Here is a 70,787-nt window from a genome sequence, read left to right as displayed (position 1 = left end):
GTAGACATTAGATTTTTTAGTCAGCGTTGCCTTTTTCTTACAGGATGGGACAGCTTTCCCTGACCTCAATTGTTCTTTTATAACAAAAGTAATTTCTATTCCTGAATGTATCCAGGGAGTGTTTTCAAATCTGCTGCTTACTCACTTCCAGACTAATGTTCACAGCATCAGTGGGGTGAGATTTTGCTAGGGAGAAGAGTAAGATTAGAGACAGCTATTTTTAAAATAATGTACTTGTTTTTAGGCTTGCTTATTTTGGTGGCATTTGTTGGTCTGCTCTACAGCCCTACTGCAAAGTATGTACCATAAAAGCCTCAACAGCAGTGACCAAATCGTGCTGAACCACTATCAGACCTTCTGTATTGACTCTGAGGAGTTAACATAATTGTTTTAACACTTTTTTAAAATTGACAAATGCTGCTCATTTCACATTCATCTTGTGAAGACTATTTATTCTGCATCTTGTTCATGATGGTTATTTACAAAGTGTTATAAATTGTTGTTGTAATAAAGACAGTAACTATACAAAAAAATCCGTTTTCAGATATCTTCATATGGATATAAAACTTCCTTCATAACTGCCACACCATAGATGAATACTTGGAAAGATGCCTAAGCTTGGATCAGAACCTTGTGACTTTAACATTCTGGCTGTTCGGCCTGATGGCCTCCTGCATATGGCTAATCTCTGATAGAGACTTTTAGTGGATTGGTTGAGAACTAGGGTTGCCAACCCTCCTGGTTTTGCCGGGAGTCTCCTGGAATTGGGCTCTATCTCCTAGAGGCTACTGAAGCCAACCCAGGAGATTTTAGGCCGCTAAAAGTCTGGTGGTGCAGCAGGGCTAAGGCAGGCTCCCTGGCTGCTCTGACTCCATGCCACTCCCAGAAGCAGCAGGCACATCCCTGCAGCCCCTGGCAGGGGGTTCAAGGGGTTTCCATGCTCTGCCCCCATCCTGAGCGCCGACTCCACAGCTCCCATTGGCAGGAAACTGTGGCCAATGGGAGATGTGTGGGTGGTGCCCACAGGCAGGGGCAATATGCAGAGCTCCCTGTCCCACCCCTAGAGGCTGTAGGGATGTGCTGGCTGCTTCCAGGAGCGGTGCAGGGCTAGGGCAGGCAGGGAGTCTGCCTTAGCCCCACTGTACCACCAACCAGGAGTCGCCGGAGGTACGCAATGCCTGGCCGGAGCCTGCACCCTGAACCCCCTCCCACATCCAATCCCTTGCCCCAGCCTGGTGAAAGTGAATGAGGGTGGGGGAGAGTGAGTGATGGAGGAAGGGGGAATGGAGTGAGCAGGGCGGGGCCTTGGGGAATTGGCGAGGCAAGGGTGTTTGGGTTTGTGTGATTAGACAGTTGGCAACCCTATTGAGAACAGTTCTTTAAACCACGCCTAAGCTATATACCTAACTAGGCCTTCTGTGAATCTGGAATCCTGACTGTGGTGGTCAGAGCCAGAAAATGCCTGAAAAGGTGTTCTCTTCTAGTTGCTCTCTAATGGCGTCTTTGGGGAGCTCATTTTACTCACCTCACAATACAAGACTTGCAAGAAGAGCCCAAACTACATATAAATGTACTGGAGTTGAGTGGTTTACATGGTATGGAAGCATTCCTACCTTCTGTAAAGGGCACATAGTTCTAAATGTTGAGGAAGCTCTACAGAGAGATACTAAATCAGCTAAGTGAGTTCAATAATGACCACCTGTGAAGTTACAAAGTCCTTGACTTGATGCATGCAGCATAATATTACAAAAGTTGTTCTTCAGCTTCCAGAGTAATGTTCTATCAGGTAATGTTAACAGGACAGATATGAGGCTGCATTTATCTTGTAGTTTTTCATACATTTACGTAGCATTACTCTCTGGTTTTAGTCCCTCTAGATTTGAGGCTCAGTTCTGGGGAGCAATCTGCAGTTCCTTTATCAATGAGATTCTGCAGATCCTCATTCTTTGTGTTTGGGACGGCTTGTTAATCACATAACATACTGATAATCAGGGGCGGCTCTACGAATTCCGCCGCCCCAAGCAGGGCGGTGCGCTGCGCACCGTGCGTGCAGAGGGGCCGCTGATCCCGCGCCTACGGTGGAGCTTCCGCAGGCACGCCTGCGGGAGGTCCACATGAGCCGCGGGACCAGCGCACCCGCCGCAGTCATGCCTGCAGGAGGTCCGGTCGTCCCGCTTGGCGCACTGGGGTCTGGAGCCGGCCCTGCTGATAATTATTGAAAGAGAAATAATGGTTACTTAGCAACTCTGGTTCTTTAAGATGATTTTCCATATGGATCCACACTTCAATCTCTATCCTCATTGCCTTGGAGTCCAACTATAGATTCTTAATATATTGGAAGAAGTAGTGGTGGTTGAGGCAGTGTCCCTTTGTATGCACTTGAGAGGCCACAGGAGCTAGGAAGAATGTGTGAAATCTGTCCACTAGAAAGTTCCAAGCTGGTATGCAAGGATGCATATTATCTAAAGACTGTTGATCCATACAGCCATCCTCTCTAAGAACTAATTACTAAGTAGGTAACTGTTCTTTTTCATGCTCATAACTTTCTTTAAAAATTCCCCTTTTGGAATGAATCTTCCCATGCTTGGCTTCTGTCCAAAGGTGAATTTTTCAAAAATGTGACCAAAATCTTTTCACTGTTTGTTTTGTTTTGTTTGTTTTAGTTAAGTAAGAATGCCAAAAATACATCTTCCTAATTCTGATTTCTCATGATACAGATCAAATGGCTGAAGTCAGAAACTTGAAACCTCCCATTGACATAGTTCGTGAATGGTGTATTTTGTTGTTTGGAACCATTTTTAAATATAACGCTAGCATAGTTCTGACCATTTGAAATTTCACGCAGAGTGTGGACAGTGGAAAATTTCATTAAGTCTACAGGTGTGTATTTCAGGAGGGACTCACTGCTCATGTATACTTACCTGAGGAAGGTGCCTCCTAAATTAAGCGCATGTATGTGACTACTGCCTATAACATGGACACTAGTGCCCACTGACCAATTCACAAGTCCCTCTTTATTATTTCCCATGAAAACTGCACACTGAATTTTAATTTTAGTGACTCTCTGGATTTGTTCCAGAGAATGCACTGGGGCTTCCAGAGTCAGGGAAACTTGTAACAGATGGACTGGAGAAGGGGGTACCTAGGCTGCTCTGTGATTCACCTTTCTGGAGTGGAGTTCCACTGAATTTTCTTTTTAATTTTTATTATTTTTGGGGGGGTGGGGGGGTAGGTCTGCTCCGTGTTTGGGGAGAAGGTCCTGAGATCAATACCTGATTTTGGGAAGAGGGTCTGCAGTCTATTCCCTAACTGGCCTCATTGAGAAAATACAATACAGTTCTAGTAAATACCATATCAACACCTCTGAAATGAAATGTACTGCAGTCCTTGAGATGCACATATATAAATGATACACTTAAAAGCAATTGTACTGCAATAAGTCACTGCCATGATAGTTTTTAGGGGGGGAATAGTTTAACCAGTCTAACTCTAGGATGGCATGAGCAGAATCCATTTTGAATGTCTATTCACCTTAATACTGCATTTGGCAACTAGACACTATGGTGACTGGCAACCTAAAAATAGATTATATGAAAGTTGCTTCTGAGAAGTCTGTATATGTCTTGTGAGTCTGTCCAAAGCAGTTGGTGTGGAAAAAATGGTCTGTTGCTTAGCAAAAGCAGGAGGCCAATGAGAGTTCAGTATTATAGTGGTTAACAAGTTTTTACAGAGCTGTGAAGTTCTTATCACAATGAAGTTCTTCTCATTGGTTAGTAAACATAACTGTACTCTACTGAATGGATATTGTTAAAATGTTTTTCATCTGACTTAGTCACATTTTCTACCATGACTTCAGACCAACTCTTTGTACTGACCAAGCAGACATGCCAAACCTGCGGGAAAAAACACAGAAATTGGGCTTGGTTTGGGCGTAATTGGCTTGTGAGTTGCTTGTTGGCTAGTTTTTGGCTTGTAGCTTGTTTGGCTTGTTGTTGTTTTTTTTTTTTTTTTTTTTTTAAATCGGCTCCCAGCAGGCAAGGGCAAGGGACAAGCAGGAGCAAGGGGTTGAGAGAGTCAGGGATGCACAGCTGGTCCACCACAGTCCCAGACTGCAGGCCGGGGGGGTCTAGTCACATAGAGTGTGGGGGTTTGATACCAGTCAGCTCTGTGTTCTTGGGGAACCAGGGCGCAGTATCCAACCTGTTTAACTCATGAAAGGACACCACCACCATCACCCAGCCTCTGCTGGAACCAAAACCGATCAGAAAAAAGACTTGCAGAGAGCAGTGAAAGACACACCTAGACCCCTCCTGACAAGGGTGACAAGATTAAGGCAAGAAAAGATGGGACAGGGAGGCATCTCCATTAGCACACAGAATGGAAAACAGAGATTCCAAGGCAAGAACCACACTGAACTCTGGAGCCAGAAAAGCAGGGAAGCACTGCATCATAGGGATCTCTGTTTCAGCTGTTAATGAACCTATGCCTGCACACACCCAGCTCAGCAGTTATCAGACCAATTCTAGTAATGAATCCTTGATTGATATCCAAAATACTGAAGCAGCCTAATTGCATTGTGAGCTCCCTGGAAGAAACACCACCCATAGCCAAGAGTGATCAGCTCTTATTGTCTAGCCTAAAGAAAACCCTTGAGTCATCAGCTTACCCATAAACAAATCTACTGTTCTCCCTTGAACCATTGTTGTTTCTCTACAAAAAACCCTACCTACACTCCAGTCAGGGTATGGCTACAGTGTTCTGATGCATGGATCCAAACTCTGCATCAGTTCCACTGGGACTTCATCGTCTCCTGACTGATTGTGCTGGGAGCTCTGCCTGTCTCCAGCACTCAGGACCCTGAGCTACCACTGTCACCTGGGACCCCTGACAAATTCAAGCTTCATGGAGCAGTGAGATCTCTCCCTCCCTCTCTCTCTCTGTTTTCTTTTCTACCTCAGGTATTAACCTTTAATAATGTAACTGTTAGGTTGGTTTAGGCTCCTTGTGTAGTTATCACTATTATTCAATAAATAACTTTTATGGTTACGCTGGTTGCCTCTCTCTCTTGCTGAACTTTACTCTTTTGTGTTTTTAGCTTCCTGCATTTACTCTGCAGCAACACTCCTCTTACCTAAGCTAAAGATCCCTGCAGCGCCCAGAATCCTGTGGGGTTTGCTCATCAAGCAGGTTACTGCCAGTACAATTGTAATATGAAAGTGGGGATAGGGACATGCTGAACCTGTGGTATATAAGACGGGGGCAACTTGAAAGTGCTGCTTGATCCAGCCCACTGAGTCCAGGGACATAAGGGGTCAGCTTGAAAGTGCTGATTGACCCGGTCTGCTCAGACTTGCTCTGTTAGTGTGTGTGCGCGCACTCCTCTGGTTCTGGGGCTGGAGGAACCCAGCCCTGAGGAACCTAGGTCCTGCAAGATAGCTCCATTGGGAGGGGACTTGCAGAAGGGAGAAGCAGAGCTCCATATTAAAACACAAGTGACACAAGCAGCACATTAATAGAATTACAGAACACCCTCCCCAGAAGAGTAACCCTAATAAATAAGTGTACCCCAAAGTAACGGGCAAATCTGGTAACAAGTTCTTGGGGATTGGCTTGCTTTAGCCTTGTTTTAAAATGGGATTAGCTTGATTTTTGGCTTATTGTGAAAGTTGGGGTGCTTATTTACTGTGTGAAAGTTGGCAACTGTGTGACCAAGGCCTTCCATCCCAAGCCCTTCTGCACTCAATCCATGTTGGTTATCTGCATTCCCCTTTCTGTCCTTTATCCACTTTGTCTCCATGCCTTCTTTCATGCTGCCTCTGTTTCCTGAACTTTCCTAACCACCTCTGCTGTGTCTTAATACTACTTAGGCTTCATCAGGATCAGATGGGATTCACCAAAAGTTCTGAAGGAACTCCAATGTGAAGTTGCAGAACTACTAACTGTGATTTGTAACCTATCATTTAAATCAGTTTCCATACCAAATGACTGGAAGATAGCTAATGTGATGCCAATTTTTAAAAAGGCTCCAGCGGAGATCCTGGTAATTACAGGCCAGTAAGCCTGACTTCAGTACTGGGAAAACTGGTTGAAACTATAAAAAAGAACAGAATTGTCAGACCCATAGAGGAACCTAATTTGTTGGAGAAGAGTCAACATGGCTTTTGTAAAGGGGAAATCATGCCTTACCAATCTACTAGAATTCTTTGAGGGGGTCAACAAGCACGTGGACAAGGGGAATCCAGTGGATATAGTGTACTTAGATTTTCAAAAAGCCTTTGACAAGATCCCTCACCAAAGGCTCTAAAGCAAAGCAAGCTGCCATGGGATAAGAGGGAAGGTGCTCTCATGGATCGGTAACTGGTTAAAAGATAGGAAACAAAGGGTAGGAATAAATGGTCAGTTTTCAGAATGGAGAGAGGTAATACAGATGTCCCCCAAGGATCTGTACTGGGACCAGTACTATTCAACATATTCATAAATAATCTGGAAAAAGGGGTGAATAGTGAGGTGGCAAAATTGGCAGATTATATAAAACTACTCAAGATAGTTAAGCCCCAGGCAGACTGCAAAGAGCTACAAAAGGATCTCTCACAACTGGGTGACTTGTCAACAAAATGGCGATGAAATTCAACATTGATAAATGCAAAGTAATGCACATTGGAAAACATAATCCCAAGTATACATATAAAATGATGGGATCTAAATTAGCTGTTACCACTCAAGAAAGATCTTGGAGTCATTGTGGATAGTTCTCTGAAAACATCCACTCAATGTGCAGCAGCAGTCAAAAAAGCTAACAATGTTGGGAATCATTAAGAAAGGGATTGATAATAAGAGAGAAAATTTCATATTGCCTCTATATAAGTCTATGGTATGCCCACATCTTGAATATTGCATGCAGATGTGATCGTCCCATCTCAAAAAAGAAATATTGGGATTGGAAAAGGTTCAGAAAAGGACAACAAAAATGATTAAGGGTATGGAACAGCTTCCATATGAGGAGAGATTAATAAGACTGGGACTTCTCAGCTTGAAAAAAAGATGACTAAAGGGAGATATGATATAGGTCTATAAAGTCATGACTGGTTTGAAGAAAGTAAATAAGGAAGTGTTATTTACTACTTCTCATAACACAAGAACTAGCGGTCAGCAAATTAAACTAATAGGTTTAAATCAAAGAAAAGGAAGTATTTCTTCACACAATGCACAGTCAATCTGTGGAACTCTTTGCCGGAGGATGTTGTGAAGGCCAAGATTATAAACAGGGTTAGAAAAAGAACTAGATAAGTTCATGGAGGATGGGTCCATCAATGGCTATTAGCCAGGATGGGCAGGGATGGTGTCCCTAGCCTCTGTTTGCCAGAAGCTGGGAATGGGCGTCAGGAGATGGATCACTTGATTACCTGTTCCGTTCATTCCCTCTAGGGCACCTGGCATTAGCCACTGTGGGAAGACAGGATACTGGGCTAGATGGACCTTTGGTCTGACCCAGTGCAACCGTTCTTATGGATAATTGAGTAGAGAGTATGCTTGTAAAATTTGCACATGACACCATGCTGGGAGGAGTTGAAAAAGCTTTCCAAGACAGGATTAGACTTCAAAATGACCTTGATAAATTGGAGAATTGGTCTGAAATCAACAAGATGAAATTCAGTGATGACAAATGCAAAGTACTACACTTAAGAAGGAAAAATCAAATGCACAACTACAAAATGGGGAACAATTGAGTAGGCAGTAATACTGCAGAAAGGGATCTGGGAGTTATAGTGGATCACAAAATTAATATGAACCAATAGTGTGATGCTGTTGTGAAAAAGGCAAATGTCATTCTTGGGTGTATTAAGAGAAGTGTCATATGTAAGACATAGGAGGTAATTGTTCAGCCCTTCTAGGCCTTAGCTGGAGTACTGTGTCCAGTTTTGGGCACCATACTTTGTTCACATCTTTCTTAAATTGGAGAAAGTCCAGAGGAGAGGAACAAAAGTGATAAAAGACTTAAAAAACCTGACCTATGAGGAAAGGTTTAAAAAAAAATGGGCATGTTTAGTCTAGTGAAAACAAGGCTGAGCAAGGCCATAAGTCTTCTATGTTATAAATAGGACAGCAACCTTGCTCTCCATGTTCAGTGAGAGGACAAGAAGTAATCATCTTAGTTTTCAGCAAAGGAAATTTAGGTTAGATAGGAAAAACTTTTAAACTATATGGATACTTAAGTACAGTAACAGCATAACAGGTTACCTAAGGAGGTTGTGGCATCCCCGTCATTGGAGATTTTTAAGAACAAGTTAGTGTTTCTCAAACTGGGGTCCAGGGAGGGGGAAGAGTGGGGATGGGGTGCGCTCGGGTGAGGGGGCGGAATCATGTCCGGGGCTGCTGGCTCTGCTGATCAACTCTTCCCCCTCTCTCCTAGTGCTTCCTGCATGCTGGGGAATAGCTGTTCAGTGCCATGAAGAAGGAACTGGGAGGGAGGGGGAGGAGCAGGAGTGGGAAGAGGTGAGGTAGGGATGGGGCCTTGGGGGAAGGGGTGGAGTGGGGATGGGGCCTGGGGCTGAGCAGGGGGCTTGAGGGTCCATGAAAATTTTTAAACCAAAATGGAGGTCCTAAAGTTTGAGAACCGCTGGATTAGACAAACATCTGTCAGTCATGATTAGGTATACTTGGTCCAGCCTGAGCATGAGATTCGGGACTAGTTGATATCTCAAGGTCCCTATATTTCTGTGATTCTGTAACATTAATCCCTATAACTATAAATACATATGTGGAACATCTTGTAGGAGCAGGACCAAATCTGTATGCAGGATGGTCCATGAAAGTCATTCATATGAAAAAATTGTACAATTAACCATATTTCCACAATATACAGTCTGTCCCTGCAAACCCCCTCCACTGCAGCTTCTAACACTATCAACTTTCCTGCCAACCAGGCCTGTAGCCTTAGAGTCACCTTTGATGCCCTCCTCCTATTGTATTAATTTCAGTGGAATAAATAGGCATCTAAGGTAAACAAAGTGATCAAGCTAATCAAAAAAGCAAATTGACCAGAGAGTGAAAGAAGGGCTTGGTGACTGCACCCTGAAGAACAAGCAGCAGCAAGAGGAACTTTTTCTGGGTTCACTTTTCAAATAATATATTTCAAAGGTTTACTGGACTATGAAAAGAAGGGAAGGGAACCGCTTAGGTATCCATCACTTAGTGTTGATAGGGTACAGCACCCCCTGAGGCTGTGAAAATTGGGTCCCATAATCTGGAGGGCTAGGGATACTGGTAACTTGATGTAAATAAGAAAACTGTTTAGGCAACGATTGTAACTTACTAAAATTAAGTTTTAGTGTCTAGAAAGTGTGTTTTGTTTGTTTGTAACCATACCTGTCTGTCTCTTTCTACTTAGAATTACTTAAATCTCTGTTCCTTAATAATTTTTTTCTTTATTTTACTACAAACCATCTCAGTGCTGTTATAGTGAAGTAAATGTGAGTCTCCAGCAAACCTAACATACTGATGTGTATGCTTCTCTTTGGAGACAGTGAACTTAATTTCTGTGAGTGTCACAGTGAGAGGCACTTGGCACTGTAGAGAGATGGCTCTGTGGGAATTCAGGAACTGGGGTTGACTGTATGTTACCTGCCAGACAAGGTTTAGACTGGCAGAGAGTCTTGAAGAGTTTGCTGCAAAGGAGGCAGGCTGGTGTGTCAGAGAGTTGACACTCAGCTTAGCAGCAGCAAATCTTACTCTTGCTAAGGCAGAGGAGTAATGCAGTGGCTCACATTTCTGGGTGTCTTGACCAGAACATCACCATGAGGGATAGGTGAAACAAGAAATGAGGTGAGGCAGAAGAATGACACACAAGGGAGGTGGTGACAGCAGGAACCAAAGTCTCACATGCTGGGTGGTGGTCTGGATTTAGTGGAAGCCAGCAGAGGTGGCAACGTCATCTGGGTCCTCTCTCTGTGATGGTCTGGGTAAAACACCTCTCAGGATCAGGATGATGAAAGCCCAATAGTGTCACATTGGATCCCAGGCTCCCAGGAGTTGGTGGGGGTGGCAGCAATGATGGTGAAACTTGCTTCTTTTTTCCACCTGTCTCCCAGCCACAGTTGTTAGTATTTCCTCAGAAAGTCTTTCCTTTTCACGACCTGAAAAAGAGGATGGGTGGAATCCTCTTATTATTTTGTTCACCAATTAGGTCAAATTTACAATGTTCCCATTTTGGTCCACAGATACTCAGTTCCACATCCTCTCATTTGCCAGGCACAATCTAAACACAGTCCTTGCATTATATCAGTAAGTCTTTTGCTTGGACACTCTCTCATGTATGGTATCTGCAGAGCAATAGTCAATAGATGTAGTTGTAGGTCCATTTCAAGGCCTTCTGTCTGATGATGTGGATATCATCCTGTGATGGAATCCCCAGGGTACAACCTGGAACTGTGGGACAACTGTGCCTCCTTAACTCTCTAGCCTGGGCTCTCTCTCACAAAGGTAGACCAGTAACAAGCAGCAAAACCCTTCCCGGTGCTGTGATCATTCAGTCATCCACCTGTGCAGCCACACACCCAGCTAAATTGCATGAGTACTCCCTGAGCCACTCATGAGCATACAAAGAGAGGCACCAGCAAATCACCCCAGCTCCCTGCCTTGCACCTCAGAAATATACCATCTTACACTGCTCAAGATTCCCTTGGACAGTGCAAGCTTCTTAATAAGTTTGCTGCCACGTCATAGGAAAGTGGGCATGCACCAGCCTTTGTAATCTGAGCTGAGATTCCCCAAGCACTTCAATCAAAACAGACTGTTTTTGGTAAAACATAAAAAGAGATTATTAACTACAGAAAGATAGATATTAAGTGATTATAAGTAGCAGGCACAGAGATCAGAGTTAGTTACCTAAGAAATAAAATTAGAATTTAGACTGCATTTCTATTTTTAACAGACTAAACAAGATTTGAATCAAGCAGTCTCTCACCCTAACTGATCTTACAGGCAGCTTACAGTTCCTTAATACACACTGTACTCCGTTGCAGCCTGGGACCAATCTCCTTACTTAAGTCTTTATCTTCTTTGTGTTTGGATGCAGTTCAGTGTGGCCAAAGTCTGCGTGGCAGGTCGAAACCGGTAGGCCATCTTGTTGGATTAGTGATAATGTGCTTGTTTGGAATTGTGGATGAGGTCTAGACACATTACCATTCTCTGACTGGATCCAGAGACATGAGGTGATCACATGTGGTCCACTGTGGTTTTTATGATTTCAGGTGGTGTTGGAGTATGTTGGCAATAACCTGCAAGATGGGAAATTCTTGGTAGTCTTTGACACGTTTAAGTTCTCATGATGTGGCTACATCTCGACAAATAGCTAGAGGTTGAATGTTTGCTAATACAGAAAGCCAGGGTAAAGGCATTGATTATAAAGTTCCCATGATGATTTGCATGGTCTGTTTCAGCTGCCTAGTCACAAATTGGGTGTGGCAGCTTCTTGTCACCAGAGCACTTGATCCCCAACTTGTTCCTGCTAACTTCTGGGTAATGTTGACTTGAGTCTTAGCTTTGGAGGCTACTTTCTTGAGGTGGTCATGAAAGGTGAGTGTGTGGTCAAGAATGACACCAACATTTGCTTGGGGAGGCAAAAAACCTAGAGTCAGCCCTGTTTGTACCTTTTCCCATCAACATTTGTTGTTACAGTTGATCAGATCACTTTATCAATTTTCCCACAGTGAAGCTCACAATTGTGAGAGGCCTTCTGGGCCCCAGTTATTATAACACTCCCCTTCTCGGCTATATAACCAACTCCTGTCCTGTGCAACATCTCAAAAATCCACTCTAGCTTTCTGTCCCCAGTGACAAAGTTGCTCATCCACTACTTTGACTAAGGCAACCTTCTTCTCTCTAGTTTTCTGGGTATTAACCTTGTTTTCCTTATAGTCCATAATATTGCTGCCAAAATCCTCTTTCTTGAGCAACATTTTTGACAGTGTTATCCATTTTATCTTACTATTATACTTGTCCATTTCTCTTGCCTGTTTGCCTGTTTGATTCTCTAGTATATCAGATTTAGATTGTATTCTGTCTGGGGCAGGGATCCTGTCCAAAATACATGGCTGCTGAACAAGCTAATAAAATTCCTTAAAATAGATTAAAAAAATTAGATCTTAGATTTTCAAATCTTTCTAGGAGATTTGGACACCCAGGCCAGTATTGTCAAAAGGGCCTAAAAGTTAGACTTCTGCCTTCCTAAGGAGACTGAAAATCCGAGCTCCATTTCCCATTAATTAATGTTCAGTTCCTGAACATTGAAGGAGAAGGCTCCTCCTTTGCAGTTTTGCCTAATTTCATATGTATGCTCAGATAATATTCAGTCTATTTCCCCTGTTTTATGTTTTCATTTCTAATTTCATGCAACAGAAACTAGTGCACATACATGAAGTAAACTTCCAAATTCTTATCTCAGCCAAGTCTTTTCCACTGGACAATTGAAAAACAAATCTACAAAGTAGGTACCATCACTGTACTGAATCTTAAGTTTGTATCACTTCCTACTGGAGTACTACAATTCTTTAAAACGTCACAATATTTTCATATTTAAATGGGTTTAACTTCTGCATGTAGACAGGGGGCTATAAATCTGCTGGGCTGGATCTGACCTGTTTGACAACACAACACTAGATAAATTGCTTTCTCAATTGTGATCTTCTGGAACAGCATCATTGACACCTAGTGGCCAATTAGTAACACTTTGAGGTGAGTTCAATACAACCCCTGGTGGTGGTGGCATTATATGTAAAAGAAAGCATAGAGTCAAATAAGGTAAAAATTTTAAATGAAACAAACTGTACCATAGAATCTTTATTCCAGGCTTGAATAAAAAGAGTATAACAACAGGAATATATTACCGACCACCTGACCAGGATGGTGACAGTGATTGTGAAATGCTAAGGGAGGTTAGAGAGTTCACAAAAGCAGAATGTGCAATAATACTGGATGATTTCAACTATCCTCATAGTGACTGGGTCAGGGCCACCCAGAGGAAGGGGGGCAAGTGGGGCAATTTGCCCCAGGCCTCACAGGGGCCCCCACGAGAGTTTTTCGGGGGCCCTGGAGCGAGGTCCTTCACTCGCTCCGGGGACCTCGAAAAACTCTTGCGGGGCCTGGGCCTCTGGAGCTTCTTCTGCTTTGGGCCTTTGGTGGCAATTTGGCGGCAGGGGGTCCTTCCGCTCCAGGACCCGCTGCCGAAGTGCCCCGAAAACCCGCGGCAGGGGCTCCTTCCGCCCCGGGACCCACCGCCGAAGTGCCGGGTCTTCGGCAGCAATTCGGCAGCGGAGGCCCCCTGCCGCAGGTCTCCAGGGCACTTCAGTGGTGGGTCCCGGAGTGGAAGGACCCCCCCGCTGCTGAATTACCGCCGAAGTGAGGGCCCCCCACCGCCAAAGACCCCAGGCCCCCTGAATCCTCTGAGTGGCCCTGGACTGGGTAAATGTCACCTCAGGGTGTGATGCAGAGATAAAATTTCTAGACACCATTAATGACTGCCTCTTGGAGCAGCTAGTACTGGAACCTACAAGGGGAGAGGCAGTTCTTGATTTAGTCCTAAGAGGTGTACAAGATCTGGTCCAAGAGGTAACTATAGCTGAACTGCTTAGTAATAGCAACCATAATGCAATTAAATTTAACATCCATGTAGGGGTGATAATATCAACAAAGCCGCACTGGGGTAACATTTAACTTTTAAAAAAGGAACTACACAAAAAAGAAGATGCTAGTTAGATGAAAATGTAAAGGAGCTCTTACAAAGGTTTTAAATGCCAACAAGCAGCATGGGGACTATTTAAAAACACCATAACAGAGGCTCAGACTAAATGTACACCCCCAATGAGAAAAGACAACACGAGGACCAACAGAAAGTCATCCTGGCTCAACAGCAGAGTAATGGAGACGGTTAGAGGCAAAACGGCATCCTTTAAAATGTGGAAGTCAACACATAGTGAGGATAATAGGAAGGAGCACAAACTCTGGCAAGTTAAATGTAAAAGTATAATAAGGCAGGCCAAGAAATAATTTGGCAAGCAATTTCTGAAGATGCTAAAACTAACAATAAGATTTTTTTTAAGTACAGCAGAACCCCGTTTATCTGATCTAATTGGGACCAGGGCCTGATGGGATAATCAAATGTCAGCTAATCTGGAGAATGGGAAAGTGTGATGCTGCAGCGCCATCTAGTGACACAGGAGAGATCGCCTGCTTCTGGCCCTGGAGTCCTGTTGTTTAATGTGGAGAGCTGGACAATGGAAGTTTGGATAAACAGGGTTCTTCTTTGGGAGATTTCCCTGTGCGTCCCTGAGCCTTCGCACAGAGATTTTGACAGCAGTACTTGTACCGGTCACGCACACGCAGCGCCTGCCCCAAGAACTGATCGTGCTTTAATAATATGTGTGTGTGACCGGTCTCCTCACTTCCTTCTCTACCGTCCCCAGCCTGAGATGGTGCTCAGCAGACTCGTTAAAGAACTTTCTCTCCCTTTGTTTAAAATAACTTCCTGTTAGTTTAGCTTCCCAGTAGTAGTTAGATACAGCTTCTCCTATCTTTTTCTCCTAACAAAAACACAAAAAAAACCCTCTCTCGTTCCTGTCAGTGGCAGCCACTTCTGACATGCCTGGCTCCTCAGGCTGTAAACACTTCTCTAACTGCCCTGATGCCATTCCTGTCTCAGATAGCCACTCAAAATGTATTAAATGTTTGGGGGAATCCCACATCCCCCCAAAATGTGCCCACTGCAGCAAACTGAAATCCAGGGCAGGTAAGGACAAGGATCTGAGACTCAAACTGCTGCTCATGCAGAAGTCCTTAGGATCAGCCTCAGACCCGGGCTCTGACTCCGCTGCACACCGCAGCTCCCCGCCTCAAAAAAGGAGAGGAAATCTTTAAAGAAACGACAGCCCCTCTCCCCCATAAGGGGTACCCCGAGAGTCAAAAGTTTGACCGGCAGGTCTACAACCTCCCTCCCGGCGTTTCCCCGGCTGAGTACTTTTGATGCGCTGGGCTCCTCCGATGCTGTGCGAAACCCGCCTGCGGCTGCAGCAGTAGCACAAACCTCCGCTGCCGAGGCTTCAGGCTTCCAGTTGCCTGCCTCTCACACGGCACTGTTCGGCACTGTGACGGATGCGGTGCCAACACAGGTTAGCCTGCCTGACCCCCCGTGGGCTGTTCTCACCCTGCCAGCACCATCATCCTCTGAACTGACTGGCAGTAACACAAGGCTCAAGCAACACAGCAATGAACCTATACACCTACCAACCTTCTTTCCTAAACCACATGCAAACTCCTTTGAATCCACGATGCATACATTCAGAGCCGGCTCTAGTTTTTTTGCTGCCTCCAAGCTCCGAGAGCACAACTGCTGAAGAAAAAAAAAAAAGGTGGGGGGGGGGAGTTTGCGGTGGCCGGAATGCCTCTCTGGAATTGTGTCGCCCCAAGCACGTGCTCGATTTTCTGGTGCCTAGAGCTGGTCCTGCATACGTTGGAAGTATGCAGGGCTCTGCCCTTTTATTTGGATAGAACCAAACCTTTTATGAACTCTGCCAGACTCTTTGTCTCCAAAGATCTCTATTTCTACCCAGAGACTGTCCAACTGGATCTCCAATTGTATCCGACTGTGCTATGAAATAAAGGATGCAACTCCTCCGGCCTTCATCAGAACACATTCCACTAGATCTGTAGCTGCCTCTGTGGATTTTCTACATAAAGTTCCTCTGGCTGATATTTGTAAAGCAGCCACTTGGACTTCTGAACATACATTTGTTAAGCATTATGCTCTTACTCAAGGCCCTCTCATAGAATATCAGGGTTGGAAGGGACCTCAGGAGGTCATCTAGTCCAACCCACTGCTCAAAGCAGGACTAATCCCCAGTGATACACAATTGGCCAGAGCTGTCTTATCCACTGTATTCCTATCAGATCCGAAGTCCCTACCTCCTTGAGATTCACAGGTGACTAACCTCCTCTTCTTCGAGAGAGATGTCCCTGTGGGTGCTCCACTCCAGGTGACTTAAAAGAAATGTATCTCTGCTGTCAAAATCTCAGAGTGAAGGTGCAGTGGTGCACCAACACCTGGAGTGGAGCACCCACAGGGACACTCCTCTCAAAGAATGTCAGTTCTTCTTCGAGTACTTGCTCATATCGATTCCAATTAGGTGTGCACGCGCCATGGGCACGTTCGTCAGAAGATTTTTACCCTAGCAACACTCGGTGGGTTGGCTGGGTCGCCCCCTGGAGTGGCACCGTTATGGCGCCGGATATATACCCCTGCCGACCCAACGGCCCTTCAGTTCCTTCTTACCGCCCATGTCGGTCGTTGGAACAGTGGAGCGCGGCTTAGCTGATCTCCACTTCCCTAGCTACTCGTAGTTTTCTTACTAATTGTTGTGTATATCATTATAATTTTTGTAGTTGTAGTTAGTTTTATTCGTTCTATAATATAGTTAGTGTATATAGTCGTGAGGGGTTCGGGGATTAGCCCCTTCCCTGCACCCGGTACCGGGGCCCATGCCCAGTTCACTGGGCTTCAAATCGTGCTCGGCCTGCCACAAGCCAATGCCAACGGGAGATCCCCACGACTCCTGCCTTAAGTGCCTCGGGGAATCCCATCTCTCAGATAAGTGCCGGATCTGTAAGGCCTTTAAGCCGAGGACGAAGAAGGAGCGGGACTTTCGTCTCAAACAGCTCCTGATGGAGGCAGCTCTTAGCCCACCGCCCTCGGCACCGAGTGCTGGACAGTCTGCATCAGGGAGAAGCGCTCCTTTGGCACCAGATCGCCCTGGTACCGTTAAGGCCCCTCGGCACTGACCATCGCCGGCACCGATGTCTGCTCGGTACCGGTCCCTCTCCCCGCGGGTCAAGAAACATAAGACTCCTGCTGCTTCAGTGCCACCTGCACCACAGTCGGAGCACCCGCCTAAGTTGGACCGCCCAGCACCGACTCCTGCCGCGGCACCGCCAGCTTCGGCACTGTCGATTCCAGTCCCGCAAGGGCCATCAAGTCCAGTGCCTGAAGGCTCCCCGGCACATGCCGTGGTCGAGCTCACTATCCCCTCCACACCGGAGACTTTTTCCACGGCGAGGGAGCTGATCGCGCTGACAGAGTCTGCACTGCCTCAACCCCCGGCACTGCCGGTGCGGGTCATACAGTCGATTGGCAAGCCTACCATGCTGAGGCCACCCTCTGTCGGCACCGCTGAGAGGCACCGATCGCGTTCTCGGTCCCGTCGCTGATCCCGGTCCTGACGCCGCTCGCAGTCCCGGCACCGCTCTCCATCTGGGTACTGGTCGCACTCGTAGCACCGATCAGTGTCCCGTTCGCTGGCCCGGTACTCCCGGCACCGATCCAGCTCCCGGCACTGTTCCCGGCACCGTGCCTCTCGCAGCCGCTTCAGACGTCAAGCTTCGAGATCCCAGTCGACCTCCCGGCACCAATATAGTCGCAGGTCCCAGTCTTGTTCACGGTACTGGTATGGCGCCTGGTACCGCTCTCAGGTGCCGCACAGAGAAAGATCGTCTAGAGACGTGGACCCTTCCCAGGGTTTCTCAGCTCCTCCTTGGCTGTCTCGACACACGTCAGTGTCATCTCACGCAGACAGTGCTTCCTATGCACAGGACCGTGACTCAGACGTGCCCAGCCGAGTCTTCCAGGAGACCCAGGCACAGAAACAAGGGCCCTATCAGTGGTCGTTCTGGACATCTTGGGCGTATCACCAAGCCCAAGATGCGCCTCCAGCGGCATCACGCTCCATGCCATCGGAACACTGGGTGCCAGAGGCGACTGTCAGCTGCCCCCCTCCTGCGGGTACGGATGAAGCTCCCGTTCCGCCAACAGACTCTCAGGTCCCACCTGAGCCTGATGTCACCCAAGAACAAGAGCCCATGCAGGACCCTCTTGTCCCTGGCCTTTCCTCTTCCTCCTCTCCTGATGAAGCGGTGGTGGGGACATCCTCCTCCGGCCCTCCCCCAATTGATCTGAGGGCCCATCAGGACCTCCTGAAGAGGGTGGCCCAAAATATGAATCTTCAGGTGGAGGAGGTCCCGGAGATAGAAGACCCTGTGGTGGATATTTTATCAGCTGACACCCCCACTAGAGTGGCCTTGCCATTTATTCATACTATTCAGGCAAATGCCGATACCATCTGGCAAATCTCCAGCCTCTATTCTGCCCACGGCCAGGGGAGTTGAGCAGAAATACATGGTACCCTCTAAGGGGTATGAGTACCTGTATGTGCGCCATCCTCCCTGCTCCCTTGTCGTGCAGTCGGTCAACGAAAGGGAGCGCCATGGCCAGCAAGCTCCTGCTCCAAAGTCGAAGGAGGCTAGGCGCATGGACTTATTGGGCCGCAAAGTATACTCTGCTGGAGGCCTCCAACTCAGAGTGGCAAACCAGCAAGCCCTGCTTAGCCGGCACAACTATAACACCTGGGCGGCGGTTGGGAAATTCATGGAGCTAGTTCCCCAAGACTCCCGCCAGAAGTTTGCTGCCCTTTTGGAGGAAGGGAAGAAGGTGGTGAGAACCTCTCTCCAGGCTTTGCTGGACGCAGCCGACTCCGCAGCCAGGACTCTGGCTTCAGGAGTCGCCATCAGGAGAATATCATGGCTTCAGGTGTCAGGCCTTCCACCTGAGTTACAACAGACTATACAGGATTTGCCCTTTGACGGCCAAGGCCTATTTTCTGAAAAGACTGACCCTAGGCTGCAAAGCCTAAAGGACAACAGGGTGATCATGGCTCGCTCAGAATGCACACACCGGTGACTCTACGCAGGTCCTTCCATCCTCAGCCTCACCGCCCTTACCCCCCGCGTAGCATGGGGACTTGACACTTGACAGCCATCTCCTTCATCCACGCAGGGCCTGGCCCAGGGGCCACTGCACTGAATTGTTCTCTGCCTCCCACACACAAGTTATTGCACGGGGCGGAGGGGGCGGCACAGCACTGAATGTCACTTACCTTCATGCATGGACACCACTGCACGGGAGGCCTGGCAGTGAGGCACTGACTTGCCTCCCTCATGCACACACGTAGTGTCCCACTGAATTGGCCTCACCCTCACACACACAAAGCATTGCACAGCCCATACTGCACTTGCTCTCACTGATGCGGGGTTTCACATAGCAGGCACTGCATTGCATATTGCACAGGGCATTTGCATTCTCCCTCACATATGCAGTTCATTGCGTGGGTAGTGCCTCACTAAACTGCTCTTACTGTCACATGAATGGGGCATTGCAGAGGTGATACCCCACTGTATTGTCCTTGTCCTCACACACAGGGGGTATCATACATTTCACTGCACTGAATCACCGTCACACGTGCTGCGTCATTACGCAGTGCCCACCTCACTGCATAGCACTCACAGTCACCCACACAGTGAGTCTCATAGGTGGCACTCCACTGAATTGCCCTACACCTCTCACACATTCGTTGTCCCTGACGGGGACATTCAACTCTACACATGCGCTCCTGTATCTAGGATGTTGCATAAGGAGAACTGCACTGTATTGTGCTCATCCTCACACATTGCATCATAGGGTTGTCACTGCACTGAATGGCACTTGCCCTCACACACAAGGTGTAGCACAGCTGGCAAGTCCCTGACTCACATTCACTCTCACATACAGGAGCTGACGGGGGGGTGGGGGGGTCTCATTGGAACATGCTGGGACTCATGCAGGGGCTGACTCAGGGCCAGGGGTGGCTCTAGCAATTTCGCTGCCCCAAGCACGGTGGCATGCCGCAGGGGACGCTCTGGCAGTTGCCAGTCCCGTGGCTCGGGTGGACCTCCTGCAGACGTGCCTGCGGAGGGTCTGCTTGTCCCGTGGCTCCGGTGGAGCATCCGCAGGCATGCCTGCGGGAGGTCCACCCGAGCCACGGGACCAGCGGACCGTCCAACGGAGCCGCCTGCCGCCCTCCCGGTGACAGGCAGAGCGCCCCCCGTGGCGTGCCGCCCCAAGCACGCGCTTGGCGCGCTGGGGTCTGGAGCCAACCCTGCTCAGGGCGTGGTTTGGAAAGGTGCTGACGGAGCCAGGGCTTGAAGGGGTCCAGGCACTGGGACACTCTCATGCTCACACTTTCAGGGCCTGCAACAAGGGGTCACAGCAAACTGTCCTGATAGTTTGTAGCTGTTGACAGTGAAGATACAAGGAAGATCACATTGAAACAGGAATGAACTCTCATGTTCAAGGCCTCTCAACAGAGCTTCGCACACAACTGCAGGTGGGACACAGGGCTCCAGTCTTTCATACTCGCTTTGGCCTGGGTGTGTCTGGCGAGAGTCTGAATGACACCCATGTACATATGAATGGCTAGTGAAAGGGAGGCCCACAAGGCTGTCAGCTTACATTGGAAGGGGGGAAATTGCCTCTTGGTGTTTCAGTCTTCTTGCCTTAAACTGAGGTTCACTCACAGCTGAGCATCAGGCCTCCTTCAACGTGGGGATCAGAAGGTTTAAGTGGGAGGAGGATGTTCCTGTCCCTACACAGTTTGTCACTCAGGGTCTTAGATCTCTCTCCTACTCCCTTATTACCTGCCTCTGCCCACCTGAAGTCCAGTGGGGGCCCTTCTTGCTCAGTCCTCCAATCCTCATCTCTCTGCTGTGAGATCTGAAGAGCAGTGACCAACTGTTCTTTAGATAACCCAGGTCTGCTCCATCACTGCAGCCCACACTAACTTTAGAAAGTCACCTCCATGATGCTGTTCCACTGGATTAACCCGAGACATCTGGGGAAATGCTTAGCTAAAGGATCCTCAAAGTCTGGCTCAGAGCTTGTGAAAGACAGTTTTACCCAGAAACATCTAGAGGAAGATTCTGCCAGGAACCTATCACAGGATACACTGGCTGGGTCTGTTCCAATTATTTTAATAAAAATAAATAGAAAACAGACATGCATGAAACCACTAAGAGCTGAAATCATTAAAAGAGCTAAGCTTACTGAGCTGAGATCACTGAGTGCTGTGTTAACTAGTGGGGGAGCCTGAAGATCTATCACCAAGCAGCTGGCAGAGCGGAGCAGTCTGCAGCACGTTGGAGCAGCCCATGGAACAGTGAGCAGTGTGGAGCGGTTTGTGGGGACGGCTGACATGGTTCACAGGTCGGCTGGAGGAGCGGCACAGCTGGTGGAGTGGAGCCAGTTGTGGTGAAGGCTGCAGCAGAACTCCACGGAGAGGTGGTGCAGTCGGCCCTGACCCACATAAGGTGCCTCTTAACATCCTGTGTGTGCCCCCCCCCCCCATTTCCACCGAGGCTTGGGGGGGGGCGTAAAAGTCTGCAGATAAACTTTTGAACTCTGGGGTGGCACTGACCAGAGACAGACACTTCTGGATTGTTGAACTTTGGGGTGATTGGACTTAAGATGGGGAAAAGGACAGTGCCAAATGTACTTGGAGGTGGTTTTTTTGCTTATGGTTTGTGTATAGTCCTGGTTGTGGTGTCTCTCCAATGTGATTCCACATTGTTTCCCTCCTTTATTAAAAGGATTTTGCTACACTTGGACTCTGTGCTTGTGAGTGGGGAAGTATTGCCTCCTAGAGGCGCCCGGGGGGGTGGTATGTAATTGTCCCAGGTCACTGGGTGGGGGCTCGAGACGGTTTTGCATTGTGTTATTGAAACGCAACCCCTGGATACTGAACCCGGCCCTTGTTACTGCCAGCTCAGAGGAGCAGAAGGGTTACATACAGTAAGACACATATTATACACAATTCCAGAGTATCATGAGTAAAGGATGGGCTAATATAGGCACTGAAATTAATACCATTTCCCCCAAAAAAATTCCCAAAAGCACATACTACAGGGGCAAGTGGAGGGGCTAATGCAAGCCCTAGCGTTAACACGTCCCTGAAATATTTACAAGACCCCTTCAAAAGAGGGGCAGACTGATACAAATATAGCAATACGCTTTCCCATTCTCCCCTACCCTATACAAATAACATGAAAGGGAAGTTGTGCACTTGAATCTTTTGTAACTAAAGAATTTTTAAAAATTCATTTCTGATGGAGCCCTTCAGATGGTAAATCCTGATTCTCCCCACCCCACAGATCTCCTGTTATTGTTTATAAGGGTCATTCCAGCCGATTCCCCTGCATAGTCAGTCAAACAGGGACACTGACTTTTCAGCTTGATCATATTGTGCCTAGATGTTCTTTTGACATTAGTTACAGGTGCTAACAGTAAAAGGTTCACAGTGATCTGAGCGCAGTGCGACTTGTCAAGCTGCTTGAGTCTTCGCTAAAGTGACGTTTTCATTCCATGGTGTTGTTAGGAAATGGTGACATCTTTGTGATTCTCAGACTTTTGAGACTTTTGAGTCCCCGCCTGCTGAATTGTCATTTCTCTCGTTACATCTGGTTTGCTGCAGATCCAGTTTCTCCTCGTGTAGCACCTTGAAGAGCTGACAGAAGCCTTCTCATTCAGATAAGCACAGTCTCCTCTGCCCCTTACTTCAAACCTGTAACAGAAAGCGATAGGACTAGGATCAGTCAGAGTCAGCAAAAGACATCATTCTGACCAGTGCTGTATGGCTTTCATCTCATCCTCTGTTCTAAAGTGGTTTAAAAGAGGAGTCGTGATCCCTCTTGCCACTACACAGCTGGGCCTCTGGTCTGTATCTGATCAATCTAATCTGTCGGTCACACCTCACAGCAAAGCACTTTAACATATCATAAGAACATAAGAACGGCCGTACCGGGTCAGACCAAAGGTCCATCCAGCCCAGTATCTGTCCACCGACAGTGGCCAATGCCAGGTGCCCCAGAGGGAGTGAACCTAACAGGCAATGATCAAGTGATCTCTCTCCTGCCATCCATCTCCATCCTCTGACAAACAGAGGCTAGGGACACCATTCCTTACCCATTCTGGCTAATAGCCATTTATGGACTTAACCACTGTGAATTTATCCAGTTTTCTTTTAAACACTGTTATAGTCCTAGCCTTCACAACCTCCTCAGGCAAGGAGTTCCACAAGTTGACTGTGCGCTGCATGAAGAAGAACTTCCTTTTATTTGCTTTAAATCTGCTGCCTATTTATTTCATTTGGCAACCCCTAGTTCTTGTATTATGGGAATAAGTAAATAACTTTTCCTTATCCACTTTCTCCACATCACTCATGATTTTATATACCTCTATCATATCCCCCCTTAGCCTCCTCTTTCCCAAGCTGAAGAGTCCTAGCCTCTTTAATCTCTCCTCATATGGGACCCACTCCAAACCCCTAATCATTTTAGTTGCCCTTTTCTGAACCTTTTCTAGTGCTAGAATATCTTTTTTGAGGTGAGGAGACCACATCTGTACACAGTATTCGAGATGTGGGCGTACCATGGATTTATAGAAGGGCAATAATATATTCTCAGTCTCATTCTCTATCCCCTTTTTAATGATTCCTAACATCCTGTTTGCTTTTTTGACCCCCTCTGCACACTGAGCAGACGTCTTCAGAGAACTATCCACCATGACTCCAAGATCTTTTTCCTGACTCGTTGTAGCTACATTAGCCCCCATCGTATTGTATGTATAGTTGGGGTTATTTTTTTCCAATGTGCATTACTTTACATTTATCCACATTACATTTCATTTGCCATTTTGTTGCCCAATCACTTAGTTTTGTGAGATCTTTTTGAAGTTCTTCACAATCTGCTTTGGTCTTAACTATCTTGAGCAGTTTAGTATCATCTACAAACTTTGCCACCTCACTGTTTACCCCTTTCTCCAGATCATTTGTGAATACATTGAATAGGATTGGTCCCAGGACTGACCCTTGGGGAACACCATTAGTTACCCCTCTCCATTCTGAGAATTTACCATTAATTCCTACCCTTTGTTCCCTGTCTTTTAACCAGTTCTCAATCCACGAAAGGACCTTCCCTTTTATCCCATGACAGCTTAATTTACGCAAGAGCCTTTGGTGAGGGACCTTGTCAAAGGCTTTCTGGAAATCTAAGTACACTATGTCCACTGGGTCCCCCTTGTCCACATGTTTGTTGACCATCGAAAATAAAAGCAGAAAAATCTGTGTTTTGCCTGTTTAAACCATGAATTAGAGACAAAGCCTTTAGAGCAGGGATTGTCTCCCCCTCTACGGTGCCTAGGCACTGGGGTGATGCTGTAGTATTAATACCCACCAGTCTGTCCACATTCGTTGTTTGACCCCCAACATGCGGAGAGTGAATGGAAGGAAAGAGACTCACAGGTTGTTGAATTCTGTGCCATTTGGCCATTTCCAGGGCTGGTCCTGTTCCCTACGGAGGCCGATCCAGTGGTCTGGGAGACCTTTATAGCGCAGCCTTTGAAAGCCTTTGAAAACAAAGCAGGGGGAGGGATAGCTCAGTGGTTTGAGCATTGGCCTGCTAAACCCAGGGTTGTGAGCTCAATCCTTGAGGGGGCCATTTAGGGAAGTGGGGATTGGTCCTGCTTTGAGCAGGGGGTTGGACTAGATGATCTCCTGAGGTCCCTTCCAACCCTAATAATCTATGATTCTATGAAATCCAAGGGGAAAAGGAGGGTGAACTCTCTCATCCATCACCACTCACACTGTGAGCCTCCTCCTCACCTCCCTGTTGCCTAACACTTCCCAGCCCACTGCATTTCCCCAGCCCCTCCCGCTCTGAGGTCTGCATTTCAGAACATTGCACGGCCTGGACTCTGTCCAGACAGGGCTGGAACTCAGCTGCCAGGACTTTTGTTAACTCTGATCTCTCACCACTAGAGGCTCCAGGGTTCCTCAGTCTCCAGGGGCTTCCAGAGCTAGCAACCCAAGCCCAAGAAGGTTGACATGTAACAGCTTAAATGGCAACCCCTGGCTGTGTTACACCTGGGACTGATGGACACGGTCATGCTCCTGGGGAACCTCTAACAGACGCCTGCTTTTGTGGGGATACTGCAGGTTCTTCCATTGACAGTGAAGTGGGTTCTAGTATCACAGGCCTGTTCCTGTTCCAGGTGTGTGCCCTGCTATAGAGAGACTGCGGACAAGGGGCGCAGGATGGCTGGGCTGTAATCAAGCCGTGCTCTGCAACTGAGCTTCCCTGCTTTACTACTGATTTCACAGGGAGAGCTAAACTGCCTCCATCAACCCTGATACAGCCGGGATGTGTGTAAGGAGAGTCCCCCCCCAGGCACATGCTTCACTGGAGGGAGTGGTCTAGATAGTAGGAGATAAGTCCTGTATGAATCCTTCCTGGCCCAAGGGAAGCCAGAGACACCAGGGAGCACAGAGCACAGACCTGGTGATGGGTCAGGGCTGAATGGGAGCCCTAGGAGAGCATAGGGAGGGCTCTTCTCACACTGATCATTACCACAGCTGCTTTAGCAGGTGAGTGAACGAGGAGGGCAATGACTGCACCTAGAACAGCCACCAGCACTTTCTGTGCAGCAGGTTTTGGAGACTGGGGGCCAGGCCAATAACCTGAAAGAGAAAAGGCCATTAGAGTTCCTGGGGCTGCTCCGGAGGGGACAGGGGAGCAGAGCGAACAGTATCAGCGGCTCAGCTGCTGGGGCCTGCGCAAATTCTACAGTATTTATAATTCTATAGCAAATGTCTATGACAGCAGCACCCAAGGAATCCCCACAGAATCGGAATCTCACTGCTGCAGCTGCCTTATCAGCACATGGAAAGAGAGTCTCTGCCTCAGGGAGCTTAAAATCTAACAGACAGGTCACTACAAGGGGGTGTAACAAAGCTGAGAATGGGGGAGAGAGGGTAACCGGGACAGGAACATGCAACTGTCAGGTTACACACATACCTACTCCATGTAACCACACGTCATTCACAGTTTCTCTGTATTGGTACAGCACCGTGCACAGTGGGGTCCTGATTAGGGTGGGGGTTTTGACTCATCCAAAAATAATTGGTCAATTGACCAGTGAAATATTGTCAAATTGGGTCTACAATAGTCAAATATTTTGAAACACTAATTTGTTAAAATTTGTAACAGTGACAAAAAGTTGAAGACGTCATGGTCTTCTATAGGCTCAGCCTTCGACAGATGTTTTTTGTAATTAGGCAAAAGTAAGTCATTTCCTTGACTTATTTTATGTCACAATAGTGCAAACTAGTGAAAAAGAAAGAATGGCGCCATCGTTCAATGAGATTGGCAGGCTGCTGCCTACATCAGGTTGTTCTTTCTGGAATATTGGACAATATTTGATGGTCATTAAATACTAGGCAGTCAATTAACATTATTTAATGGGGTTAATTGGCAGGCTGCCAAACCTACTCCTGATCCAGGATTGTGGCTTCTGAGTGTTGCCATTTTAATAATTGTTAGAGTAGACACTGATGCTTCAGTACCTGGCTCTGCTTCTCTTCTCCCCGGCTCTACCTTGCCACTGGGTGCAGTTTCCGCTCAGTGGGATCCGCTCCTTTCCCCATCCCTCTTCCCTCAGTGACACACACAGGTGAATGGACATGGCTGTGCACCGGGCTGGGATCAGCTCCTCTCTGCCAGTAACTGTCTGCTCAGAGCCAGCAGCGACTGTTCCAACCAGCTGTGCAGTTCCTGGCTCCGGATCCTCTCCACCCTGCAGATTCCCAAAGTGATCTGTAACTCAGGATTTCACAAATCCCAACACATTCCAGGTCTCTGGTGTCATTCTTGCTCCTTCGAGGAGCAGTGGGCGCTGTCCGGGGTTCTCTGCTCAGTGTCCCTATCAGGCTCCCTTCTTATGACCCTTTGACCGTACTCCTGTCCCTGTTCTTTTATTAGTTGTCCCCTGCAATTAGTGGGTTTCTGAGGCCCTGTGGAACCTCCCCTTAGGCTGGGGGGGGGGGGGGATCTGTTAGCATGGGGCAGGCTTTGCCTGCCCCATTTCCCGGAAACCCAATAGATACTCACCCCTTTTTTATTGGCTAAACTTCCAGATTATCCATTGTCTCCCTGTGGAGGTGCCTTTGCAGGGAGCCAGCAGATATCCAATACTCAAGCTCCTCTTCCCCTAGAAGGCTGGTTTTGATCATCCCTCCCCTCACCCCTGAGTTAGTTGTGAAAAGCACAATCTGCCCGCATGAAAATCAGCTTGGCTCTGCCTTATCAGGGGAAGGTAGAAACTTTTCCTTTTGAAAATATTATGGAAATAGAGGCCAGGCAGAGACTGGTTTTAATTATCCAGGGGCAATGGGAAAGGTCTCCCCTTCCCCTAATTAGCCCCTGCACTTTTCCCTCAGCTCAGACAGGCCCAGACGTCAAGCTGGGTTAGCAAAGGGGATCCCGGAGCACTGGGGCGCTGCACCTGCTTTGCTGTACGGGGCTTGATGGGGAGGAGGGTGCCTACCCCAGTTTGTTCATAGTCCCGCCAGCTGGGGTGTGGCGGAGACAGACCGAGCTCTCCCCTCCGCTGGGAACAGGGGTCGGCCGGACTCGCTGCTGATCACTTGGTGACGCTAGAAGGGCAACGAGGGGGAGAAGCTGGAGTCAGGTCTGAGCCTTGAAATCTGTTCCTCCCCCGGCCTCTGCGAGCCGCATTGATCTGCCCCCTGCTGCCTAGTGCCCCTGTGCCCAGCGTGACTGGCAGCGTTTGGAAAGCTTTGCGGGGACAATTCTCCTCCCACCCGGGACTTACCTGCCTCGGAGTCCGGCCGCCGCCGCTGCGGTTCCGCGCGCCGGGGACAGTCACAGCCCGTGTGAACGGCAGAGGGAGGCGGGCTCTATATAAGACTCCCCGCCCACCCGCTCGCTATAGGCTGCCGGGAGATCAGCTGGCCAGGGACTGTGCTCACGTGGCCTCACTATCCCCGAGTGCCAGCGTCCGCCTCCCAGTTCAGTGAGTCCCGCGGCTGGGCGACTCCCCTCCTCCCATGTGGGGCCCAATCCGTCCTTCTGTGAGAGCCAACAGGGCACGTGCCGGGAGAAGTGCCCTGGGCCAGTGGTTCTCACCCAGGGGTTATGTGCACTGCTGGGGGTACGCAGGGGTCTTCCATCGAGAGCCTTGCCCAGTGTTACAACAGGCTACATAGCAAGCACCAGTGATGTCAGGACAAACTAAAGCTCCATACAGACACTGACTTGTTTGTACTGAGCTCTGTGTACTACACACTGAAATGCAAATACACTATTTATATTCCAGACTAATTCCATGGTAAAAAGGAGACAGGCAGCAGTTTTTCAGTACTAGTGGCTGTGACTCTTTTGTCTGTTTATGGCTGATTTTGTAAGCAAGTCGTTTTTGAGTGAGGTGACACTCGGGACTACACAAGCTACATCAGACTCCTGACAGTGGTTCAGTAGCCTGGAAAGCTTGAGAGCCGCTGCCCTTGGCCACTTAGCTGTGACCCTAGACCCTAACCACCGCCAGGGGGAAAGGGACTGACAGAGCCCGGCTCACCCACAATCCTCAGCCTCCAGCTGCTCTGAAATCTCACACCCGCAGGACCCAACGCAGGGGGCACCGCACTGACTCCCCCTTTCCCTCACACACAGCTGGCATCACACGGGGCACTGCACTGACTCCTCCTTGCCCTCACACACACAGGGTATCCACAGGGGCCATTGCCCTGCCTGGCATTTCCCTTTACACACACGGGGCATTTCACAGGCAGCATCACATGGAATCACGCTCACCAGCACCCAAGCAGGGTGTAGTACAGGCAGAACCACAGTGAATTGCACTAACACACGCAGCGTGTCCCACAAGGGGTACTGCACTGAATTGCACAACACACACACACAGGAAGTGTGTCATAGGGGAGGCACCCCACTGAACTGCAGTAACACATATGCATGCAGCCCATCACACATTTGGTACTGCACTGAATTCCACTAACACTCACACCCAGCACATCACACAGAAGACACTGCACTGAATTGCTCTAGGTCACAGGCTCACAGAGTATCACAAAGTGGGCACTGCACAGAATTGCATTAAGGCACACATAAGCGCCCTCACACAGGGGGCAGTGCACTGACTGGAACTAACACACCCACTCACAGTGCATCACACAGTAGGCAGAGCACTGCACTGAATTGAACTACCAGAGACACAGCCCACCACACATGGGGCACCATGTGAATTGAACTAAGACACACTTGCCGTGGATCACAGAGGGGGAACCACACTGAATTGCACAAACACACACAGTTCATCACACATTGGGCACTACACTAAAAACACAGGCAGCACGCCACAGAGTGAGCATCGCGCTGAATTGCACTAACAGACATATGCAGCCTGTCACATGGGGAGCATCACACCAAATTGAATTTACCCACACATTTAGCACATTACAGGCAATGTAATCAATTACACTAACACACAAACATTCAGCACATTACATGGGGAGTACCAAACGGAAATACACTAACCCACCTGCACATCCCATCACACAGGGATACTGCACTGAATTGCAGTCACACACACACTTAAAGCATCATGCAGTGGGTATCACATTGACTGGATGTTATCCATACATTCAGCATTTCACATAGGGGGCACTGATCTTACTTGCACGAAGCCACACACACACCCCACACAACACTTTGGGCACCACACTGAATTGCTCTACCTCGCCCTTACACTGCGTCACACGCGGCACTGCACTGAATTGCACAAACAGACACAGGCAGCACATCACACGGGAGGCACCCCATTGAATTACAGTAACACACACAGGAAGGTCATCAAGTCCAGCCCCCTGCCTTCACTAGCAGGACCAAGTACTGATTTTGCCCCAGATCCACTAAAAACACTCACACGCAGAGCATCACACAGAAGACACTGCACTGAATTGCTCCAACCCACACACCCATCTTGTGACCCAGGGTGCACCACACTGAATTATACTAACACACCTACACAGTGCATCAGACTGGGGGAACCACATTGATTTGCAGTAACCCACACACATGCAGTGTGTCACACACAAGGCACTGCACCGAATTGCGCTAAGCCAGACACATGCAGTATGTCACAAATTGGGCAATACACTGACAACCAGCATGTCTCACAGGCAATACTGCACTGAATAGCACTAACACACACACACACACACAGAGAATCACACATCCTACACCACACTGAATTATTCTAAAAAACTGTCAGGCAGCACATCACACCACACTGAATTGCACTACCAGACACACAGCCTGTTACATGAGGGGCACCATACTGAATTGCGTTAAGCCACACACGCAATGCATTACATGATGGCACTGTAATGAAATACACTAACACATGCACACACTGTATCACACGGGGGCACTGCACCAAAATATCCTAACGCAAACTCCCATAGTGTGACACGAGGGGCAGTGCACTGAATTGCACTAACACAGAGATGCAGTGCCAGCGTGTCACATGGAGGCACCGCATTTAATTGCAGACACACATGCAACAGATCACACAGGGAGTACCACACAGAATTGCACCGAGCCACCTTGCAACACATCATACAGCGGGCACTGCACTGAATTGCATGAGTACACACACGCAGCATATCACACGGGCACCACAGTGAACTGCACTGACACATGCAACATGTCTCACACGGCACTGCACTGAATTGCAGGTTGGACACAGGGCTCCAGTCTTTCATACTTGCTTTGACCTGGGTGTGACTGGCCAGAGTCTGAATGACACCCATGTACATATGAATGGCTAGTGAAAGGGAGGCCCACAAGGCTGTCAGCTTACATTGGAAGGGGGGAAAATTGCCTCTTGGTGTTTCACTCTTCTCTCCTGAAACTGAGGTTCACTCACAGCTGAGCATCATCAGGCCTCCTTCTACGTGGGTCTCAGAAGGTTCATGCAGAAGGAGGATGTTCCTGTCCCTACAGAGTTTTTGGTAAGGGAGGGGGAGAGAGATTATTACCTGCCTCTGCCCACCCGAATTCCAGGGGTGGCCCTCTATGGTCAGTCCTGACAGCAACCGACGCTAACTTTGGAGAGTCACCTCCAAGATGCTTTTCCACTGACCTGAGCCATCTGGGGAAATGCTGAGCTTGCAGAAAGAGTTTTATCCAGAAGCATCTAGAGGAAGCTTTTGCAGGGAACTATCACAGACACTGTCTGAGTCCGTTCAAATTATTTTAATAAGTTTAATATTAATATACAGTAAAATACACACTATATACAATATATATATAGAGAGATATACACACACACACACACACACACACACACACACACAATATACAAATGCTAATTCTATGGGATCATTAGTAAAGAATGGCTAATACAGGCACTGGCATTAATACCACCCTCCTCCCCTAAAATTCCCAAAGGCGCATTCTACAGGGACAAGTGGATGGGCTAATGCAGGCCCTAGCATGAACACACCCCTGAAATATTTACAAGACCCCTTTAGGCGAGGAACAGACGAATACAGATATAGCAATATGTTTCCCCCCACCCCAACAACATTAAAAGGACGCTGTCCACTTGAACCTTTTGAAATTGAACAATTCTTTTAAATTCCAGTTTCTGATGGAGCCCTTCAGATGGTAAATCGTGATTCCTTCCATCCTGCAGATCTCCTGCTATTGTTTATAAGGGTCTTTCCAGCCCACTGACTGAGTATGCAGGGGAAACAGGGACACTGACTTTTCAGCTTGATTATATTGTACCTAGATGTTTTTCTGTCTTTAGTTTTAGGTGTTAAACAGCAAAAGGTTCACAGTGATTTGAGCGCAGTGCGACTTGTCAAGCTGATCGGGTCTTTGCTAAAGTGCTATTTTCATTCCATGGCGTTGTTAGGAAATGGTGACATCTCTGTGATTCTCAGATTTTTCAGTCCCTTCCTGCTGAATTGTCATTCGTCTTCATCATTACATCTGGTTTGCTGCAGATCCAGTTTCTCCTCGTGTAGCACCTTGAAGAGCTCACAACACCCTTCTCATTCAGATAAGCACAGTCTCCTTCGACCGTTACTTCAAACCTGTAACAGAAAGTGACGGGACTAGGATCAGTCAGGGTCAGCAAAAACATCATGCTGTCCTAAAGTGGTTTAAAAAAATGAGTCGTGATCTCTCTTGCCCCTACACAGCTGGGCCTCTGGTCTGTATCTGATCAGTCTAATATGTCTATCGTACCTTGCAGCAAAGCACTTTAACATAGAAAATAAAAGGAAAACATCTGTTTTCTTTGTTTAAACCATGAATTAGAGACAAAACCTTTGGAGCAGGGATTGTCTCCCCCTCTACGGTGCCTAGGCACTGGGGTGATGCTGCAGTATTAATACCCACCAGTGTGTCCACATTCGGTGTTTGACCCCAACATCTGGAGAGTGAATGCAAGGAAAGGGACTCACGGGTTGTTGAATTCTGTGCCATTTGGCCATTTCCAGGGCTGGTCCTGTTCCCTCCGGAGGCCGATCCAGTGGTCTGGGAGACCTTTATAGCGCAGCATGAAAGCCTGTGGAAACAAATCCAAGGGGAAAAGGAGGGTGAACTCTCTCATCCATCACGTCTCCCACTGCGAGGTTCCTCCTCATCGCCTTACTCTTCCCAGCTCACTCTATTTCCCCAGCCCCTCCCTCTCTGGGGATCTGAGGTCTGCATTTGAGAGCATGGTGACACATGGACTCTCTGTCCAGACAGGGCTGGAACTCAGCTGCCAGGACTTTTGTTAACTCGGATCTCTCACCACTAGAGACTCCAGGGTTCCTCAGACTCCAGGGGCTTCCAGAGCTAGCAACCCAAGCCCTGTCTATGCAGTCACAAAACATCTGTGTGTGTCTCACCTTCTCCTGCAGGGTGTCGATCCCAGCCAGGGAGGCGCTGAGGGAAGAGCAGTGGCTCTGGCTGGAGCTCCAGTTCCCTTCCAGCTCTGAGAAATAGTAACATTTCCCTCCATACCTGAGCCAGCCATCAGGGCATGCGACGGCAGCCAAACACGGTGTCGATTTCCCCCCTGAAAATGAGAAGGGAACACGTCAGTGAGACTGTCTCCTCCTCTGCCCCCTGCTCTGTGTCAGTCAACTCCCCCTCCCTTTCCTTCCCCCCAGCCAGGCTTCCGGTGCCTCTGGAATCTGACCAGAGCACTTGACATTTGACTGTCCAAGGAGCTGGTCCTGGTAGAAAGAAGGAGGACAGACCATCTGGTCTCCACCTGGTGTCTCCCATGATGCTGCATAGTCACATGACAAGTAACAGTTTAAATTGTAACCCTTTGCTGTGCTACACCTGGGAGTGATGGACAAGGTGGTGCTCCTGTGGAATCTCTAACAGACGCCTGCTTTTGTGGTGATACTGCAGGTTCTTCCATTGACAGTGGAGTGGGTTCTAGTGATTCTGTATCACATGCCTGTGCCCTGCCATAGGGATTGGGGACAAGGGGCGCAGGACGGCTGGGCCCATAACCAAGCCGTGCTCTGCAACTGAGCTTCCCTGCTTTACTACTGATTTGACAGGCAGAGCTAAACTGCCTCCATCAATCCTGATACAGCCAGGATGTGTGTAAGGAGAGTCCCCCGGGTACACGCCTTACTGGAGGGAGTGGTAAAGAGAGTAGGAGATGTATCCTGTATGAATCCTTCCTGGCCCAAGGGAAGCCAGAGACACCAGGGAGCACAGAGCACAGACCTGGTGACGGGTCAGGGCTGAATGAGGTCTTAGGAGAGCGTAGGGAGAACTCTTCACTCACCTGCCAAAACAGCTGTGGTAACGATCAGTGTGAGAACGAGGAGGGCAATGACTGCGCCTAGAACAGCCACCAGCACTTTCTGTGCAGCAGGTTTTGATGACTGGGGGCCAGGCCAATAACCTGAAAGAGAAAAGGCCATTAGAGTTCCTGGGGCTGCTCCGGAGGGGTCGGGGAGCAGAGCCAACAGTATCAGCGGCTCAGCTGCTGGGGCCTGCGCAAATTTTACTGTTTAAATTTTACAGTATTTCTAATTCTATAGCAAATCTCTATGGCGGCAGCACCCAAGGAATCCCCACAGAATTGGAATCCCACTGCTGCAGCTGCCTTATCAGCATATGGAAAGAGAGTCTCTGCCTCAGGGAGCTTAAATTCTAATAGACAAGTGGGCGTAGCCAAGCAGGGAACAGAGGAGGGAGGGTAACCATGATAGAAACATGCAACTGTCATGTTGCACACATATCTAGTCCATGTAACCACAAGTCACTTACAGTTTCTTTGTGGTTGTACAACAGCTTGCACAACGGTTGATTAGGGTGGGGGATTTGACTGCTCCAAAAGTAACTGGAAAATTGACCAAATATTGTCGAATTATGGCTACGCTGGTCAAATATTTTGGAACACTAATTTATTAGAACAGTGACAAAAAGTTGAAAACTTCCTGGTTTCAGCCTTCGATAGAGATTTGTGCCTAATTATAAAAAACAAGTTATTTCATGGACTTATTTGAAGTCGGAAAAATGCAAAACAGTGAAAAAGAATGAACGATGCCTCCATTCTATGAAATATATAGAATGCCCTGCTGTAGGCAGCACCTTTCTGGAATATCTGATGTCCATCAAATATTAGGCAGTCAATTAACATTATCTGGTGTGTTAATTACCAGGCTGACAAACCTAGTCCCGATCTTGACTGAGTGCTAGAGTCTTGCAAATCTAATATTAATTGATAAAGTAGACATGGCAGCTTCAAGTACCTGGTTCTGCTTCTCTTCTCTCTGGCTCTCCCTTGCCATTGGGTGCTAGGAGCTGATCTGACTGAGCAGAAACTGCAACTTTCTCCATCCCTCTTCTGTCAGTGACACACACAAGTCAACGGATGTTGGCTGGGCTCAGCTCCTCTCTGCCAGTAACTCTGATCTCGGACAGCAGCCACTGTTCCAACCAGCTGTGGAGATCCTGGCTCTGGATCCTCTCCACTCTGCAGATCCCAAAGTGATCTGTAAATCAGGATTTCACAAGTCACAACACATTCCAGGTCACTGGTGTCTTTCTTGCCATTTGTCACCTCATTCCCAGGCTAAACTTCAAGATTATTCATTGTCCCGTCCCTCCAGCTCTGCGCTACTTTAGGAGGGAGCCAGCAGATAGATGATGTTGAATCTCCTGTTCCCCTAGAAAAAAAAAAAAGGAGTACTTGTGGCACCTTAAAGACTAACAAATTTATTTAAGCATGAGCTTTCGTGAGCTACAGCTCACTTCTTCGGATGCATAGAATGGAACACACAGACAGGGGATATTTATACATACAGAGAACATGAAAAGGTGGAAGTATGCATACCAACAGGCAGAGTCTAATCAATTGAGATGAGCTATCATTAGCAGGAGGAAAAAAACTTTTTGAAGTGATAATTAAGATGGCCCATAGAAGGTGTGAGGAGAACTTAACATAGGGAAATAGATTCAATTGGTGTAATGACCCAACCATTCCCAGTCTTTGTTTAGGCCACAGTTAATAGTATCTAGTTTGCATATTAATTCAAGTTCAGCAGTTTCTCTTTGGAGTCTGATTTTGAAGTTTTATTGTTGCAAAATTGCCACCTTCAAGTCTGTCACTGAGTGGTTAGAGAGGTTGAAGTGTTCTCCCACTGGTTTTTTAATGTTATGATTCCTGATGTCAGATTTGTGTCCATTTATTCTTTTGCGTAGAGACTGTCCGGTTTGGCCAATGTACATGGCAGAGGGGCATTGCTGGCACATGATGGCATATATCACGTTGGTAGATGTGCAGGTGTATGAGCCCCTGATGGCGTGTCTGATGTGATTAGGTCCTATGATGGTGTCACTTGAATGGATATGTGGACAGAGCTGGCATCGGGCTTTGTTGCAAGGATAGGTTCCTGGGTTAGTGTTTATGTTGTATGGTGTGCGGTTGCTGGTGAGTATTTGCTTCAGGTTGGGAGGCTGTCTATAAGCGAGGACTGGCTTGTCTCCCAAGATCTGTGAGAGTGAGGGATCATCTCTAAGGATAGGTTGTAAATCTTTGATGATGCGCTGGAGAGGTTTTAGTTGGGGGCTGTAGGTAATGGCTAGTGGTGTTCTGTTATTTTCTTTTTTAGGCCTGTCCTGTAGTAGGTGGCTTCTGGGTACTCTTCTGACTCTGTCAATCTGTTTGTTCACTTCAGCAGGTGGGTATTGTAGGTTTAAGAATGCTTGATAGAGATCTTGTAGGTGTTTATCTCTGTCTGAGCGATTGGAGCAAATACGGTTGTATCTTAGAGCTTGGCTGTAGACAATGGATCGTGTGGTGTGTCCGGGATGGAAGCTGGAGGCATGTAAGTAGGTATAGCGGTCAGTGGGTTTCCGGTATAGGGTGGTATTTATGTGACCATCGTTTATTAGCACAGTAGTGTCTAGGAAATGGACCGCTTGTGTCGATTGGTCTAGGCTGAGGTTGATGGTGATCAACCCGATTCCCCACCTCCCCCCGCCCAGCCTGGATCGGGCCCCGGCCCCAGCAGGTCTCTCCCATAGGCGGCGAGTTCCATACCCATGTGCTGCTTGGGCACCAGCAATATTCAGAACCAGGGACCCAGCTTCAGCAATGTGTGGAGCCGGGTGCCCCCCCCCCCACCAAGTGTTCCGCGGCCTCGACTTGCTGCCCCCGGGCCCTGCCCCCCCGCTCGGCTTTCCCGGGCCCAGGAGCAGAGAATCACTGACTGTCTCTTCCTTGAGCAACTCCATGTTGCCTCCCAGCAACTGCTGCTGCAGCCTGCAGGGTCCTAGTGCCCCCCATCTCGGCGCCCAGGGCAGACTGACTGAGCCTGCCCTGCCCCCTCAAACCCCTCCCTTTTCCGGCAGGACCCTCAAGCAGCACAGGGGGCCCCCCCTCTGCCTGCAGTCACCGCTCCTGCCCCATCCCTCACCCCCAGTGAGGCTACAGTGACGTGTGCTGCTGGGGGGCAGGAAAAGGGGGCTCCTCCCCCAGAGCTTGCTGCTGCCAGCAGGGAAAGGGCTGGGGGGAGTCTCATCCCACCGCAGCCTGATCCTCAGCCCTGAGCCCCCCCCCCCAGCATGGGCCCTCACCCCAAACCTCTGCCCTAGCCCTGAGCCCCCTTCTGCATCATGAATCCCTCATCCTCAGCCCCACAGCCCTCACCCCTCTGCCCTAGCCCTGAGCCCCACCACAGCATGAACCCCTCATCCTCAGCCCTCACCCTGCACTCCCTCCTATCCCCAAACTCCCTCGCAGAGCGTGCACCACCTCCCACTTCCTACGCCCCCACCCCCACCCCCAGCCCAGAGCCTGCACCCAAACTCCATCCCAAAGCCTGCACCCCTCATCCCCTCCTGCACACCTACCCCTTGCACCAGCCCGGAGCCTACACCCAGCACCCAAACTCCCTCCCAGAGCCTGCACCCCTCCTGCACCCTAATTACCAGCCCAGGACCTGCACCCCAGACCTCCCCCCAAAACCCCACCCAGAGCCTTAGGCAGGTGGGGGCAGAGTTGGGGGGTGGGGGCAGCTTCTGGGCACCATCAAAATTTCTACAAACTTGCCACCCATGGGACAGACACTCTCCCGCCCCAGCCGAACTCAGCGGGACTCGGGGGCAGGACAGGTGCTGCGGGGTACAGATACAGTCCCGGGCCGGGAGAACTGTCTGCACAACACGGAGCTTCCCCGGGGGCTAGGCTCTGGTGCCCGCGGCCGCAGGCTCTGATCGCTCTTCAGCCGCGGAACGGCAGCGGGGGGAGCCGAACCCAACTCCCCCGCCCCCCGCCCCTCCAGCCTTTTCTCTTCGGGAAAGGGACCAAGCGGCTCCTCTTCTCGGGCGCCTGAGCCAGGAGCAGGGCGGCGAACAGACCTGCCGGGGCCCTGGGCAAGGGGCGGGGGGCTCGGCTCCGGGACCCCGGAGGGGCGGGGGGTACCTTCCCCAGCCCGCCCGGGGCTCCGGGGCTGTCCGCTTTGCTAAGGGCTCACCCCACTCCTGGGCTGCTCCCCCTTCCACCCCAGGGGTCCCGTGGGGGGCCATTAGCCCCTGTGTTCCCCTCGCACTCAGAGCCCGGGCTGCTCCGCACACAGCCCCGCGGAGCCGGGCCCGCCCGAGCTGAGGCAGGGCTGAGAGACCCCTTCCCCCGGCCCGTGTGTCCTGCCTGGGACTGACCTGCTCCGCGTCCGGCTCCTGCCACAGCGCGGTGAGAATGTGAGCGAGAAGCGAACTCCAGCTTGGGAACCCCGCCGCCGCCGCTTATACTCTGCCGGAGATCAGCTGGCCAAGCTCGGCGCCCACGTGGCCGCACGATCAGCCTCCCAGTTCAATTATTGACTCCAGGTGGTTGACGGAATCATTTTTCACAGCTAAAACTTTGGCAACTTTCTCCTCATTGAGCTTATCAGCAAAAGCTGCTACATCACAGTGAGGTGTTTTGTTTGTTTGTTTTTTTTAGAAAAAAGTACTCATTTATTGAAGGTATGACAAGTGTATTTACAGTATTCATCTGCTCAGGATAGATCTATCAGTGAGCCTTAACACAGCAATTATAAATTACATTTAAAAGAGGAAATGCTCTAAATATGTTTCTGTTACAGAAGATACATTTTTGCAATGACAAAAACACTTAAGGCTAAGGAGTAGTTTTGACGTCTTCCCCACCACCTATAGGTACTTGGCAAAACTGATGTTTGTCTTTGAGACTATGTTACTTATGTTGTCCCCTCTCAGTTGCGGCGGCGGCTGGGCGACTCCCCTCCTCCCATGTGGGGCCCAATCCGTCCTTCTGTGAGAGCCAACAGGGCACGTGCTTCCCGGGAGAAGTGCCCTAGGCAGTGGTTCTCAACCAGGGGTAGATACGTGCACCCCTGGTGTATGCAGAGGGCTTGGAGAGGCACATCACTCATCTAGATATTTGCCCCTTCTTACAAGAAGCTACATAAAAAGCACCAGCTAGGTCAGTACAAACTGAAATTTCATACAGCCCATGACTTGTCTATTCTGCTCTATATGCCACATATTGAAATGCCAGTACAATTGTTATGTTCCAATTGATTTATTTTACAATTCTATGGTAAAATGAGGAAGTCAGCACATTTTTTCAGTAATTATGGTTGTGGCACTTTTGTAATTTTATGTCTGATTTTGTTAGCAAGTAGTTTTTAATTTAGGTGAAACTTGGGGGAACACATCAGACTCCTGAAAGGGGTTCAGGAGTTTGGAAAGTTTGAGAGCTGCTGCCCTGGGCCACTTAGCTGTGACCCTGGCCCCAACCACTGCCCTGGGGCAAGGGAGTGCGTCTGACAGAGCCCGGCTTACCCACAATCCTCAGCCTCCTCCTGCTTCCTACAACACTGAAATCTCACACACTCTGGACCCAATGCAGTGGGTACCGCACTGACTCCCCCTCCCACTCACACCCAGCTGGCATTACTGCAATGACTCACCCTCACACACACAGGGTGTCCACAGGGGCCCCTGCCCTGCCTGGCATTTCCCTTCACACACACGGGGCATTTCACAGGCAGCATCACATGGAATCATGCTGTCGGAGAAAAACTCAGTTCTTGCTTTTTCTTTTGGGTGCAGCAAAATTAAATACTTTATTATTTCTCCAGTAATTACAATGGAGGGAGAGAGTGCCCTAGAACACAGGGTCGCCCCAGTCCCGGACAGGTCTCTCAACGGGTAAACAATTACATCAAGCCTTTATACCTTTGTTACAGACAATAACTAGCAATAAAACAGACAATAATGAGCAACAACTGCATTTTGTTTATACATAAGCCATCCTGCTATCTTATTTTTTTCACTCCTAGAAAACACCAGTCTGCATATTTGGTTATCAGTTGCAAGGTCGTAATAACTTTTTACACAGTTTTTTTCCCTCTCGCCTTACACCACCCTCGCTTCTACAAATCTTACGTCATTAGGGTTACAATGTGGCCTAACTTTTGCTAACTATTAGCTTGACTTTTGCAAACTGACTGACATGCATTAAAATCCCCTTCAAATCCTTGTTAATTCTTTTCCTACTTCCACAATGCTCACCTGCACCCAAGCAGGGTGTAGCACAGGGAGCACCACAGTGACTTGCACTAGCAAACACACAGCATGTCAAACAAGGGGTACCACACTGAATTGCATTAGGTGCAGGTAGCACATCACACAAGGTGCACCGTACTGAATTGCACATGCCCCAACACACGCAGAGTGTCGCACAGGAGGAATGCACTGAATCGCCGTCACACACAAGACTCATAATGCGTTGCACAGGATGTAATGCATTCAAGTGCACTTGCCCTAACATACACAGGGCGTCACACCACACTGAATCACCTTCAGCCCCACACGCACAGAGCATCATGTGTATCTCACTGCTCTGATTTGCGCTCACCCTCGCACAATGATGGTTTAGCACAAGGGGCATGCACTGACCCACTGTGACGGGGTCCCCAGAGTGCAGCTTGGACTGTGGGACCCTAAGCCCTCCAAACGCACCAACCTGGGCGGCCTCTCACACTGTGATGCTGATGTCAAGGTACAAGCCTCTGGCCCACACTGCTCTTACAGCCATCCGCAGGCAGGGACACACCCAGCTGAGTTACACGAATGGTATCCCAGATACTCACGAACCATCAGTAGGGAGACGTCAGCCAATTCCCCTCAGCTCCCTAGTCTTGTACCCCATCTTGCACTGACCAAAAGCCTGGCCAGTGTGAGCTCATTACCTAGTTCGTCACATCTTCATAGGAAAGTGGACATGCACCAGCCTCTGTAACCTGAGCTGAGATTTCCCCCAAGCACTTCAATCAGAAAACACTGTTTAGGTCAAATAGAAAACAGAGTTATTAGCTACAGAGAGAGAGATTTTAAGTGATTATAAGCGGCAGGCAGAGAGGTCAGAGTTGGTTACCTAAGAAACAAAACAAATTCACAATCCAACAAGTCTAACTTGAACAGACTAAGCAAGATTTGAATAACCAGTGTCTCATCCTGACAGATGGAACAAGGAGGCCCCAGTTCTTCAATACACAGATTGAGGCTGCCTGCCAGCCTTGGACCTCCCTTCCCCAGTTCAGAGTCTTTGTCTTCCAGATGTGCTTCCAGGTGTTGAGACAGGGCCGCCCAGAGGGGGGGGCAAAGGGGGCAATTTGCCCCAGGCCCCAGGCTCCGCAGGGGCCCCCAAGAGAACAGCTGAGGCTCCCGCCTCCGCCCCTCTCCTGGAGCCCCAGCACATCAAGCGGCGTCCTCAGACAGCGCCGCAGCATGTCTCCGCCGGGGCCTGAGCTCCGTCCCGCTCAGAGCCGCGTGATGAGGGGGCGGGGCTGTGAGCTCCATGCCGAGCGGAGGCAGCTGAGCTCAGCCCAGAGCTCGCAGCCCCACCCCCTCACCACGCGGCTCTGAGCGGGGCAGGGCTCAGGCCCCGCTGGAGACACGCTGCAGCTGTTCAGCGAGGCGCTGAGGCTCCGGGTGAGGCAGGAGCCGGGGGTAAGAGGCTGGGACCGGGGGGGTTGGCTAAGGGGCAGGGAGTCCTGGGGACAGTCAGGGCACCGGGAGGGGACAGAGGTTGGGGGAGCGGTCAGGGGGCAGGGAATGGGGGGGTGGATTGTGGGTGTTCTGGGGGGCGTGGATAGGGTCAGGGCCGCCTAGAGGGGGGGCAAGAGGGCGCAGGATCTTCTTCACTCCTGGTCTTCGCTGGCGGGGGGGGGTCCTTCCGCTCTGGGGTGGAAAGACCGCCCCCCCCCCCACTGGCGAATTACTGCTGAAGCGGGACCCGCCGCTGACGTGCAGCTCTGTCTTCGGCAGCGGGGGGCCCTTCTGTTCCGGGACTCGCTGCCGAAGTGCCCTGAAGACCCGCGGCGGGCCCCCCTCCCCGCCGCCGAATTACCGCCGAAGACCGGGCTGCACTTCGGCGGCGGGTCCCGCTTCGGCGGTAATTCGGCGGTGGGGAGGCCCCGCCGCGGGTCTTCGGGGCACTTCGGCGGCGGGTCCCGGAACGGAAGGGCCCCCCGCCGCTGAAGACCCCGGGCCCCCGGAATCCTCTGGGCGGCCCTGTGTTGAGATGGGGAGGAGAGAGGCCAAGTGATGATGTCACACTTGGAGCACTGCACAGAATTACACTAGCTCACACAGCATTGCACACACAGGATGCCGCACAAAATTGCAATGACACCCACACTTAACGCTTCACTTGGGGGATACTGCACTGAATTGCTCTAACCCACATGCATGCAGTGTCTCACACGGGGGACACAGCACTGTTCCCCGTCAGCGGAGGCTTTCAGGCTGAGCTGGAACTGACACTGCAGTTCTGGATTCAGTCGCTAGATGGCGTCACGGCAGCCTGAGTCGCCCAGGCTGGACCGCAGTTCCGGCTGCCCTGAGCATCAGCCCACGGAGCTGGGCCCGGGCTGCGGGGGCGAGAGGGCTCAGCTCCAGGCAGGGGCGGCTCCAGGCAGGGGCGGCTCTAGAAATTAGGCTGCCCCAGGCAGCGCGGTGTGCTGCGCCGCCCTTCCTCGGTCCCGCGGCGGGTCCCCTCTTCCCGCGGCTCCGGTTGAGCTCCCGCGGCAGGTCCACCGGAGCCCCGGGACGAGCGGACCTGCCGCAGGCATGACTGCGGGAGCTCCACCGGAGCCGCGGGAACAGCGAACCTCCCGCGGGCACGGCTGCGGATGGTTCGCGGGTCCGGCGGCTCCGCTTGAGCTGCCGCAGTCATGCCTGCGGGAGGTCCAGCCGAGCCGCGGGACGAGCCCCCCTCCGCAGTCATGCCTGCGGCAGGTCCGGTCGTCCGTGGCGCCGGTGGACCTCCCGCAGGCATGACTGCGGCAGGTCCACCGGCCCAGCCTGCCGCCCCCTAGATTTGGCCGCCCTAGGCAACAGCTTGGTTTGCTGGTGCCTAGAGCCGCCCCTGGCTCCAGGCCCCAGCACGCCAAGCGCATGCTTGGGGCGGCAAAATGTCCAGAGCCGCCCCTGAAGATTGGGAATGGTCATTGTGCCCAGCTAAAAAGGCTTATTTACAAAGATGTTTATTTTATAGTTTTACACAAGCCATGATTCTTCAGAACATACAAAGAAATCACAGACCTAGGTCTCAGGTTGCAGAGGGGTAGCCCTGTTAAGTCTGTATCAGCAAAAACAAGGAGGAGTCCTTGTGGCACCTTAGAGACTAACACATTTATTTGGGCATAAGCTTTTGTGGGCTAAAGCCCACTTCATCGGATGCATGGAGTGGAAAATACTGTAACAGGTATAAATACCCGGCCCATGAAAAGATAGGAGTTGCCTTACCCAGTGGGGGTCGAGACAAATCAAAGTGGGCTATTATCAACAGGATGAAAAATCACCCTGATTACCACTACAAAAGTGATTTTCAGCCTCTTGATAATAGTTTTATTAATAGATAATAAAATGTGTTCGTCTATAAGGTGCCACAAGGATTCCTCGTTGTTTAGACCTAGGTCTAGCACTTGCCTGTAACTATAGGCTAAACCAAAAGGAAACTACAGCAACCATTAGACTAAAAATGCCACAACGTACATAAAACCGTGTCCTGCAACTACAAGTGTATAAATGACTTCACATCAGTCGTGATCGCTATACGTCTTTCTTCCACACGGTCCCAGCCGAGTAGCATCAACCTCACAGTTCAGTGCATCCCGTGGCTGGGAGATTCCCCTCCTCCTGTGTAGGGCCCAATCTGTCCTTCTGTGAGAGCCAACATGTGCTTCTGGGGAGAAGGGCCCTAGGCCAGTGGTTTTCAACCAGGAGTACATGTTCTCCTGGGGGAGCCCTTACCCATATGCAAAGTACACAGCTGTGTAGGGCACCAGGAAATTTGGGGCACCAATTTTCCTGGTGCCCTGTGCAGCTCCATGCTGCTCCAGCCCCTGCTCCACCCCCCCTTCCCATCCCAGCCCCGCTCCCACTCCCCTGAGGATGTTGGGCCTGCACTCACTGGTAAGTGGAGCAACCCAGCCCCAGCCTGCTCTGCTCCCCTGGTACCCAGCCACACTGCTGGCAAGTGCTGGGGGGACTGTTGCCCACTCCCCACAAGCCTGGGAGCCAGGGGAGCAGAGCAGGCTGGAGCCAGGTCACTCCACTTCCAGCAGAAAATGGGCGGCCCCCACCACCACACTCCCTGCCGCCGAGGCCTGGGGACCCACATAACTGCGGGGGGGGGGGCTGCATAGGGCACCAAAATAGCTAGGGACGGCCCTGCCTGGGGGTACACAGAGGTCTTCCAGGGGCCACATCCAGGCATCTCTAGAGGAAGCTTTTGCAGAGAACTATCACAGACACTGGCTGAGTCTGTTCAAATTATTTTAATAAGTTTAATACTAATATACAGTAAAATAAACACTATATACAAATGCCAATTCTATGGGTTCATTAGTAAATAATGCCTAATACAGGCACTGGCATTAATACCACCCTCCTCCCCTAAAATTCCCAAAGTGGATGGGCTAATGCAGGCCCTAGCATGAACACACCCCTGAAATATTTACAAGACCCCTTTAGGCGAGGAACAGACCAATACAGATATAGCAATATGCTTTCCCCCTCCCCATAACGTTAAAGGGACATTGTCCACTTGAGCCTTTTGAAACTGAACAATTTTTTTAAATTCTGTATTCGTATTTCTGATGGAGCCCTTCAGATGGTAAATCGTGATTCTTTCCACCCTGCAGATCTCCTGCTATTGTTTATAAGGGTCTTTCCAGATGACTGACTGACTATGCAGGGGAAACAGGGACACTGACTTTTCAGCTTGATCACATTGTGCCTAGATGTTTTTCTGTCTTTAGTTCTAGGTGTTAAACAGAAAAAGGTTCATAGTGATCTGAGCGCAGTGTGACTTGTCAAGCTGATTGGGTCTTCGCTAAAGTGACGTTTTCATTCCATGGCGTTGTTAGGAAATGGTGACATCATCTCTGTGATTCTCAGACATTTCAGTCCCTTCCTGCTGAATTGTCATTTCTCTTCATCGTTACATTTGGTTTGCTGCAGATCCAGTTTCTCCTCGTGTAGCACCTTGAAGAGCTCACAACACCCTTCTCATTCAGATAAGCACAATCTCCTCCTCCCCTTACTTCAAACCTGTAACAGAAAGTGACGGGACTAGGATCAGTTAGGGTCAGCAAAAACATCATTCTGACCAGTGCCGCAGGCTTTCATCTCATCCGCTGTCCTGAAATCAAAGTAAGGATTGGTAAGGCAAGAGCAGCCTTCTTACAGCTCAAGAACATCTGGAGCTCCAGAGAGCTGTCTTTGGCAATAAAGATTCGACTGTTCAACTCCAACGTGAAATCAGTCTTACTGTATGGAGCTGAAACCTGGAGGACAACCAAAACAACCACCAGGAAGATCCAGACCTTCATTAATAGCTGCCTTAGAAGGATTCTCCAGATCCGCTGGCCAGACACCATCAGTAACATCTACCTCTTGGAGAGGACCCATCAACTCCCAGCAGAGGAAGAAATTAGAAGGAGAAGGTGGGGCTGGATAGGACATACACTACGCAAGCAGCCAACCAACATCACCAGACAGGCACTGCAGTGGAAAAGAGGCCGCCCAAGAAATACCTGGCAACGCGACCTTCAGGTTGATAGCAAAAAAATGGGCTATACCTGGAACCAGCTAGAGCGAATGGCCCAGGATAGAAGACTATGGAGATCTGTGGTTGGCGGCCCATACCCCGGTTGGGGTGACGGGCATGAATGAATGAATGATGATGCTGTCCTGGAGTAGTTTAAAAAACAAGTTGTGATCCCTCTAGCCCCTACACAGCTGGGCCTCTGGTCTGTATCTGATCAATCTAATCTGTCTGTCGTACCTCGCAGCAAAGCATTTTAACAGATAGAAAATAAAAGCAAAGAATCTGTTCTCTTTGTTTAAACCATGAATTAGAGACAAAGCCTTTGGTGCAGGGATTGTCTCCCCCTCTACGGTGCCTAGGCACTGGGGTGATGTTGCAGTATTAATACCCACCAGTTTGTCCACATTCGGCATTTGACCCCAACATCTGGAGAGTGAATGGAAGGAAAAGGACTCACAGGTTGTTGAATTCGGTGCCATTTGGCCATTTCCAGGGCTGGTCCTGTTCCCTCCAGAGGCCGATCCAGTGGTCTGGGAGACCTTTATAGCGCAGCATGAAAGCCTGTGGAAACAAAAGCAAAGGGGAAAAGGAGGGTGAACTCTCTCATCCATCACCTCTCCCACCGTGAGGCTCCTCCTCACCTCCCTGTTGCATTACTCTTCCCAGCCCACCGCATTTCCCCAGCCCCTCCCTCTCTGGGACTGTGAGGTCTGCATTTGAGTGCCACATAGTGCCACATAGACTCTCTGTCCAGACAGGGCTGGAACTCAGCTGCCAGGACTTTTGTTAACTCTGATCTCTCACCACTAGAGACTCCAGGGTACCTCAGTCTCCAAGGGCTTCCAGAGCTAGCAACCCAAGCCCTGTCTATGGCAGTCACAACACACCTGTGTGTGTCTCACCTTCTCCTGCAGGGTGTCAATCCCAGCCAGGGAGGCGCCAAGGGAAGAGCAGTGGCTCTGGCTGGAGCTCCAGTTCCCTTCCAGCTCTGAGAAATAGTAACATTTCCCTCCGTACCCAACCCAGCCTTTAGGGCATGCGACGGCAGCCAAACACGGTGTCGATTTCCCCCCTGAAAATGAGAAGGGAACATGTCAGTGAGACTGTCTCCTCCTTTGCCTGTGTCAGTCAACTCCCCTTCGCCCTTCCTTCCCCCCAGAGGCCAGGCTTCCAGTGCCTCTGGACTCTGACCAGAGCACTTCACATTTGACTGTCCAGGGAGCTGGTCCTGGTAGAAAGGACAGACCGTCTGGTCTCCATCTGGTGTCCCCCACGATCTTGCGTAGCCACGTGACAAGGAACAGTTTAAATTGTAACCCTTTGCTGTGCTACACCTGGGAGTGATGGACAAGGTCGTACTCCTGGGGAATCTCTAACAAACGCCTGTTTTTGTGGTGATACTGCAGGTTCTTCCATTGACAGTGAAGTGGGTTCTAGTGATGCTGTATCACAGGCCTGTGCCCTGCCATAGGGATTGGGGACAAGGGGCGCAGGATGGCTGGGTCTATAACCAAGCCGTGCTCTGCAACTGAGCTTCCCTGCTTTACTACTGATTTGACAGGGAGAGCTAAACTGCCTCCATCAATCCTGATACAGCCTGATGTGTGCACATGCCTTACAGGAGGAAGTGGTAAAGAGCAGAGATGTGTCCTGTATGAATCCTTCCTGGCCCAAGGGAAGCCAGAGACACCAGGGAGCACAGAGCATCTACTGGTGACAGGTCAGGGCTGAATGGGGTCCTAGGAGAGATTCTTCACTCACCTGCCAAAGCAGCTGTGGTAACGATCAGTGTGAGAACGAGGAGGGCAATGACTGCACCTAGAACAGGCACCAGCACTTTCTGTGCAGCAGGTTTTGATGACTGGGGGCCAGGCCAATAACCTGAAAGAGAAAAGGCCATTAGAGTTCCTGGGGCTGCTCCGGAGGGGCCGGGGAGCAGAGCCAACAGTATCAGTGGCTCAGCTGCTGGGGCCTGCGCAAATTTTACTGTTTAAATTCTACAGTATTTATAATTCTATAGCAAATCTCTATGACGGCAGCACCCAAGGAATCCCCACAGAATCGGAATCCCACTGCTGCAGCTGCCTTATCAGCACATGGAAAGAGAGTCTCTGCCTCAGGGAGCTTAAATTCTAATAGACAAGTGGGTGTAGCCAAACAGGGAACAGAGGAGGGAGGGTAACCATGATAGAAACATGCAACTGTCATGTTGCACACATATCTAGTCCATGTAACCACAAGTCACTTACAGTTTCTTTGTGGTTGTACAACAGCTTGCACAACCGTTGATTAGGGTGGGGGATTTGACTACTCCAAAAGTAACTGGAAAATTGACCAAATATTGTCAACTTATGGCTATGCTGGTCAAATATTTTGGAACACTAATTTATTAGAACAGTGACAAAAAGTTGAAAACTTCCTGGTTTCAGCCTTCGATAGAGATTTGTGCCTAATTATAAAAAACAAGTTATTTCATGGACTTATTTGAAGTCGGAAAAATGCAAAACAGTGAAAAAGAGTGAACGATGGCTCCATTCTTGTGCTTGCTTAGGCAGCACCTTTTTGGAATATCTGATGGCCATCAAATATTAGGCAGTCAATTAACATTATCTGGTGTGTTAATTACCAGGCTGACAAACCTAGTCCTGATCCTGACTGAGTGCTACAGTGTTGCAAATCTAATAATAATTGATAAAGTAGACAGGGCAGCTCCAAGTACCTGGCTCGGCTTCTCTTCTCTCTGGCTCTCCCTTGCCATTGGGTACTAGGAGCTGATCTGACTGAGCAGAAACTGCAACTTTCTCCATCCCTCTTCTGTCAGTGACACAGACAGGTCAATGGATGTTGGCTGGGCTCAGCCAGTAATTCTTTGATCTGGGACACCAGCGACTGTTCCAACCAGCTGTGGAGATCCTGGCTCCGGATCCTCTCCACCCTGCAGATTCCCAAAGCGATCTGTAAATCAGGATTTCACAAGTCACAACACATTCCAGGTCACTGGTGTCTTTCTTGCCATTTGTCACCTCGTTCCCAGGCTAAACTTCAAGATTATTCATTGTCCCGTCCCTCCAGCTCTGCGCTACTTTAGGAGGGAGCCAGCAGATAGACGATGTTCCCCTAGGAGGCTGATTGTGATCAGTTGTGAAAAGCCCGATCTGCCAGCATGACAATGAGCTCGGCTCTGCCTCGATCAGGGAGCTCGGGGGCGCTGCCAGGGCTGCGCTGTTCGCTGTTTGGCAGGGAAGGAACATCCCTACCCCTGGCTGGTCACTGTCCCGCCAGCTGGGGCGTAGCTCGGGCTCAGCTCTGCCCTCCGCTAGGAGGCGCCCGAGCGCGTTAGCTGACAGCACCGGTGAGCCGGGCAGCGCGGACTCCCCGCTGAGCACTGGGTCTCTGACGTCACTACAGCTGTCGCCGTGAGTGCACCAATGAAAGGCGCGTTGAGGTCAGCTGACTTGGCTGAGTTCCAGCCTCTGGTCACGTGCCCCCCTGTCCCCGGGTGTCTCTCCGGCAGAGGCGGGGCGGGGGGAAAAGCAGGGAGTGGCGTGTCCCTGCGGTGAGGGCCATTGAAATCGCTGCGGGCGGGGGAGGGGGTTATGTCCCCTGGGTGCCTGCAGCTGCGGATTTCAAGGAGGGCGGGAGAGAAGCTGGAGTCAGGGAGGAACCTTCAGCGCTGTTCCTGCCCCGGCCTCTGCCAGCTGCATGATCCGCCCCCTGCGCCCCGCTGCCCGGCGCCCCGCTGCCCGGCGTCTGTGCCAGCGGCTGAGACGCTTCCCGGGGACAATTGTCTCCGGCCGCGGGGGCTCCGAGGACGCCGGGACAGGACCCAACACAGGCCGGGCTGTGCCTGTCCCCACCGACAGCTCCGCTGCCAGGCGCTGGGACTAGATCTAGCGCCGCGTTTGCAGTTCAGGCCCAGGGGCCCCATTGTCCCTGCGCTCAGACACTCACAGACACTCCCGCGCGAGCCGAACTCCGCGGGACTCGGGGGCAGGACAGGTGCTGCCGGGGATAGAGACAGACCCCGGCCGGGACAAGTGTGTGCACAACACGGAGCTTCCCCGGGTGCTGGGCTCTGGTGCCCGGCGGCCGCAGGCTCTGATCGCGCTTCAGCCGCGGAACGGCAGCGGGGGGAGCCGAACCCAACTACCCCCCCCTCCGCCCCTCCAGCCTTTTCTCTTCGGGAAAGGGACCAAGCGGCTCCTCCTCTCGGGCGCCTGAGCCAGGAGCAGGGCGGCGAATAGACTTGCAGGGGCTCTGGGCAAGGGGCGGGGGGCTCGGCTCCGGGACCCCGGAGGGGCGGGGCGGGGGGTACCTTCCCCAGCCCGCCCGGGGCTCCGGGGCTGCCCGCTTTGCTAAGGGCTCAGCCCCACTCCTGGGCTGCTCCCCCTTCCACCCCAGGGGTCCCGTGGGGAGCCATTAGCCCCTGTGTTCCCCCCGCACTCAGAGCCCGGGCTGCTCCGCACACAGCCCCGCGGAGCCGGGCCCGCCCGAGCTGAGGCAGGGCTGAGAGACCCCTTCCCCCGGCCCCTGTGTCCTGCCTGGGACTGACCTGCTCCGCGTCCGGCTCCTGGCACAGTCACAGCGCGGTGAGAACGTGAGCGAGAAGCGAACTCCATCTTATACTCTGCCGGAGATCAGCTGGCCAAGCTCGTTGCCCACATGGACTCCCCCAGTTCAGTGAGGTTTTTTGTTTGTTTGTTTTTTAGAAAAAGGTACTCATTTATTGAAGGTATGACAAGTGTATTTACAGTATTCATCTGCTCAGGATAGCTCTATCAGTGAGCCTTAACGCAGCAATTATAAATTACATTTAAAAGAGGAAATGCTCCAAATATGTTTCTGTTACAGAAGATACATTTTTGCAATGACAGAACACTTAAGGCTAAGGAGTAGTTTTGACTTCTTCCCCGCCACCTATAGGTACTTGGCAAAACTGATGTTTGTCTTTGAGACTATGTTACTTTGAGGGATACAGACTGCTAATGTTGTCCCCTCTCAGTCGCGGCGGCGGCTGGGCGACTCCCCTCCTCCCCTGTGGGGCCCAATCCGTCCTTCTGTGAGAGCCAACAGGGCACGTGTTTCCCGGGAGAAGTGCTCTAGGCCCGTGGTTCTCAACCAGGGGTAGATACGTGCACCCCTGGTGTATGTAGAGGTCTTGGAGAGGCACATCAACTCATCTAGATATTTGCCTCTTCTTACAAGAAGCTACATAAAAAGTACCAGCTAGGTCAGTACAAACTGAAATTTCATACAGCCCATGACTTGTTTATACTGCTCTATATGCCACACATTGAAATACCAGTACAATATTTATGTTCCAATTGATTTATTTTACAATTCTATGGTAAAATGAGGAAGTCAGCACATTTTTTAGTAATTATGGTCATGACACTTTTGTATTTTTATGTCTGATTTTGTTAGCAAGTAGTTTTTAATTTAGGTGAAACTTGGGGGAACACATCAGACTCCTGAAAGGGGTTCAGGAGATTGGAAAGTTTGAGAGCTGCTGCCCTGGGCCACTTAGCTGTGACCCTAGCCCCAACCACTGCCCCGGGGCAAGGGAGTGCATCTGACAGAGCCCGGCTCACCCACAATCCTCAGCCTCCAGCTGCTTCCTACTGCACTGAAATCTCACACACTCTGGACCCAACGGAGTGGGCACCGGACTGACTCCCCCTTTCCCTCACACCTAGCTGGCATCATGCAGGGCACTGCAATGACTCACCCTCACACACACAGGGTGTCCACAGGGGGCCCTGCCCTGCCTGGCATTTCCCTTCACGCATGGGGCATTTCACAGGCAGCATCACATGGAATCATGCTCACCTGCACCCAAGCAGGGTGTAGCACAGGGAGCACCACAGTGAATTGCACTAGCAAACACACAGCATGTCAAAGAAGGGGTACCACACTGAATTGCATTAGGTGCAGGTAGCACATCACACAGGTGCACTGTACTGAATTGCACGTGCCTGAACACACACAGAGTGTCGCACAGGAGGAACTGCACTCAGTCGCCGTCACACACAGATATGTAATTTATGTTATGTGTAAGTGTTATTGAGATATACATGTACATAAGAGTAGTCTTAAGGAGATAGCAGTGTTCCAGAGCAGTAATACTGATAGTCCTTCTTATAAAAGGATGTAATGCACTGAAGTGCAATTGCCCTAACTGTTAGGATATAGATATTCCGGCCGGTCTGCAAAGGCCTATACTTTAAGAATTTAGGTGTATTCTTATCATTTAGCTAGTTATAGAGGTATAAAAGAAAGAATCAAAATCACTGTCTGTCTGTGTAAGGGCCTTCTGTTATTGTAATAGTCTAAGGCCTTGTTCTTAGGCTAAGGCCTTTGGCTAAGCACAGGGCATCACATGGGGGCACCGCACTGAATCACCTTCAGCCCCACATGCACAGAGCATCACCTGTGTCTCACCGCTCTGAATTGCACTCACCCTCACACAACCATGGTGTAGCACAAGGGGCATCGCATGGAATTGCACTAACCCACTGTGACGGGGTCCCCAGGGTGCCACCTGGACTGTGGGACCCTGAGCTCTCCAAATGCATCAACCTGGGCTGCCTCTTCTATGATGCTGATGTCAAGCTGCAAACCTCTGGCCAGCACTGTGCTTACAGCCATCCGCAGGCAGGGACACACCCAGCTAAGTTACATGAATGGTCTCCCAGCCACTCATGAACCATCAGCAGGAAGACTTCAGCCAATTCCCCCCAGCTCCGCCGTCTTGTACCCCAGATCTGTACCATCTTGCACTGGTCAAAAGCCTGGCCAGTGTAAGCTCATTACCTAGTTCATCACATCTGCATAGGAAAGTGAATATGCCCCAGCCTTTGTAACCTGAGCTGAGATTCCCCCAAGTACTTCAACCACAACACACTGTTTTAGGTCAAATAGAAAACAGAGTTATTAGCTACAGAGAGAGAGATTTTAAGTGATTATAAGCGGCAGGCAGAGAGATCAGAGTTGGTTACCTAAGAAACAAAATAAATGTATAGTCTAAGTCTAAAACAGACTAAGGAAGGTTTGAATCAAGCAGTGTCTCACCCTGACAGATGGGACAAGCAGGTCACCATTCCTCAATACACAGACTGGGGCTGCCTGCCAGCCTGGGACCTCCCTTCCCCAGTTCAGAGTCTGTGGCCTTGTCTAAACTGGCAGCGTTACATCGCCAGCTGTTACATCGCTGCTCAGAGAGTGCTGAAGGGAAACCACTGTCGTGTTCACACTATCAACTGCCTGTGCAATACCGTTTTCACACTTGTGGCTCTTGCATTGGCATTTGGAGCGTGGCACTCTGGGCAGCTATCCCACAGAGCAGCTCTTTCTCTTCTGTTGCTAAGTGTTGTGGGAAGGTGGAGGGAGTCACAGTGCATCCTGGATCCTGTCCCAATGCCCCATGATGCATTGCTTCACATCCCAGCAACCCCTGTGCTTCCATCCACATTTGGTGCCATTTTTCAAAGGTTTGTGTACTGCGCACTCTGCCTCTTTAGTCTGCAGGAATGAATCCTGCAGTGCTGACCAATATACTGCTCACCCTCACTAACACGTCACGAGTGGCAGTGCAGTTATTCCTTAAACTACAAAGGCAAGAGGAGTTCAACATTGATCTTGCCATGTGCAGTAGCTATGACATGAAATTGCTTGTGGCATTCACGGAGGTGCTGACCACAGTTGAATGCCGCTTTTGGGCTCGGGAAACAAGCACTGAGATCACGTCGTCATGAAAGTCTGGGATGACGAGCAGTGGCTGCAGAACTTTTGGATGAGGAAAGCCATTTTCATGGAACTATGTGATGAGCTTGCCGCAGCCCTGCAGCGCAAGGACACAAGAATTAGAGCTGCCCTGCCATTTGAGAAACGCATGGCGATTGCACTGTGGAATCTGGCTACTCCAGACAGGGCCGCCCAGAGGATTCCGGGGGCCTGGGGTCTTCGGCGGCGGGGGGGCCCTTCCGTTCCGGGACTCGCCGCCGAAGTGCCCCGAAGACCCGCAGCGGGAGCCCCCCGCCGCCGAAGCGGGACCCGCCGCTGAAGTGCAGCCCGGTCTCGGCAGTAATTCGGCGGCAGGGGGTCCCCGCCGCGGGTCTTCGGGGCACTTCGGCGGCGGGTCCCGGAACGGAAGGGGCCCCCCGCCGCCGAATTACCGCCGAAGACCGGGCTGTGCTTCGGCGGCGGCCCCCGCTTCCCGCCCGCCCCCAACCTCTTACCCCCGGCTCCCTCCTCACCCGGAGTCTCAGCGCCTCGCCGGAACAGCCGCAGCGTGTGGCCGGCGGGGCCTGAGCTCCGTCCCGCTCAGAGCCGCGTGGGGAGGGGGCAGGGCTGGGAGCTCCATGCCGAGCGGAGGGAGCCAAGCTCAGCCCAGAGCTCCCAGCCCCGCCCCCTGATGACGCGGCTCGGAGCGGGGCGGGGCTCAGGGGCCCCGGCGGAGACTCGGCGTTTGATACGCTGAGGCTCCGGGAGAGGGGTGGAGGCGGGAGCCCCCGCTGTTCTCTTGGGGGCCCCTGCGGAGCCCGGGGCCCGGGGCAAATTGCCCCCTTTGCCCCCCCCTCTGGGCGGCCCTGACTCCAGACTGCTACTGTTCGGTCGCTAACAAGTTCGGAGTGGGCAAGTCGACTGTTGGACTTGTGTTGACGAAAGTGTGCAGGGCCATTAATCACATCCTGCTCAGGAAAACCGTGACTCTGGGCAACATGCATTACAATGTGGATGACTTTGCACAGATGGGTTTCCCTAACCACGGAGGGGCAATAGATGGGACGCATATTCCAATTCTGGCACCAGACCACCTAGCCACTGAGCACATTAATTGGAAGGGGTATTTCTCAATGGTTCTCCAGGCACTTGTGGATCACTGTGTGGATTTCACAGTCATTAACGCAGGCCGATCCAGAAAGGTGATCCATGCATCTTTCGGAACACTGGCCTGTTCAGGAAGCTGCAAGCAGAGATTTTCTTCCCAGACCAAAAGATCACCGTAGGGGAAGTTGAAATGCCCATTGTGATCCTGGGAGACTCCGCCTACCCCTTAGTGCCATGGCTCATGAAGCCGTACATGGGGAACTTTGACACCAGCATGAAGCAGTTCAGCAACAGGCTGAGCAAGTGCAGAATGACTGTTGAGTGTGCTTGTGGCTATTTAAAGGCCCACTGTTGCTGTCTATATGGGAGGCTGGACCTGGCTGATGACAATATTCCTATGCTTATAGCTGTGTGCTGTACGCTCCAGAATATTTGTGAAGGGAAGGGTAGAAGCTTCACTCAGGGCTGGACTGTTGAGGCTCAGAACCTGGAGGCTGAATTTGAACAGCCAGACACCAGGGCTCTTAGAGGGGCACAGCTTGAGGCCATAAGGATCAGTGCTGCCTTGAGGCAGCAATTTGAAGCTGAAAGCCAGTAATTTTTGTTGCTGTGCTCGGGAGTGCCGTGCTTGTAATGCTAGGGGGGTGATTATGATTGCTCCACACTCAGCACTGAAAGAAGATTTAAGAAATTTGCCTGTTGCTTTGCAGGGCTCTGTTTGCTTTCAGTGAATAGAATAAACATTGCTTTCAAACCAAAACAATTCATTTATTAAAAAACAACAACCAGAGAAGAGAGACAAACAAAAAAACACATCAGCACTGTGGCGGATTGGGGAAGGGAGGGTCCCAGGAGGAGGTGGGATCTCCGTACAGTTAAAGATTTGTGTATGTCCAGGTATCATATGCAACCTTGTTCTCTGGAGTACCATGGAATGGGTACTGTACTTCAACAAGGCTAAACTGCGGAGGAACAGGTGTTGAGTGCAGTGGGTACTGGGAGTCCGCAGGGCTGGACTGTGACGGGGCAGGTGTGGAATGCATTGGGTACTGACTGGAGCCAGGATGTTGACAAGACTGTGTTGGCGGTATCAGTGGGACACATGGGAAAGAGTTTTGTGACGGTGGCTGCCGGGGAGAGCGGGGATGGAGCTGCTCCATTTGCAGTGCTCGGAGCACCTGGAGTGTGTCTGCTTGGCGCTCCATAATGTTTAAGGGCTGCTCCGTGGCTTCGATCTGCAGGGCCACGTTCTCCTTTCGGTCCGTCTTCTCTCTGTCCCACCACTCCTTCAATTCTTTTTTTTTCGGCCTCGGAGTGCAGCAGGACATCACACAGATGGTCCTCACTCGTTTTTTGAAGAGGCCACTTTCTAGTTCTGCGCAGCCGTTCAGCTGGCGATAAAGAGGGAGGCTGGGATCTCAAGGTATCTCTTTGAAGCCAAAATGCAACATTTGACAGAAGCAGTATTGTTTGCAACACACAGACCACTGGTTCAATGTTTTAAAACACAGCCACTTTTCACATACCTATCACTAACTGGCTGACCCCAGGCAAGCACACATGAGCCACAAGACCCCCCAAATGGTGGGTAACCGCAGGGGCAGGGGAAATCAGTGTTCCAGGCAGGGCCACCCAGAGGGGGGGCAAGTGGGGCAATTTACCCCAGGCCCCGGGCCCAGCAGGGGCCCCCATGAGAGTTTTTCGGGGCCCCTGGAGCAGGGTCCTTCACTTGCTCCGGGGGCCCCAGAAAACTCACGGGGCCCAGGCCCCGGAGCTTCTTTGCTCCCGGTCTTCACTGGCAGGGGGATAGAAGGACCCCCCACTGGAGTGCTGCCCCAAGCAAAAAAAATGTGGCTGCCCCCCACATCCCCCACCCTCTGCACCCTGGGGGGGGGTCAGTGTCTGTTCTCTCGGCTCTGCCTGCAGGGGGCTGGGGAAGCAGCTGTCAGCACCTGCCCCTCTCAGCCCTTGCACCCCCCATCCCACTCGCAGCCCCTCCACTTGTACCTCCCCCCCCCCCAATCGCTCCTTCGCCGCACCTCGTCCCCTTGTACTCTCCCTTCCCCTGGACCTCTCCCCTTGAACCCTCCTCCAGCCCTATCCTCCTGCACCCCCCTTCCCCTGCATCTCTTCTCCCACAACCCTCCTGATACCCCCTCTCCTCCTCCGAGTACATCACACCCTGCTTCTCTGCCAGTATAGAGCCCCCAAGTGCCCCCACACCAGCTCTGCTGTCTGACCCCTCTTTACTAGATCCCCATCCCTTCCCGGGTACAAGGATTGAGGGTTAGTCCCTATGGCTTCCATGTGCTTTTGGAGCACTAAAGATAGGGCTGTGGGAGATGGGGTGGGGGGTGAGATTTATACTGAAGTGAAATAAAATAGGAGAAATGGTTTGATCCCCACTGCAAGTTTAAACAGGGATTGCTGTGGTGAACGAGGAGGTCACGTTTGGGGGCGGGGGGGGGGGGGAAGCCTAGGGCTGGGGTGCCAGGGGGTCGGCAGCAGCCAAAAAATTTTTTGCTTAGAAGGGCAAAAATACCTAGAGCTGGCCCTGGTGCTGACAGAGCCAGGCCTGGATGAAGGGGGCTCTGCCCTGAGACACACTCATGCTCACGCCTTTAGGGTCTGCAACAAGGGGTCACAGCAAATTGTCCTGATGGTTTGTAGCTGTTGACAGTAAGGACACAAGGAAGACCACATTGAAACAGGAATGAACTCATGTTCAGGGCTCTCAATACAAATTCAGACATAACTGCAGGTGCGACACAGGGCTCCAGTCTTTCATACTCGCTTTGAGCTGGGTGTGTCTGGCCAGAGCCTGAATCGCATCCATTTACATATGAATGGCTGCTGAAAGGGGGCCACGTGAGGCTGCCAGCTTACATGGGAAGGGGGAGAAATTGCCTCTTGGTGTTTCACTCTTCTCACCTTAACGTGAGGTTCACTCACAGCTGAGCATCAGGCCTCCTCCTACGTGGGGCTCAGAAGGTTCACGCAGAAGGAGGATGTGCCTGTCCCTACAGAATTTGTAGCTTTGTCTTAAGCAGGGAGGGGGAGAGAGATTATTACCTGCCTCTGCCCACCCGAATTCCAGGGGTGGCCCTCTATGGTCAGTCCTGACAGCAACCGACGCTAACTTTGGAGAGTCACCTCCATGATGCTGTTCCACTGCACTGACCCGAGACATCTGGGGAAATGCTGGGCTAAAGGAGCCTCAAAGCCTGGCTCAGAGCTTGCAGAAAGACAGTTTTATCCAGAAGTATCTAGAGGAAGCTTTTGCAGGGAACTATCACAGGAGACACTGGCTGAGTCAGTAAAATTTAATAAAAATAATTTGAAAACAGCTTAATAAATAACTAATATACAGTACACACACAATATACAAATGCCAATTCTATGGGATCATTAGTAAAGAATGGCTAATACAGGCACTGGCATTAATACCACCCTCCTCCCCTAAAATTCCCAAAGGCACATTCTATAGGGACAAGTGGAGGGGTGGATGGGCTAACGCAGGCCCTAGCATGAATACACCATGAAATATTTACAATATCCCTTTAGGCAAGAAGCAGACTAATACAGATATAGCAATATGCTTTCCCACACTCACCTCCCTCGACACCGCACCCCCCCCCCCCCGCCAATAACATTAAAGGGACATTGTCCACTTGAACCTTTTGACACTGAACAATTTTTTTAAAAAATCCAGTTTCTGATGGAGCCCTACAGATGGTAAATCGTGATTTCCCCCACCCGGCAGATCTCCTGCTATTCTTTATAAGGGTCTTTCCAGCCCACTGACTGACTATGCAGGAGAAACAGGGGCACTGACTTTTCAGCTTGATCGTATTGTGCCTAGATGTTTTTCTGAGTTTAGTTTTAGGTATTGAACAGTAAAAGGTTCACAGTGATCTGAGCACAGTGTGATTTGTCAAGCTGATTGGGTCTTTGTTAAAGTGATGTTTTCATTCCATGGTGTCGTTAGGAAATGGTGACATTATTCTGTGATTCTCAGACATTTTAGTCCCTTCCTGCTGAATTGTCATTTCTCTTAATTGTTACATCTGGTTTGCTGCAGATCCAGTTTCTCCTCGTGTAGCACCTTAAAGAGCTCACAGCACCCTTCTCATTCAGATAAGCACAGTCTCCTCCGCCCCTTACTTCAAACCTGTAACAGAAAGTGACGGGACTAGGATCAGTCAGGGTCAGCAAAAACATCATTCTGACCAGTGCCGCAGGCTTTCATCTCATCCGCTGTTCTAAAGTGGTTTAAAAGACAAGTCGTGATTCCCCTTGTCCCTTCACAGCTGGGCCTCTGGTCTGTATCTGATCTATCTGTCTGTCCTACTTTGCAGAAAAGCATTTTAACATAGAAAATGAAAACAGAAAATCTGTGTTCTCTTTAAATCATGAATTAGAGAGAAGCTATTTGGAACAGGGATTGTCTCCCCCTCTACAATGCCTAGGCACTGGGGTATTAATACCCACCAGTCTGGCCACATTCACTGTTTGACCCCCAACATGCAGAGAGTGAATGGAAAGAAAGGGACTCACAAGTTGTTGAATTCTGTGCCATTTGGCCATTTCCAGGGCTGGTCCTGTTCCTGCCGGAGGCCGATCCAGTGGTCTGGGAGACCTTTGTAGCGCAGCATGAAAGCCTGTGGAAACAAATCCAAGGGGAAAGGAGGGTGAACTCTCTCATCCATCACCTCTCCCACCGTGAGGCTCCTCCTAACCTCTCTGTCGCATTACTCTTTCCAGCCCACCACATTTCCCCAGCCCCTCCCTCTCTGGTGGTCTGCATTTCAGAGTATTGCAAAGCATGGACTCTGTCCAGCCAGAGCTAGAATTCAGCTGCCAGGACTTTTTAACTCTGATCTCTTAACACTTGAAGCTCTTTCCTCAGTCTCCAGGGGCTTCCAATGTTAGCAAGCCAAACTCAGTCTGTGGCAGTCACAAAACATGTATGTGTGTCTCACCTTTTCCTGCAGGGTGTTGATCCCAGCCAGGGAGGCGCCAAGGGAAGAGCAGTGGCTCTGGCTGGAGCTCCAGTTCCCTTCCAGCTCTGAGAAATAGTAACATTTCCCTCCGTACCAGACCCAGCCTTCAGGGCATGCGACGGCAGCCAGACACGGTGTCGATTTCCCCCCTGAAAATGAGAAGGGAACATGTCAGGAGTCTCCTCCTCTGCCCCCTGCTCTGTGTCAGGGTCAACTCCCCCTCCCTTTCCTTCCCCCCAGCCAGGTCCCTCTGGAATCTGATCAGAGCACTTGACATTTGAATGTCTAGCAGCTGGTCCTGGTAGAAAGCAGGACAGACTGTCTGTGCTCCTTCTGGTGTCCCCCACAGTGTTGCGTAGCCACATGACAAGTACCAGTTTAAATTGTAACCCTTTGCTGTGCTACACGTGGGAGTGATGGACATGGTCATGCTCCTGGGGAATCTCTAGCAGATGCCTGCTTTCGTGGTGATACTGCAGGTGACAGTGAAGTGGGTTCTAGTATCACAGGCCTGTTCCTGTTCAAGGTGTGTCCTGCTATAGAGAGACTGGGGACAAGGGGCGCAGGATGGCTGGGCTGTAACCAAGCCGTGCTCTGGCTTCCCTGCTTTACTACTGATTTCACAGGCAGAGCTAAACTGCCTCCATCAATCCTGATACAGCCGGGATGTGTGTAAGGAGAGTCCCCACAGGCATACGCCTTACTGGAGGGAGTGGTAAAGAGAGTAGATGTGTCCTGTATGAATCCTTCCTGGCCCAAGGGAAGCCAGAGACACCAGGGAGCACAGACCTGGTGATAAGTCAGGGCTGAATGGGAGCCCTAGGAGAGATTCTTCACTCACCTGCCAAAGCAGCTGTGGTAACGATCAGTGTGAGAACGAGGAGGACAGTGACTGTGCCTAGAACAGCCACCAGCACTTTCTGTACAGCAAGTTTTGGGAGCTGGGGGCCAGGCCAATAACCTGAAAGAGACAAGGCCATTAGAGTTCCTGGGGCTGCTCCGGAGGGGCCAGGGGAGCAGAGCCAACAGTATCAGCAGCTCAGCTGCTGGGGCCTGCGCAAACTCTACAGTATTTATAATTCTATAGCAAATGTCTATAACGGCAGCACCCAAGGAATCCCCACAGAATCGGAATCTCACGGCAGCAGCTGCCTTATCAGCACATGGAAAGAGAGTCTCTGCCTCACGGAGCTTAAGCTGTAGTAGACAGGTCACAACAAGTGGGTGTAGCCAAGCTGAGAATGGGGGAGGGAAGGTAACCGGGACAGGAACATGCAACTGTCAGGTTACACACATACCTACTCCATGTAACCACACGTCATTCACAGTTTCTCTGTATTGGTACAGCACCGTGCACAGCAGGGTCCTGATTAAGGTGGGGGATTTGACTCTTCCAAAAATAATTGGTCAATTGACCAGTGAAATATTGTCAAATTGGGTCTATGATGGTCAAATATTTTGAAACACTAATTTGTTAAAAGTAACAACAGTGACAAAAAGTTGAAGACCTTGTGGTCTTCTATAGGCTCAGCCTTCGATGGGTATTTGTGCCTAATTAGAAAAGAGAAGCTATTTCCTTGACTTATTTTAAGTCAGAATAGTGCAAAACAGTGATAAAGAAAGAATGGCGCCTTCGTTCAATGAAATTGGCAGGCTGCTGCCTACATCAGGTCGTTCTTTCTGCAATATTGAAAAATATTTGATTGTCAGTCAATTAACATTAATTAAAGGGGTTAATTGGCAGGCTGCCAAACCTACTCCTGATCCTGGATTGTGGCTTCTGAGTGTTGCAGTTTTAATAATTATTAGAGCAGACACTGATGCTTCAGTACCTGGCTCTGCTTCTCTTCTCCCCGGCTCTCCCTTGCCATTGGGTGCAGTTTCCGCACAGTGGGATCCGCTCCTTTCCCCATCCCTCAGTGACACACACAGGTGAATGGACGTGGCTGTGCACCGGGCTGGGATCAGCTCCTCTCTGCCAGTAACTGTCTGCGCCGAACCAGCAGCGACTGTTCCAACCAGCTGTGCAGCTCCTGGCTCCGGATCCTCTCCACCCTGCAGATTCCCAAAGTGATCTGTAAATCAGGATTTCACAAATCCCAGCACATTCCAGGTCTCTGGTGTCTTTCTTGCTACTCACCCCTTTTTTTAGATTATCCATTGTCTCCCTGTGGAGGTGCCTTTGCAGGGAGCCAGCAGATATCCAATACTCAAGCTCCTCTTCCTCTAGAAGGCTGGTTTTGATCATCCCTCCCCTCACCCCTGAGTTAGTTGTGAAAAGCACAATCTGCCCCCATGAAAATCAGCTTGGCTCTGCCTTATCAGGGGAAGGTAGAAACTTTTCCTTTTGAAAATATTATGGAAATAGAGGCTGGGCAGAGAGTGGTTTTAATTACCCAGCGGCAATGGGAAAGGTCTCCCCTTCCCCTAATTATCCCCTGCACTTCCCACTCAGCTCAGACAGGCCCAGACGTCAAACTGGGTTAGCAAAGGGGATCCCAGAGCACTGGGGCGCTGCACCTGCTTTGCTGTACGGTGCTTGATGGGGAAGGAGGCTCCCTATCCCAGTTTGTTCATAGTCCCGCCAGCTGGGGTGTGGCGGAGACAGACCGAGCTCTCCCCTCCGCTGGGAGCAGGGGTCGGCCGGACTCGCTGCTGATCACTTGGTGACGCTAGAAGGGCAACGAGGGGGAGAAGCTGGAGTCAGGTCTGAGCCTTGAAATCTGTTACTCCCCCAGCCTCTGCGAGCCGCATTGATCTGCCCCCCTGCTGCCTAGTGCCCCTGTGCCCAGCGTGATTAGCAGCGTTTGGAAAGCTTTGCGGGGACAATTCTCCTCCCACCCGGGACTTACCTGCCTCGGAGTCCGGCCGCCACCGCTGCGGTTCCGCGCGCCGGAGACAGTCACAGCCCGTGTGAACGGCAGAGGGAGGCGGGCTCTATATAAGACTCCCCGCCCACCCGCTCGCTATAGGCTGCCGGGAGATCAGCTGGCCAGGGACTGTGCTCACGTGGCCTCACTATCCCCGAGTGCCAGCGTCCGCCTCCCAGTTCAGTGAGTCCCGCGGCTGGGCGACTCCCCTCCTCCCATGTGGGGCCCAATCCGTCCTTCTGTGAGAGCCAACAGGGCACGTGCTTCCCGGGAGAAGTGCCCTGGGCCAGTGGTTCTCACCCAGGGGTTATGTGCACTGCTGGGGGTACGCAGGGGTCTTCCATCGAGAGCCTTGCCCAGTGTTACAACAGGCTACATAGCAAGCACCAGTGATGTCAGGACAAACTAAAGCTCCATACAGACACTGACTTGTTTGTACTGAGCTCTGTGTCCTACACACTGAAATGCAAATACACTATTTATATTCCAGACTAATTCCATGGTAAAAAGGAGACAGGCAGCAGTTTTTCAGTACTAATGGCTGTGACTCTTTTGTCTGTTTATGGCTGATTTTGTAAGCAAGTCGTTTTTGAGTGAGGTGACACTCGGGACTACACAAGCTACATCAGACTCCTGAGAGCCGCTGCCCTTGGCCACTTAGTTGTGACCCTGGCCCCTAACCATCCCCAGGGGGAAAGGGACTGACAGAGTCCGGATCACCCACAATCCTCAGCCTCCAGCTGCTCTGAAATCTCACACCCGCAGGACCCAACGCAGTGGGCAGAACTCTGACTCCCCCTTTCCCTCACACACAGCTGGCATCACACGGAGCACTGCACTGACTCCTCCTTGCCCTCACACACACAGGGTATCCACAGGGGCCATTGCCCTGCCTGGCATTTCCCTTTACACACACGGGACATTTCACAGGCGGCATCACATGGAATCACGCACACCAGCACCCAAGCAGGGTGTAGCACAGGCAGAACCACAGTGAATTGCACTAACACACGCAGCGTGTCCCACAAGGGGTACCGCACTGAATTGCACAAACACACACAGGCAGTGTGTCATAGGGGAGGCACCCCACTGAACTGCAGTAACACATATGCATGCAGCCCATCACACATTTGGTACTGCACTGAATTCTACTAACACTCACACCCAGCACATCACACAGAAGACACTGCACTGAATTGCTCTAGGCCACAGGCTCACAGAGTATCACAAAGTGGGCACTGCACAGAATTGCATTAAGGCACACATAAGCGCCCTCACACAGGGGGCAGTGCACTGACTGGAACTAACACACCCACTCGCAGTGCATCACACAGTAGGCAGAGCACTGCACTGAATTGAACTACCAGAGACACAGCCCACCACACATGGGGCACCATGTGAATTGAACTAAGACACACTTGCAGTGGATCACAGAGGGGGAACCACACTGAATTGCACTAACACACACACAGTTCATCACACATTGGGCACTGCACTGCACTAAAAACACACAGGCAGCACACCACAGAGTGAGCATCGCGCTGAATTGCACTAACAGACATACGCAGCCTGTCACATGGGGAGCATCACACCGAATTGAATTAACCCACACATTTAGCACATTACAGGCAATGTAATGAATTACACTAACACACAAACATTCAGCACATTACATGGGGAGTACCAAAAACGGAATTACACTAACCCACCTGCACATCCCATCGCACAGGGACACTGCACTGAATTGCACTCACACACACACTTAAAGCATCATGCAGTGGGTATCACATTGACTGGATGTAATCCATACATTCAGCATTTCACATAGGGGGCACTGTGATCTTACTTGCATGAAGCCACACACGCAACACACAACACTTTGGGCACCACACTGAATTGCTCTACCTCACCCTTACACTGCGTCACACGCAGCACTGCACTGAATTGCACAAACAGACACAGGCAGCACATCACATGGGAGGCACCCCACTGAATTACAGTAACACACACACACACACACACACACACAGGAAGGTCATCAAGTCCAGCCCCCTGCCTTCACTAGCAGGACCAAGTACTGATTTTGCCCCAGATCCCTAAGTGGGGCCCTCAAGGATTGAACTGTGTCACAATCCTGGGTTTAGCAGACCAAAGCTCAAACCACTGAGCACATTGCATCATACAGGAGCACTGCACAGAATTGCACTCATGCACACACTTACCCCATCATGCAGTGGGTACTGCATTGAGTTGATATATCCATATGTGCAGCATGTCACACAGGAGGCACTGTACTCACTTACGCTAAGCCACACACACCATGCATTACGCTTTCAGGACCACACTGAATTGCTCTAAGCCACCCTCATACTGCATCACACATGGGGCACTGCACTGAATTGCACAAATAGACACAGGCAGCACATCACACGGGAGACACCCAATTGAATTGCAACAACACACACATGGCATCCGTAATACATTTGGCACTGCACTCAATTCCACTAAAACACTCACACACAGAAGACACTGCACTGAAGTGCTCCAACCCACACACCCACCTTGTGACCCAGGGTGCACCACACTGAATTATACTAACATACCTACACAGTGCATCAGACTGGGGGAACCACATTGATTTGCAGTAACCCACACACATGCAGCGTGTCACACACAAGGCACTGCACCGAATTGCGCTAAGCCAGACACATGCAGTATGTCACAAATTGGGCAATACACTGACAACCAGCATGTCACACAGGCAATACTGCACTGAATAGCACTAACACACACACACACACACAGATTGAATCACACATCCTACACCACACTGAATTATTCTAAAAAACAGTCAGGCAGCACATCACACCACACTGAATTGCACTACCAGACACACAGCCTGTTACATGAGGGGCACCATACTGAATTGCGTTAAGCCACACACGCAATGCATTACATGATGGCACTGTAATGAAATACACTAACACATGCACACACTGTATCACACGGGGGCACCGCACCAAAATATCCTAACGCAAACTCCCATAGTGTGACACGAGGGGCAGTGCGCTGAATTGCACTAACACAGAGATGCAGTGCCAGCGTGTCACATGGAGGCACCGCATTTAATTGTAGACACACATGCAACAGATCACACAGGGAGTACCACACAGAATTGCACTAAGCCACCTTGCAGCACATCATACAGAGGGCACTGCACTGAATTGCATGAGTACACACACGCAGCATATCACACGGGCACCACAGTGAACTACACTGATACATACAACATGTCTCACACGGCACTGCACTGAATTGCATGTGGGACACAGGGCTCCAGTCTTTCATACTCGCTTTGACCTAGGTGTGACTGGCCAGAGTCTGAATGACACCCATGTACATATGAATGGCTAGTGAAAGGGAGGCACACAAGGCTGTCAGCTTATATTGGAAGGGGGGAAATTGCCTCTTGGTGTTTCACTGGTCTCGCCTTAAACTGAGGTTCACTCACAGCTGAGCATCATCAGGCCTCCTTCTACGTGGGGCTTAGAAGGTTCCCGCAGAAGGAGGATGTTCCTGTCCCTACAGAGTTTTTGGTAAGGGAGGGGGAGAGAGATTATTACCTGCCTCTGCCCACCCGAATTCCAGGGGTGGCCCTCTATGGTCAGTCCTGACAGCAACCGACGCTAACTTTGGAGAGTCACCTCCATGATGCTGTTCCACTGCACTGACCCGAGACATCTGGGGAAATGCTGGGCTAAAGGAGCCTCAAAGCCTGGCTCAGAGCTTGCAGAAAGAGTTTTATCCAGAAGTATCTAGAGGAAGCTTTTGCAGGGAACTATCACAGACACTGTCTGAGTCCGTTCAAATTATTTTAATAAGTTTAATATTAATATACAGTAAAATACACACTATATACAATATATATATAGATATAGATATACACACACACAATATACAAATGCTAATTCTATGGGATCATTAGTAAAGAATGGCTAATACAGGCACTGGCATTAATACCACCCTCCTCCCCTAAAATTCCCAAAGGCGCATTCTACAGGGACAAGTGGAGGGGCTAACACAGGCCCTAGCATGAACACACCCATGAAATATTTACAAGACCCCTTTAGGCGAGGAACAGACGAATACAGATATAGCAATATGTTTCCCTCCACCCCAATAACATTAAAAGGACGTTGTCCACTTGAACCTTTTGAAACTGAACAATTTTTTTAAAATTCCAGTTTCTGATGGAGCCCTTCAAATGGTAAATCGTGATTCCTTCCACCCTGCAGATCTCCTGCTATTGTTTATAAGGGTCTTTCCAGCCCACTGACTGACTATCCAGGGGAAACAGGGACACTGACTTTTCAGCTTGATTATATTGTGCCTAGATGTTTTTCTGTCTTTAGTTTTAGGTGTTAAACAGCAAAAGGTTCACAGTGATCTGAGCACAGTGCGACTTGTCAAGCTGATTGGGTCTTTGCTAAAGTGCTATTTTCATTCCATGGCGTTGTTAGGAAATGACGACATCTCTGTGATTCTCAGATTTTTCAGTCCATTCCTGCTGAATTGTCATTTCTCTTCATCGTTACATCTGGTTTGCTGCAGATCCAGTTTCTCCACATGTAGCACCTTGAAGAGCTCACAACACCCTTCTCATTCAGATAAGCACAGTCTCCTCCACCCCTTACTTCAAAGCTGTAACAGAAAGTGACGGGACTAGGATCAGTCAGGGTCAGCAAAAACATCATTCTGACCAGTGCCGCAGGCTTTCATCTCATCCTCTGTCCTGAAGTAGTTTAAAAAACAAGTTGTGATCCCTCTAGCCCCTACACAGCTGGGCCTCTGGTCTGTATCTGATCAATCTAATCTGTCTGTCGTACCTCACAGCAAAGCATTTTAACAGATAGAAAATAAAAGCAAAGAATCTGTTTTCTTTGTTTAAACCGTGAATTAGAGACAAAACCTTTGGTGCAGGGATTGTCTCCCCCTCTACGGTGCCTAGGCACTGGGGTGATGCTGCAGTATTAATACCCACCAGTGTGTCCACATTCGGTGTTTGACCCCCAACATGCAGAGAGTGAATGGAAGAAAAGGGACTCACAGGTTGTTGAATTCTGTGCCATTTGGCCATTTCCAGGGCTGGTCCTGTTCCCTCCAGAGGCCGATCCAGTGGTCTGGGAGACCTTTATAGCGCAGCATGAAAGTCTGTGGAAACAAATCCAAGGGAAAAGGAGGGTGAAGTCTCTCATCCATCACCTCTCCCACCGTGAGGCTCCTCCTCACCTCCCTGTCGCATTACTCTTCCCAGCCCACGGCGTTTCCCCAGCCCCTCCCTCTCTGGGGCTCTGAGGTCTGCATTTGAGAGCACGGTGCCCCATGGACTCTCTGTCCAGCCAGGGCTGGAACTCAGCTGCCAGGACTTTTGTTCACTCGAATCTGTCACCACTAGAGACTCCAGGGTTCCTCAGTCTCCAGGGGCTTCCAGAGCTAGCAACCCAAGCCCTGTCTATGGCAGTCACAAAACACCTGTGTGTGTCTCACCTTCTCCTGCAGGGTGTCGATCCCAGCCAGGGAGGCGCCAAGAGAAGAGCAGTGGCTCTGGCTGGAGCTCCAGTTCCCTTCCAGCTCTGAGAAATAGTAACATTTCCCTCCATACCTGACCCAGCCTTCAGGGCATGCGACGGCAGCCAAACACGGTGTCGATTTCCCCCCTGAAAATGAGAAGGGAACACGTCAGTGAGACTGTCTCCTCCTTTGCCCCCTGCTCTGTGTCAGAGTCAACTCCCCCTCCCTTTCCTTCCCCCCAGCCAGGCTTCCGGTGCCTCTGGAATCTGACCAGAGCACTTGACATTTGACTGTCCAAGGAGCTGGTCCTGGTAGAAAGAAGGAGGACAGACCATCTGGTCTCCACCTGGTGTCTCCCATGATGCTGCATAGTCACATGACAAGTAACAGTTTAAATTGTAACCCTTTGCTGTGCTACACCTGGGAGTGATGGACAAGGTGGTGCTCCTGGGGAATCTCTAACAGACGCCTGCTTTTGTGGTGATACTTCAGGTTCTTCCATTGACAGTGAAGTGGGTTCTAGTGATACTGTATCACATGCCTGTGCCCTGCCATAGGGATTGGGGGGACAAGGGGCGCAGGATGGCTGGGCCCATAACCAAGCCGTGCTCTGCAACTGAGCTTCCCTGCTTTACTACTGATTTGACAGGCAGAGCTAAACTGCCTCCATCAATCCTGATACAGCCGGGATGTGTGTAAAGAGAGTCCCCCCAGGCACACGCCTTACTGGAGGGAGTGGTAAAGAGAGTAGGAGATGTGTCCTGTATGAATCCTTCCTGGCCCAAGGGAAGCCAGAGACACCAGAGGGGGATGGAGCATCTATTGGGGACGGGTCAGGGCTGAATGGGAGCCCTAGGAGAGCGTAGGGAGAACTCTTCACTCACCTGCCAAAACAGCTGTGGTAACGATCAGTGTGAGAACGAGCAGGGCAATGACTGCGCCTAGAACAGGCACCAGCACTTTCTGTGCAGCAGGTTTTGGGCTCTGGGGGCCAGGCCAATAACCTGAAAGAGAAAAGGCCATTAGAGTTCCTGGGGCTGCTCCGGAGGGGCCAGGGGAGCAGAGCCAACAGTATCAGCGGCTCAGCTGCTGGGGCCTGCGCAAATTTTACTGTTTAAATTTTACAGTATTTCTAATTCTATAGCAAATCTCTATGACGGCAGCACCCAAGGAATCCCCACAGAATTGGAATCCCACTGCTGCAGCTGCCTTATCAGCATATGGAAAGAGAGTCTCTGCCTCAGGGACCTTAAATTCTAATAGACAAGTGGGCGTAGCCAAGCCGGGAACAGAGGAGGGAGGGTAACCATGATAGAAACATGCAACTGTCATGTTGCACACATATCTAGTCCATGTAACCACAAGTCACTTACAGTTTCTTTGTGGTTGTACAACAGCTTGCACAACGGTTGATTAGGGTGGGGGATTTGACTGCTCCAAAAGTAACTGGAAAATTGACCAAATATTGTCGAATTATGGCTACGCTGGTCAAATATTTTGGAACACTAATTTATTAGAACAGTGACAAAAAGTTGAAAACTTCCTGGTTTCAGCCTTCGATAGAGATTTGTGCCTAATTATAAAAAGCAAGTTATTTCATGGACTTATTTGAAGTGGGAATAATGCAAAACAGTGAAAAAGAATGAACGATGGCTCCGTTCTATGAAATATATAGAATGCCCTGCTGTAGGCGGCACTTTCTGGAATATCTGATGGCCATCAAATATTAGGCAGTCAATTAACATTATCTGGTGTGTTAATTACCAGGCTGACAAACCTAGTCCTGATCCTGACTGAGTGCTACAGTGTTGCAAATCTAATATTAATTGATAAAGTAGACAGGGCAGCTCCAAGTACCTGGCTCGGCTTCTCTTCTCTCTGGCTCTCCCTTGCAATTGGGTGCTAGGAGCTGATCTGACTGAGCAGAAACTGCAACTTTCTCCATCCCTCTTCTGTCAGTGACACACACAGGTCAATGGATGTTGGCTGGGCTCAGCTCCTCTCTGCCAGTAATTCTTTGATCTGGGACACCAGCGACTGTTCCAATCAGCTGTGGAGATCCTGGCTCCGGATCCTCTCCACCCTGCAGATTCCCAAAGCGATCTGTAAATCAGGATTTCACAAGTCACAACACATTCCAGGTCACTGGTGTCTTTCTTGCCATTTGTCACCTTGTTCCCAGGCTAAACTTCAAGATTATTCATTGTCCCGTCCCTCCAGCTCTGTGCTGCTTTAGGAGGGAGCCAGCAGATAGACGATGTTGAATCTCCTGTTCCCCTAGGAGGCTGATTGTGATCAGTTGTGAAAAGCCCGATCTGCCAGCATGACAATGAGCTCGGCTCTGCCAGGGCTGCGCTGTTCCGTGTTTGGTAGGGAAGGAACATCCCTACCCCTGGCTGGTCACTGTCCCGCCAGCTGGGGCGTAGCTCGGGCTCAGCTCTGCCCTCCGCTAGGAGGCGCCCGAGCGCGTTAGCTGAACGCACCGGTGAGCCGGGCAGGGCGGACTCGCCGCTGAGCCCTGGCTGTCTGACGTCACTACAGGGTCGCCGTGAGTGCACCAATGAAAGGCGCGTTGAGGTCAGCTGGCTTGGCTGGGTCCCCGCCCCTGGTCACGTGCCCCCCTGGCCCGGGGGCGGGGGGAAATGCTGTGAGTGGCGTTTCCCTGCCGTGAGGGCCATTGAAATCGCTGCGGGCGGGGGAGGGGGTTACGTCCCCTCGGTGCCTGCAGCTGCGGATTTCAAAGCGGGGGAAGAAGCTGGAGTCAGGGAGGAGCCTTCAGCGCTGTTCCTGCCCCGGCCTCTGCCAGCCGCATGATCCGCCCCCTGCGCCCCGCTGCCGAGCGCCCCCTGCCCGCCGTCTGTGCCAGCGGCTGAGATGCTTCCCGGGGACAATTGTCTCCGGCCGCGGGGGCTCCGAGGACACCAGGACAGGACCCAGGGGCGGCTCTAGCAATTTCGCCGCCCCAAGCACGGCGGCACGCTGCGGGGGGTGCTCTGGCGGTCGCCGGTCCCGCGGCTCCGGTGGAGCATCCACAGGCACCCCTGCAGGAGGTCTACCGGAGCCGCCTGCCGCCCTCCCAGCGACAGGCAGAGCGCCCCCCCGCGGCGTGGCGCC

General features: G+C 50.4%; 3 protein-coding genes across 3 annotated transcripts; all 3 read right to left on the bottom strand.

The window, feature by feature from the left end:
* Positions 1-31,653: 31,653 nt before the first annotated feature.
* LOC120392371 (C-type lectin domain family 2 member D-like) lies at positions 31,654-34,650 on the bottom strand. Its single transcript, XM_039517086.1, has 5 exons — positions 34,563-34,650; positions 33,590-33,709; positions 32,688-32,857; positions 32,256-32,359; positions 31,654-31,883 (listed from the first exon to the last, which is right to left on the bottom strand). Exons 1-5 carry the CDS (start codon positions 34,648-34,650, stop codon positions 31,736-31,738), a joined length of 630 nt encoding a protein of 209 aa, XP_039373020.1. The 3' UTR covers positions 31,654-31,735.
* A 9,955-nt stretch (positions 34,651-44,605) lies between these two features.
* On the bottom strand, positions 44,606-47,107 carry LOC120392370 (C-type lectin domain family 2 member D-like). The gene is made up of 4 exons (XM_039517085.1): positions 47,020-47,107; positions 46,303-46,472; positions 45,858-45,961; positions 44,606-44,901 (listed from the first exon to the last, which is right to left on the bottom strand). The coding sequence occupies exons 1-4, from the start codon at positions 47,105-47,107 to the stop codon at positions 44,754-44,756; spliced, it is 510 nt and encodes a 169-aa protein (XP_039373019.1). The 3' UTR covers positions 44,606-44,753.
* Positions 47,108-58,124: 11,017 nt separating this feature from the next.
* On the bottom strand, positions 58,125-69,653 carry LOC120392416 (C-type lectin domain family 2 member D-like). Its single transcript, XM_039517155.1, has 5 exons — positions 69,531-69,653; positions 68,558-68,677; positions 67,650-67,819; positions 67,210-67,313; positions 58,125-58,400 (listed from the first exon to the last, which is right to left on the bottom strand). The coding sequence occupies exons 1-5, from the start codon at positions 69,616-69,618 to the stop codon at positions 58,253-58,255; spliced, it is 630 nt and encodes a 209-aa protein (XP_039373089.1). The 5' UTR covers positions 69,619-69,653; the 3' UTR covers positions 58,125-58,252.
* Positions 69,654-70,787: the final 1,134 nt, after the last annotated feature.

This window comes from Mauremys reevesii, unplaced genomic scaffold, assembly GCF_016161935.1.
Source record: "Mauremys reevesii isolate NIE-2019 unplaced genomic scaffold, ASM1616193v1 Contig1, whole genome shotgun sequence".
Classification (NCBI taxonomy): domain Eukaryota; kingdom Metazoa; phylum Chordata; order Testudines; family Geoemydidae; genus Mauremys; species Mauremys reevesii.
This window is presented reverse-complemented; position numbering and strand designations above follow the sequence as displayed.

Bases quoted from the DNA above. Each gene is read 5' to 3' on its own strand.
- LOC120392371 (XM_039517086.1), bottom strand. From the start codon at position 34,650: ATGGAGAAAGTTGCAGTTTCTGCTCAGTCAGATCAGCTCCTAGCACCC. The intron at 32,858-33,589 runs GTGAGTGAAGAG...TCTCATTTTCAG, and splicing joins TACCACAGCTGTTTTGGCAG to GGGGGAAATCGACACCGTGT. The intron at 31,884-32,255 runs GTGAGTCCCTTT...TTTCTGTTACAG, and splicing joins GGCACAGAATTCAACAACCC to GTTTGAAGTAACGGTCGAAG.
- LOC120392370 (XM_039517085.1), bottom strand. From the start codon at position 47,107: ATGCTCTGTGCTCCCTGGTGTCTCTGGCTTCCCTTGGGCCAGGAAGGA. The intron at 46,473-47,019 runs GTAAGGCATGTG...TCTCATTTTCAG, and splicing joins GCTCTTTACCACTTCCTCCT to GGGGGAAATCGACACCGTGT. The intron at 45,962-46,302 runs GTGAGACACACA...TTGTTTCCACAG, and splicing joins TTGACACCCTGCAGGAGAAG to GCTTTCATGCTGCGCTATAA.
- LOC120392416 (XM_039517155.1), bottom strand. From the start codon at position 69,618: ATGGAGAAAGTTGCAGTTTCTGCTCAGTCAGATCAGCTCCTAGCACCC. The intron at 68,678-69,530 runs GTACTTGGAGCT...TTTCTCTTTCAG, and splicing joins GAGAAGAGAAGCCGAGCCAG to GTTATTGGCCTGGCCCCCAG. The intron at 58,401-67,209 runs GTGAGTCCCTTT...TTTCTGTTACAG, and splicing joins GGCACAGAATTCAACAACCT to GTTTGAAGTAAGGGGCGGAG.